The sequence below is a fragment of the Notolepis coatsorum genome (genome assembly GCF_963971535.1).
Source record: "Notolepis coatsorum genome assembly, chromosome: 8".
Taxonomy (NCBI): Eukaryota; Metazoa; Chordata; class Actinopteri; order Aulopiformes; family Paralepididae; genus Notolepis; species Notolepis coatsorum.
In genome coordinates, this window is record NC_140172.1 from 154303429 (window position 1) to 154375517 (window position 72089).

The window sequence follows — 72089 nt, forward strand, 5'->3', positions numbered from 1 at the left end:
CTAATACAACAGGCCTGGTGCATCACGTGCTTGCTGATTAGCACAGAGCCAGGAGGCAGGAGGCGGAGGAGGAGGATAACAGGCACGTGCACACATAGAGCCCAAGGGGTGCTTGAGCACCTGCCTTTTTGAGCCTCATAAAAAAGTGCCCCTTTTGAAAAAAAAAATATATATATATATTTTTTTTTCTTTTCGTTACGCATATAGACTGCCCTTCCAACTGAAAAGTGTCAGGATAGAATCAAAATATTAGGTAAAGAGAGAGAGAAAGAGATGCCCCATATTCCATTGCAGTTTGCACGGCCTCCTCAGCGTGCCTCTCCGCGGACCTATATATTTGATGCATAGCGTGGGTGGTGATGATGATGATGATAGAAACCACTGTGGCGCATACAGTTGAATGCTGGTATTACACTCACTGAGGGACACGAAGAAGTCAAGTCCGATGGGATTTGGGAATCTCAAATACAAATCGGGATTGGAATAAAAAATGCATTTATATTAAACAATACAGAATATACAGCACTTCTTGGGGCTGTAGGGTAATCACTTATTCCCTCCCCCCTGAACATTTATGGAGATGTATGGGCCTTTTAAGTCAGTGATAAAAGTGTCTTTCAAGGATAAGTGAGCTCCTGCACTGATTATTATAGTTCAATATTCAATATTGATTGAATTTCAGTTAGTTAGATAGTTAATTATATTGACCAATTTGTTTACACTGCTTGTGTTGTTTTTACTACCTGTACCCCCTCTTCCCCCATGCTCAGTATATTTTTACTCTATTTATTTACTGTATATTTTATTCCATTTTTATTCTATTTTACTCTACTCTTATCCTAGGCAACTTGATTTGATTTGTGTTATTATTCTAATTCGTGACCTGTCCTGTCTAAATGTTTAAATGTTGAGCGATTTGCAGTGTCAAATTTCCCACGGGATAATAAAAGTATTTCTATTCTATTCTATTCTATTCTATTCTATTCTATTCTATTCTATAATATTTGATCACCAAAAACCCCCAAAAAGCATAAAAAGGGGGCCCCCCCGCCCGAAAAGGGCCCTTAAAAATCGTGCTTGTGCGCTACACGCGCTCGGTTAAAACACACACAGGTGTAGTGCCCTTTTCAGCCTTTGAGCACCTGCCCCTCTAAAGTCCTGTGCACGTCCCTGAGTGGGTGTGTATCTGTTAGTGGCTTGATGTGATGGAAATGAGTCAGAAGGATTACGACAAACATCTGTATCTCCAGTATGCACCCTCCCAAGTGATGATGTTTGGAGGGCGTGGAGGAGATGTATTGTAGGACACGAGTGTCAGCTTCCTCATGGTTGCATTGATCCATTGGTGGACTGTTTCCAACATGGTGGACTTGATCACCTGCAGTGATGTAGACATCCTTGTCATCTGGGAACTGTCCATCTGTTAACAACTTATTTGACAGGAATGAGAAAATGTCTTGTTACACCTGGCGCAACTAACTCCTCGTCAACAGAAATATCTCTACTTGACGTGTATTGTGTCTAGCACAATAAAAGCTTTCCCATAGAGCTCTGCATTATGTTTGAAGTGCTGCATTCTCAGCTTATTTGCTGTCTTCTTCTGTTTTCTTCTCATGGAACAACAGTAAGTTATTTCGCTTGATCGGTGCTGTCAGAAGTCTGTCATTTGATTCAAGCACTCTTCCTGAAATTGTTGTACTGCTCTTGTCCCGTAGACTCGGGTTGATGGACAGATAGGGCAGAAGCCGCAGACTCACACACCTTATTGTCTTCTAATGTAACCAGGTCTTTACTGCCTTCTCAAAGGGATTCCCATTGCTCAGCAACACCTCCATCAGGTATTTGGCATGGCGTTGACATTGGTGCTGAGATGCAGATCTTTTCTTGTGATGAGGACGTTCTTCACAATCATTGTTTGTTCTTCACAATCAACTGTTGTTTACAGTTCTCATATCTAACTCTAGTTCTCCACATATTTATTGTCTCATTTGTGTGAAATATCATATAATATATGCTCCAATCATGTTTATTTTATTTTTATTCAATTACTCATTCATGAAAACCTAGGTACAGGCACCAACATCACCATTCTAGGTGCAATAGAATAAAAGTTATGAAGCGTAATTCTAAATAAATACAAAAATTGCAGCCATCTTTGATTTTTTCCATACCAGAATATTCAAAACATCAATATTTGAACTCCATTTGATTCCTCACACAGTATTAAGTTAAAATAGCAATACAAAATTATATCAATTGTGTGAACATTAAGAAGTTTTAAAGAATTCATGATTTCGATTGTGGCCATTTTGGATACATTTTTATTAAATTCAACTGGTTTCTTGACACTCAAGCCAAAATTGTTCTATAGATCCTTATCTTCAAATTAGAAGTGAAAACGAAACTTTCACATATACATTTCAAATAGTGTTGAACTTGAGTGTTACACCCTGAGTGCATAGTATAATAGACATATTAGCATGGTAGGTAGTAGTATACGGATAGTAAATTGACATAGTACATAGTAGTAAGGTACTAGTAAAAGACAGTTATTTATATATATATTATATTGTAGAAATCGTCAGAATAGATTTCAGTAGACAACACAAAGCTGTGTGTCATTTATTTCGCAGTAGCACAAGTGACAGCTGTCAGAACTATGCCGGGCTAGCTTTTGACAGCTTGTAGTAATCAAACATTATCAATGAAACCCCACACAGGGCGTCTCCTCTCAGCCCAACCCCAAAACCAACCTCCTTAAAGTGACAGTGCCCCATCAACACATCAAAACAATACCATGGGGAATTATGTCTCTATAGAACCCACTACAATATAAATATTATATTTATTAAGAAGGTTATTTATTTATTTGCATCTCAGATATTGATTGAAGAGGTGTGTTTCTATATGGGTGACATGTCCCCATACACAGGGCATACGAGGGCATTCGCATGCAGTCACCAGCTCTCCTCCCAATCCAATGCCTATATGGGAGATTTCCGACGACCTGTTAAGACGGCACTCTCTTACGCTAAGACAGCACTCTCTTACGCCACCATCGCCAAAACACCAAAAGAGCATCAAATCACTGACCTCTAGGACCATCATTCAGGTCATAGTACCAGTTAGATTAGATTACATTGAAATGTATTGTCATCATACAGCATAAGTACATTACAATGAAAATAAGAGTGGCGGCAGGGCGGTCAGGTGGCGTAACGGAGATTGCGTTCGTCACCAAACCCCGGAGCGGCTAGATTCGCCTGTTCGAATCCAGCTCACAGCTCCGGGGTTGTCACCAGCTTGGCTGGCCGTTCACACTAATACAATTGGCAGTATTAGAGGGTGGGAGAAGCTGGCGGGGTGGGTCTGGGTTGTTGTAAACAGCGACTCCTACAGTTCGGTCGGGGCGCCTGCTAAGCGCGGATAGGACTTGAGTGGGATAGTGTAATCCTTCCACACGCTACGCCCTCTCAATGAGAATCCGCGCTGCCAGGTGAAAAGAAGCGGTTGATTGGCTGGACGTGTGTCGGAGGAAGCACGTGATAGCCTCCACTCTCCCAGACCGACTGTGGGGGGTAAGTGCGCAGCGACCAGGAAGGGAATTGGGAATTGGCATAACGACTAACATTGGGATGGGAGAAAATCGGAGGAAAATGGAGGGGGAAATAGACCAATAAAAAAAAAAAAAAAAAAATAAGAGTGGCATCCAACCCCAGTGCAAATGTAACAGTAAAGTGCAATAGTAATATTAATATAGTGATTAAGCTGGGTATAAGATATATACATTTGTTCTACTGAGTATAATGCTAATCACATGTATGTACAGAGTTGTAATATATTTAAATTAGGGATGCTCGATATTGGCTTTTTTACCGATACCGATATACCGATATTGTCCAACTCTTAATTTCCGATACCAATATCAACCGATACATATATGCAGGGTTTCCCCCCCCCCCCAAAAACAGAATAATTTCAGGTAATTAACCCATTCTCTGCCGGGCTTATATCCATCCTAAACCATCCTCTGCCAGCGCTATTTGTCTATGGAGATGTTCACCTTCTTTGCAGGGCTATAACTTTTTAAATTGTATTGCTAAATTGACATTACTATGGCCCATTCAACATCAATTATCTATCGTTCAGGATGTAGGAACGTTTTACTTTTTCATTCACACATTCATTCATACTAAAATAGAGTATAAATATGTTTTTATGGTTTTCTGCTGTATTTCATAGAACGTGAGATATAGTCATAAATGCATATATTAGATGATCAAATGCAGTTTGATACCGATCAACGTTATATTAAACATTTCAACTGTACATGGTCCTAAACGTCATGACTGGTCATCTGCGGGTGAACGGAGGGGGGGGGGGGTTTATAATTCAATGACCGACGTTAAATGATTCATGTAGTATGGGTGATATATTGATCAGAGCAGTTTGTATCGAAAATGGTAAAGAAAAACGCTGAAACTCACCCCAGTCTCCTCGTAGCATTGGGTGATGAGAGTGGAGCAAAAAGATCGCTATTATGGGATGTTGATCGATGCGATCCATTTCCGGGTTGTATATTACTAATAATAATAATAATAATAATAATAACTTTATTTGTATAGCACTTTTCATACAGAGGTTGCAGTTCAAAGTGCTTCACAACAGTAAAAAATACAGGCATAAGCGGGCATAAAAAAGATAGACAGGTAGCAAGGTATGGCAAATCACAGTGTTTCACATTAGGATCTAGCATCCCAATAGGCTCTCCGCTTACAGTTTTCAGTAATACAAATAATAAAAATAGTTTAAAATGATTCAGTTTGAAAATAGTCTAAAAATTATAAAATAGAACGGACATAAAAAATACAGGCATGAGCGAGCATAGCAAGGTATGGTAAATCACAGTGTTTCACATTAGGATCTAGCATCCTAATAGGCTCTCTATTCAGTAATACAAATAATCACAGTGTTTCACATTTGGATCTAGCAAATAATAAAAATAGTTTAAAATGATTCAGTTTAAAAATAGTCATCAGTAAGAAGTAAAACCGCGGTAACCGACACATGAATTTGATAGGCAGTGTACAGTGGTGCGTTATTAAAATCATCGGGGGTTGCACGCACCACGTGCACGCGCGCTCCCGGCGCGTGCGCGCGCTCCCGCGAATGCGCATTTAATGTCCCCTCGCATGAGCGCAGACTGGAGACAGTGCCTGATTGCCTCTACGAATGGAATGTAACACATGTCTTCACAACAGGTTGGGTGTGAATGTATCTGAGAGCGTATTTAACACACCTGACGACCGGCGCTATTGATATGCAAATAGCGAGTACTTATCATGGGGTGGCACGGAGTGCAACCCCGTCCCATGAAGAACGCATGCCTGGCAGTGTATAAGAGTAGGCAGGGTAAGAATAGTGCAGGTAAGTACAAGTTGTGTCAGGATATCCTTGATGTTTCCTCTTGCCACTAGGTGGTAGCAGATATCTATCAGTGAAATGCCTGAGCAAAGAGATAGGTTTTAAGCTGTCTTTTAAAGATGTCTAGCGAGTTGGCTTCTCTCATGTTTTGGGGTAGTTTGTTCCATAGTTTTGGGGCATAGTTGATAAAGGCTGCATTACCGATCCTCTTTTGACTGCTTCTGGGAGCCTCTAGTAGTCCAGCAGCTGATGATCGCAGTGTTCTTGCTGGTGTGTAATTTATTAGAGTGTTGGCGATGTAGCTAGGTCCCTGTCCATTTAGAGCTTTGTATGTAAGGAGAAGGACCTTAAAGTCAATTCTAAATGTTACAGGAAGCCAGTGTAAAGCAGCTAAGACTGGACTAATGTGCTCTCTCCTTTTGGTTCTAGTTTGCAGTCGGGCTGCAGAGTTTTGGATTAGCTGAAGCCTCTCTGTGGTTTTCTTAGGGAGACCTGTGAAAAGTGCATTACAGTAGTCTAACCGGCTAGATATGAATGCATGAATTAGCTTCTCAGCATCGTTCTGATTAATAAATGGTCGTACTTTTGCTATATTTCTGAGATGGAAGAACGATGTTTTCGTCACTTTGCTAATATGAGAATTGAAGTTCAGTTCTGAATCTATGATAACCCCGAGACTAGTGACCTCAGATTTGATCCAAGGGGTTAGTCCCCCCAGGTTCTTTATTAATGTTTCTTTTTTAGTTTTGGAGCCGATAATTAGAATTTCAGTTTTGTTCTCGTTTAGTTTCAGGAAGTACTTACTCATCCATTTATTTATTGCCAGTAAGCAGTCTGTAATGGAGCTAATCGCTGTATCATTTGGTTCAGCAGATATGTACAGTTGTGTATCATCCGCATAGCTATGGAAATCTACATTATGTTCTCTGATGATATCACCCAGCGGTAACATGTAAAGGGAGAAGAGTAAAGGACCTAAGCAACTCCCTTGTGCAACTCCATAGTTGTTGTCGTATATATCATATGTGATCTCCTAGTTTAACATAGAATTTCCTCCCTCTGATGTATGTTTTAAACCAGCCTAGCACATGTTCTGAGAAACCGACATGGTTTTCAAGACGATCGATTAGAATATCGTGATCGATTGTATCAAATGCTGCACTGAGATCTAGCAGGATAAGGATGGAGATCTTATTCTCGTCAGAGTTTAGTCTGAGGTCACTGATTATTTTGGTGAGGGCAGTTTCAGTGCTATGATATTTTCTGAATCCCGACTGAAATTCTTCTAAGATGTTGTTTTCTTTAAGAAAGGAATTTATTTGAACTGAAACTATCTTTTCAAGTACTTTACTAATGAATGGTAGGTTGGATATTGGACGATAATTTGCCATTTCATTACTATCCAAGTTAGGTTTTTTTAGTAATGGCTTTACAACTGCTGTTTTAAAGGCATCTGGGAAAATACCAGTCCTAAGGGAAGTGTTTATGATATCTAGCACAGGGCTTGAAACACTATTAAACACCCTTTTGAAGAAAGCTGTAGGTATAGGGTCAATGTCTGAGGTGGAGGAGTTACATTCTGAGACAGTTTTGCAGAGTACATCTAATGTGATGCATGTGAAACTTCTCATGGTTACATTGCACGGTTTGCCGCAATCAGCTTTATTTCCATCATGAGTAATGCTGGCCCTGATCAAGGTTATTTTGTTGTTAAAGAATAGTGCAAGTTCTTCACACTTAACAGTTGATGACTGAGGAGGTGTAGGGGCAGTGTTGAGTAGTACATTAATAGTGGAAAAAAGGATTCTGGAGTTTCCAGCATTTTCTGTGATGATTTTAGAGAAGTAATCTTTCCTTGCTAAGCGGATGGTTTTATTATAAGCAGTTGAAGCATCTTTGTATATATCACAGCATATGGTGGTTTTTGTTTTTCTCCATTTTCGCTCCGCTGCACGACATTTCCTTTTTTCTTTGTTGACCGTATTATAGTTCAACCAGTTTTCTTCTTTTTCGTTTTTAATGGGGCGACAGAATTTAATATAGATGACATTGCATCATTGAGATTTTCTACCATTTCATTTAGAGAGCTGTCATGATTGTGTGGTTCATGTAGTCTGATAAGATCAATGAACTTTGATTCAGCCTTGTCGTTTAGGAGCCTCTTTTGAACTATGATTTCTTTTTTTGTTTTAGTAAGGGTTATTTGAGTATCAAAAAATATACAGTGATGGTCGGAGAGAGGTAATTCAGTTATTGAGATATTTGTTATGCTTAGCCCAGTTGTTGTTATAACTAAGTCTAGTGTATTCCAAAGCCTGTGAGTTGCATTTTTTATATGCTGTATTAGGTCAAAGCTATCCAGTAGATTTTTTTGTTCTATAGTTTTGGAGTCTGTTTTCTTATTAAAATGGATGTTCAAGTATCCATTTAGGATCACCTTATTATATCCGGTAACACATAGTGAGATCAGTTCAGAGAGCTCCTGTATAAATATTGGTGAGTGTCTAGGCGGGCGGTATATATATATATATTTTTTTATTGATCTTTTTCCCCCTCCATTTTCCTCTGATTTTCTCCCATCCCAATGTTAGTCGTATGCCAATTCCCAATCCCCTTCCTGGTCGTTGCCCTTGGTGGGCCGGTTATGATAGAGACATTGGACATTCCCTACCTCCTGAAAGTGGTCTCCTGCCTGGTCTCCTACCTCCCTCTGGTGGCCAGATGAGCCAGATGGTGCAGGTGGCCATTTTGGTCTGGTTAAAAATAATAGAGTTGGTTTCCACTTATTTGTTGTCTTGGGCCATCCCTGCCTTTGTTTGATGTCGTCTCCCTGTCTGGTTGTGTGTGATATTGCTTTTTGTGTCTAGTTTGGTGTTTATGTGATTCTGTGTTTTGGCCTGGCCTTGCCAGGTGTTGCTCATTATAATTAGTCTTTGTATTTAAGTGTGGGTCTGTCCTCACTTCCTTGTGGCGTATTTTCCTCCAGTACCTCCGTGTTCCTGTACCTGTCGTGTCACTGCTTTCATCGTCCTTGCCCTTTTGTTTGTTTTGAGTCAAAGTAAGTGTTGTTAGTATTCCGTTTTGTGCACTTTGTTTTCCGTGTAACCAGTTCGTGTTTTCTCAGTGCCAGCTCGGCTGCGCCTTTCGCTTTTGTTCTTGTATAGTATCCTTGCTCTTGTGGTTCTTAAATAAATGACCACAGTGATTGAGAAGAGCAAACGTCCGTCTCCGCCTCCTCCTTCCATTCCTGTCCGCATATTGGGTTTTCCTCTCCTTCCCTCATCACTCCAATCCTAACAGTTATGCACCCCAGTAAGGGGACGCAACACGAGGCCACATACAGGGTAGGTGAGGGTGCAGTGACACAAAACCATTGAAACAATTTGGAAAATAATAGTATTTATTTATAAAACACAGCAACACAGAGATCAAGGAGGACTACCAGTGGCACCAAATGAAATATAAAAGGAAATTAAATCCCACCCTCGCCTTTACAGGCGCGGATGCCCAAAAGTACAGGTGGCGGTGCTCACTCTAAGGCTGGTGTCTTTAACATCAGGTCACCTACGTGATGCAAAGATGTAGACCCCAGGGTATCTTCCTGTCCTCAATGTCCCTGTGTGCAAAACAAAAGATTAATACAAGAGAAAAAAGGAATCACCATAGGCTGGGTGACAAGGGAATAACAAAATACACGGGTTAGGGTTTAAACAGAAATGTACTACAGGCAAGAGACAAATACAATAAACAGGCACAAAGAAACAGAGCTTTAACCAGCTCTGATACCACAAATAACTTGAGCAGAGCTTTGAGCAAGCATGTCTAATAATGACAACTCGCTGGGAGGCGGAGATCGGCATTGGTTTCAGCGATCACGCAACGTTGAACCACACGATAATGTTGCCGTCTCTCTCTGCTTTCTCAGTTCTTCGCTTGATATAATTAATACAAATGTCCAATATAACGGAATTCGTTAGCTCATACAAATGTGATTATAACAGACTGCTGTTTAGTGTCGGGCCGACTGCCCACAGACACGGTTTATTTTATTTCAAGTCAGCAGCAGCACGGAGTATCGAGGGACTTATTTTATTTGGAATATATTAATGACTGTATACGCAAAAGTAGCCTAGTTTTAAGTTAAAATATTATAAATCTCATTGTTATAAATGTCATTCTTTATATAGCACTCAAAGTGCACCAGATTGAAGCATTTCCATCGCAAAAAATATATAAATCTGCGGTCGGTGGGGGGGGGGGGGGGAGATTATGAAGGACCGGTTAACAGTGATGCCAGTAACGCGTTACTAAGTAACGCGTTATTGTAATCTGATTACTTTTCCCCGAAAATAGTAATCTAACGCGTTAATCTTTAAAAGCCAGTAATCTGATTGCAGTTACTTGTCCAAGTGGCTGTGCGTTACTATTTCGTTAATATCTCATCATAAATTCATAATGCAGGCGGAATGCAGTATTTTATTTCGTTTTCGACAGTCAAAAATACATTTTGAGCTGTTTTTCTTATTTGGGAGTGACGTCGTGTGGCAGTGAAAGGGTTAAATACAAGAATGTGTCCCGCGGCGTGACTGGACCCTCTGTCTGTGAGTGACTCTGCTTTGGTCCAATCACATTCCCCATCCACAGTCTGCGAATCAGAGGCAGAGTAGGGCGGGTCTTCACAGCACGTCATGTGACATATGCGCCAATCGTGTGACAGCAGGGCTCCGTCGTTACAGCCTCGTCTGCATGGAGAATTCCACCCCAAAACGCTTGGCAAAATTAAAAGTGAAACCGCAAGACGACTTTTGCGGTTTCTGTTCAGACTTCCATCCCAAAACGCTCGTCTAAACGTAGCCTCAGTCACTACTTCACGTTTGTGTCAGCTAAGCCGGGTGAAAAAAACATTCATATGCGGAGGAAACAAAATACTGTAAACAGCACATCCAATTGCATTGAAAGCATCTGGAATGACAACACTAGCCGACGCTTCGACTAGGTACAGGAGGGTTGATGGTGGCAGAGCAAAAGCTCTTATTTGCCAGATTTACAGTTAATTTACATGTTAAAGAGAGACTGATTGTATGTTTATAGAGAGACATTTATAAAAACAATTTAATAGTTACAGTTGATATAATTGAATAGTTCAGCCTGCATTTGTTAGATGTGATACACTGGTTTTGTAAAACCACTGGCTGGCTGCTCTAATGCTGTGAGCATCATAGACTGTTGCTTTACCATACTTGATGGTACAGAAGCTGAAGCACTAGTTTAACAATTTACGTTATGTGCAGAGAAACAAGTTAAAAACAATTTATGCACTTTCAATAAAGCGGTAAAAAAAAACTGTTGGGGGAACGACGATGACTTCGTAACCTAGTTACTTTCAAAGTAACTAAGTTACTCTGATAATCAAGTAATCAGTAACGTAACTTAGATTACTTTTTAAAGGAGTAATCAGTAATCAGTAATCAGATTACTTTTACAAGTAATCTGTGGCATCACTGCCGGTTAACTCCGGTACGCTTCGCCAATGATATATATATAATACAATATAATATACAAGGATAAATACAAGTAAAAGAATCACAATAGGACAGAGTCCGTAAAAAATAGGATAACAGGAAGCACAGCAAAGTCCAAGTTTTTGTATGTATGTATGGTATATCGCGTTGGTGGGAAAGTGAAAGACCGAAGCTCCTCCTCCTCCTCCTGCTCCTCCTAATCCTCCTCCTCCACCTCCTCCTCCTCCTCCTCCTCCTCCTCCTCCTCCTCCTCCTCCTCCTCCTCCTCCTGCTCCTGCTCCTCCTCCTCCTCCTCCTCCTCCTCCTCCTCCTCCTCCTCCTCCTCCTCCTCCTCCTCCTCCTCCTCCACGGGGAGCGGCGTACTGGCTCATATTAAATGGCAGGCCATGCATTATGCAGCAGCTTAGGCCACAGCGCTGGATCTCCATGTCCTCTGCTACAGTCCACATGTCGCTGCTCTGGTCGTAGCGCTCCACGTTGGAGGGGGAGGTGAAGCCATTAAAGCCTCCGACCACGAAGAGGAGGTCGTCCAGCACCGCAATGCCAAAGCGGCTGCGGGGGGTGAGCATGGTGGGCAGGGCGCGCCAGGAGTCAGTCAAGGGGCTGTAGGCCTCCGCGCTATGCAGGTGGTGTTCACCGTCTTCCCCTCCCACCTGAGGACAGGACACATGAGAGGAATGTTTTAGTATGTGGTTAAGGCAGGCACTGTATTAATCCACTTAGGGAAATGAGGGCAGAAGCATTGAAAGTCAAATGATACATATCTATAAAAATATCTAGTATAAAGCATTTGTCTCTGTGTGCACCTACCGCATAGACTTGTCCTCCGTACGCAGCGACTCCCACTCCGCTACGCCTGCTGCTCATGGGGGCGATCAAAGTCCACTGGTCGGTGTCTGGGCTGTAGCACTCAGCTGTGAGCAGACGCTCTGCCCCGTTGAAGCCACCACAGATGTAAACCTGTAATAAGAAAGAATATTCCATTTGATTTCATTCTACTTTAATTGTCTGTTAATGTTGATGCACCAAAGGACCCAGACAAATCTTTTGTATGTGCAAGCTTACTTGGCAATAAAGACATTTATGATTTCTGATCTAACGTTCCTTGTGTTCATCTACTACCATGTGTCCCTCAGTTCCACCCACCTTGCCCTGGAGGGCTGCTGCCCCTGTGTCGCTCCTGTGCTCCAGCATGGGTGAGATCACTGTCCACTGGTTGGTTTCAGGCTCATAGCGCTCGGCTGTGTTCAGATGCATGCGTCCGTCGTGCCCTCCCATGACGTAGATACAGCCGCCCAACGCGACCACGCTGAGGTGAATGCGGAGTGAGTGCATGGGAGCCGCCTGCAGCCAGCTGCGAGTGACGGGGTTGAACCTGCGCACACTGTTGAGAAACTCTACACCGTCGTAGCCGCCGACACAGTAGACCAGACCGTGGAGATAAGCGGTGTCATGGCAGGCCCGGGGACTCTCCCCCTCAACGATCACGTCCATCCATCCACCGGCTCGGATATCGTAAGCCTCCATGGTCGTGCTGCCGTGACTCCAGCCTCCGATGGCCAATAGGACCTCCTGGGGCAGGCATGGACGCGTCAGGGGGTTTGGGAGCCTGATGATGACGCTGAGGATGAGGGGCCTGTCCCACACCACAGGGTTGTTCTGGACGTCGTTCAGCAAGTAGTCAAGCCTCATCAAGCCCATGCGAACCTGGGAAGAGACAAGCAGACAGCGGGTACAACTTAGACATCGGTTGTAGACGGTTTCTGTTGCTAGGGAACAGTTTGGACCCAAATGTTTGAGAACCACTGTACTAGGGAACCTAGTGTTGTTTTAATGTAATGCACAGTAATACAATTAGTTACATTGGGCAGCAGCAAAGGGAGGTGTGTTTTACGCTCCTCACGGGAGTGGTTGATCCAACGAAGGACGGCCTCGAAGACCGTCTCCTCGCTCTTCACGTTCAGATCATCCCTCTCGATAATGTCCACCAGTTGCTGCAGGGACAACTCCACAAACTCCTGTGAGACGTGCAACATCTCTTCAAAGTGGCACACGATGAAGAGATGGGCCTTGCGCCTCAGGTCAGGGCAGCAGTAGATGTCCGCGAACCTCCAGATGCCGACACAGTTTTCCAGAGACAGCTGGCCTTCTAGGAAGTCAGAGCACACTCCTACTATGCCAGTGACGAGAAGCTGGTTTGCAGCCACCAGAAGCTCTTCCACGTTTTCTGCTGTCACCAGCACAAAGCGCGTGTAGGAGTACTCTATGATGAGCTGCATCATATCTGGGGACACCCCAGGGATAGTGTAGACTGCTTTCTCTGAGTCGCTCCAGCGAGTGAAGAGGGCTCTGTGGGATGCAGAGTATAGAGATATCTGATGAGTAAACAGTAAGCAACATTCTGTCCTGTGTACCAATATATTTTCACTGTAGAAGTATAGGGTCTTAGCACAGTAGAAGTATAGTATCTGTTTACAGTAGAAGTACAGTATAATATGTATCTGTTTACAGTAGAAGTACAGTATATTATCTTTTTACAGTGGAAGTACAGTATAGTATCTGTTTACAGTAGAAGTATAGTATAGTATCTGTTTACAGTAGAAGTACAGTATAGTATATGTTTACAGTAGAAGTACAGTATATTATCTTTTTACAGTATAAGTACAGTATAGTATCTGTTTACCGTAGAAGTATAGTATATTTTTACAGTAGAAGTACAGTGTAGTATCTGTTTACAGTAGAAGTACAGTATAGTATCTGTTTACAGTAGAAGTATAGTATCTTTTTACAGTAGAAGTGCAGTATAGTATTTGTTTACAGTATAGTATCTTTTTACAGTATAAGTACAGTATAGTATCTTTTTACAGTAGAAGTACAGTATATATTTTTTGAACAAATGTTTTTTATTTTCCCTTTATTAACATAAAACTAGACAAACAATACAGTAACAGTAAAACATCTATGATAAATCACGGGACAATAATAATAATAACCATAATGTCCAGTAATTAAATCAAAATAAATGTAGATTAAAAGACATACAAATAATAAATACAATACAATACTATGTGTTCTTGCTCGCTCTTCCTCACACTTTTCTTCCCCTTCCCTCCCCCTCCACCCCCCCCCCTCAGGACCCCCTCTTGGACTATACATCAACTATTCCATTTAACATCAGAAATGACAAGTTTCCCTTTATCTTCTCCACCACAGCTAACCATATTGCTATACTGGCTTCATTAACACCTAAAATTCGTGCAGTAGATATCTCTAGATAAATCACATCGAGAAAGGTAAGAACCCATACCTTCCGGCACATTTTATCCGGTTGAATCCATCGTGACGCTATCAACTTTTTGGCTGCCGTAAGACCGGACAACATTTTTCTTTTTACATGTACAGAGATTGATAACTGAGAAACATCATTCAACAACAATACAGAAGGCAGTATAGGTATGGTCACTGATGAAAATTCTGATAATTGAGTGGTTACTTTTTCCCAGAATATCTTAACAGGAGGGCATTCCCATACATATGCATAAATGTACCAAGAACACCGTTTAAACATAAGGAGCATCGAGGGTCTTGTCTGAGCCCCATTAGGTGCAAACGTCTAGGAGTCAGGTAAATCCTATGAACAAAATTAAGGTTAATCTGTTGGTGATCTGGGTTACGTGATGATAGCTGTAAGTTTGCTCAGACTTCATCCCAATCAAAATCTACAGATGCAGCACTCCAGATTCAGTTCCCTTCTACTGCTCCTGTACCACCCCTCTACCACTGTAGAACTACACTCAGGTGTTATATTTCGGGGGTGACTGAACTGACCCCCAAGAGAACAAAGGGAGGGTACTTGACTCAAGTGCTCTCCCAGAGAGGGGGTCGGGGGCTACTGCCCTCAGATCACCAAGATCATTTTTAATAAGTGGGTTCGGGGCAGTCTGACTTGGGGTACTGCCCATATATTAGTGTTGCAATGCTTGATAAGTAAACAGTGAAAAAAAGCGAAGGAATCGGATAGAGCTGGGGCGTTTGGGACGAATACAAATTTAAGATGAAAATCTCCCCAGCCTGTGGGAGGCAGTGGAGGTGTGAAATCTGGCCCGGTCCAGAACAATAGGAGTCACAAAATCCAGTGGCGGCGGCGGCGGTTGATTGATGGCGATGCCGAGGACGAGCGCACTCTCTCACCGGCCGTCTACCCCACGGACGCGCACTCGTCCTCGGCATCGCCATCGGTCAACCGCCGCCGCCGCCACCGGAGCACCGCGCCCCAGCCCAGCCCCACCGTTCGCTGTAAACAATGATGCATGTAGTGACTAGTTACTGTGTGTGATTTTTTATTGGATTGTCATGACAAACCAATTCTCTAATCCAACATATATGTAAAGAAACATACTCCAGTTAATGGTATATTTTTTTAATGATTCGTTGCGGCGTAATCAATACTTAATTGCGTTCGGGACCTCCATATTTTGGGGGTATTAATCAGAAAACTCGGATCCGCGATTCGGCTCCATCAGTGGGGCAAGAACTGTGGATTTTCAGCCTGGCTCTCTAGAGCTTAAACAGAGTTTCGATTCCTGCCTAGAGTTGCGCGTCGCGGCTCATGCGCATGCGCGCGCTCGGCCAATCAGAGCGCAAAACGCCAATGCGGAAGGACTCTTGGGCTGCCTTTAATATAGACGCGGCCCAGGCCTGTAGTGCAGTAGAGGCCTGTTTCTGGTCATAGGATGTGGTGAGACTAGATTTATCAATCGAGGGATCCCAGATGGCATTGAAATCTGCACCAATTATAAATGAATACGCAGGGAGATCTAACATCGCTCTAGTGAGTGAAGCGTAGAAGTTAGCGTCGTAAAGATTAGGGCCGTAAGCCGCTACCAAAGCGATTTTCCTGTTACAGTAATCTATCTTAGCAATAGTTACTCAGCCATCTGCATCAGACCATACGTCCAACAATTTAATATTCAACTTCCATTTCACTACTATAGCTACACCACGGGATTTAGTGCCAAAAGATGAGTAGCTTATGTTTTGATATATTTTATCTACCATCTTTACATTGTCAGCCAGTAAAAGGTGCGTTTCACTTAAAAGAGCCACATCAACCTGTTCCATGTAAGCACGCTTTTGCGTTTATGTGGTATATTGAGACCCCCTGTATTCCAAATCAAGATATTTAAATTAGACATAGTCTAGACAGGTTGCAGTATTCCTGTGTGTAATTCGTCTGGAGTAGCAATTCATAAAAGATATATATCCAACTGTTAAGGTCCTGTTGTGAGCCGAGCTTGAGCATAATAACAAACATATAAAATACACATACATATAATCCCCTATTCCCATCCCCCTTCCCCCCTTTAAAGTACACAACCAGTATACCCATATCGAGCAATTCAACCTTAACTCCCCTATGCAAATTGCCATAGGGTCTAAAACTGTAAATTCTACCATTAGTAGATTATCATCAGTGGCTTGGCCACTCTCCCGTTAAATAAAAAGGAGATATAAAAATTTAAATATGCCTCAAAGATTAGAGTACATTCACTTAAACCTTATACGAACTTGGCTAAGTTTAAACACACCGTAGAAATAAAAAGGAAAGGCATTGGAACTAAATAAAAGAAGCCTCAAAGAGTAGAGTACATTTACTTAAACCTTAAAAGAACTTGGCTAAGTTTAAACACCTAGAAGAAATAGAAAGGAAAGGCAATGGAGCTATTGCAAAAGAAAAGAAGGAGGTTTAAATACGTATATGCAGTACGTCCACCAGGCCAGGGGTGGGCGATGTTCCGCTGTGAAGACTGTTGTTTCCTCCGGAGGTGACCTATGCTGTGTGTGTAGTCACAAAACGCATTTTAAGTTCTAGAATGTTCGATTCCATTTTAATAAAAGTGCCATTAGTCCATCGTATCAGGAGAGGGCGCTGTGCAGCAGCTCGTCTTATATTCTAGTATCTTCTGTAATGTTCCATCAAATGTACACACACGGGGAAAACATCAAAATAATAATAAAAAAATAATCTCCGGAGGTCCCAGTCATGGCCCAACACAATGACTTGCATAAAAATCATAGATCATTAAACAGAGCTAACTTTAATCTACCCAGCCCAGATGTAGCGAACCATTAAAATAAAGTATCTATATCCAGCGTCACATAGTTAACCTATTTATGAATCAAGGTTATCAAAATTTATATGACGCTGTTTGGTGTTTAAGCCATAACGAAGTGTTCAGAAAAAAACAGTATACTATAGCCTATCCTCCCTGCTTAGATGAGGTGTCCTTCTGGTTCTTCAAGAAGGTTTCAGCTTCATCAGGCGAGGAAAGAAAAATCCTCACACCGTCTTTTTTGACGATGGACAGCTTCGCAGGATACCATAGTGTAGGTCTGAGACCTTGCCCGTAGAGTAGGGACATTACGGTCTTGTAACGGGATCGTTGTACCACAACTTCGGGGCAGTAATCTTCATAGAAATAGATTGGTTGCCCTCTGTATTTCAGATTACCATTCTTCTTCTGTGCCTCTCGAATAATTCTTTCTTTTATTCCAATTTGACGTAGGCTAGCAATAACTACTCTAGGTCTGTTGTTGTTTCGGGCACCAATTCTGTAACATTGATCCAATTCAGGTGTCGTAGAGAGGATCTCCGATCCCAGAATTTCAACTAACACTCCTGCAAACGAGACATTGGGTTGTTCGCAGCTCACTGATTCATCCAGTCCTGCGAATATTAGGTCTGCGGAGTCGGTATTCGAAGTCGATTATCTTAGACTTTAGCTTCTCGTTGGTTCCTTCTATCTCTTCGAATCTATCAGTGCACTTATTCAAGCAGGCTTCCACTACTTCTATATGTTCGGTCTGTTCACCAACCATTTCCCATAGCTTCCCGATTTTGGATTCGATAGATTCTCTGATAGCGTCAACCTTGTCGGTTAGGGAGCATAAACCTTCCGTTAAGGTCTTCTCCATTATATTCATGGTGCCTTCGAACTTGAGCTGGGACCCTTCTATTAGCTTAGCAAGGTACTCCGTGTCGGTTGAACGTCATCTCTCTTTGGTTCGTTTAATTTTTTCTGTGGCATTGTGGTTCTTTCAGTCAATATAGTTAGTTGGAAACCTCAGGTGATATATACGTACAGGTTTAAACGAATCAGGGGTATAAAAAGAGGCTTTTAAAGGCAAAATATAAATAATGGGAGCGGAGCTGTTACACACAGCGACTACTCCATACTCGAACCGGAACCGGAAGCCTTAGTAGAAGTACAGTATAGTATATTTTTACAGTAGACGTACACTATAGTATATGTTTACAGTATGTTACGACCCCGGCTCAAGGCCCGCAACCTATGTGCAAAACCGACACCAAAACCTGTGTATTAACTCAAAGTGCTACTATATCAAGGAATTACTAGTGTAAGCTAAAGGATAAGGACTGGAAGAACGTGACTATCTATTTGGTAACCCACACTCTTCTAAACACAGACCCTGCATGTGTGTTACTAGGTCTGCCTTTAAAGCTCCCCAGCAGGTAACCAATCAGCTCTAATTGGCTAATTGGCAGGCCTCACCTGCATGCCCGGTGACACAGGAGTGATCAGGCCTCTAGTACATAACACCTCCCCCACCAAACTGGTTGCCCAAGAGGCAACCACTACACAACAACCCATAAACAAAACAAAAAAACAACTGTGACCCCTTAGTTGTCAGGGCCACTACCACAACAGCGATAACGGGTACCACAAACACCGGTACTATGATCGTGAGAGGGCGTCTGCTAGCACGTTGTCCCTCCCACGATGTGGCGAATATCCAAGTTATACGCCTGGAGGAACAAACTCCATCGCATCAAACGATGGTTCGAGTTCACCATGCTGCGAAGAAAAACCAAAGGGTTATGGTCTGTATACACAACAAGGGGTAAACTGGAGGATCCAACGTAAACATCAAAATGGTTCAAGGCAAGAACCGGGTCGGCCCCTGTCGAACACGACCACCGATACCGATCTGTCAAAATTATACTGCAAACCAAAATCAACCTGAGAACTGCGCTTAACAGAACAGAACACAGCACAACAAAACCATAGATCACTGATACCACCACCGCACCCATATCCATCCCACCTGGCACTGGCAGTTCAGGATACTGCACACTGTGAACATCCAGAGTAGGCTGTACCGCCTCAGGTACAGCCCCAGTGTACCGGGAACATGGCAGTACGACAGTCACAATAACGTCTGGAACACCATCTAAAATGGCGTCACCCAAAATAACATTGTCCTGATCAAAATCAAAATGGCTGCCACTCAACAGACCAGGTCGCGAAGGCGGCTCCTGCTCCACAGGACACAGGTAACTAGGTTGACCATCACACCTAGTGCATGGCAGAGAATCAGTGTGGACATGTGGATCAATGTCAGAATCATCAACTGATATACTGGGACCATCCCTGCCCACAAGTGGAACATTAGGGACAATAGAGCTACTGTGGGAAGGCTGGCAGCCTAAGTCAAGCTTAGTAGCCTCTCCAACTAGAACGGTGTCACATGAAACAACAGCACCTCTCATAGCATCCTTCCCACACTCATCCTCCAATTCGTTCGTGGCCTCAGCCACCGTACAGGCTGGGAAGACCTTGAGACACTGCGCTGCCATATCATCTCCTGTCACATGCTTCTCCGGCACGCATGTCAACTCTGGTTTCACCACCGGGCCTAACACAAAACCACAATCAAGAGAATCATTATGCAGAGGTACATCCACAGTGTGCTTTCCAAAATCCTCAACAGGTACACATTTTAATTCAACAAAGAATGTGTCACTAAGTGTAATGTCCCAAGTCGAAGTATCAACAACATCACTTTTGTCCTTTGACATTTCTCGTGCCACAGCACACACAGGAAACACTCCTGGATGTTTCTGTGCCAGCTCATTAGAGACCTCAGAAACCACAGGAATGGGAGTTACAACCGGAGTAGCCAACACTTTGTCACCAGCCAAATCATTCCCTAGAATGAAGGACACCCCCTTTATGGGAATGTGAGAACATACCCCCACAACAACATTGCCTGATACTAAGGGAGAATTGAGCATGACCTCATGCAAAGGTGCATCCGCAAATCCACCCCCAAAGCCCCGAACAACAACACCGGAATGCAAAGAAGAGTTTTCTGAAAACGGCAAAACCCCCTCCAGAATGAGGGACTGAAAAGCACCGGTATCTCTCCAAATTGTTATAGCCTGTTTGGACTCTAGTGCATTAGTCAGGGAAACAAATCCATTCATCATAAACCTTGAGGAACCCTTGAGCTCTTTGTCCACACGTTTGATACTTTCCCCATCCCCATCTAACGTTGGCATAGGCGTCCTGCATATGGTTTCTACCAGAGCCACGGTTCTGACATTTTTCTGCTCAAGCACCGGGCACCCAGCAACGATATGACCAGGTTCTTTACAGTAGAAACAGATAATCCCTTCTGGGAATGCACCAGCAGAACCACCCCGCCTAGGAGGTGAAGTTAACTGACCAGCAGACACAGGTTTTGGGAAACGGCCCCCCTGAACAGGACGCCTATCCCCGGACTCAACACGGTAGTCCTCCAAAAACACGGACTTGTGTGTCAACACAAACTCATCAGCGAAGACAGCGGCGTCGCCTATCTTCGATACCCCACGCTCATTTAGATGTGTGGAAACGGTATCAGGAACACATCTTTTAAATTCCTCTAGGAGAATCAACTGCCTAAGCTGCTCTCTTGACTCTGCCTTCTGAGAAGTGCACCACCTGTCAAACAGGTTCTCCTTCTCCCTTCCAAACTCAACATAAGACTGCCCCTCCGACCTGCGATAACCTCTAAAACGCTGACGATAGGCCTCAGGGACCAACTCATAAGCCCTCAAAATGGAAGCTTTAACCAGCTCATAATCAGCGCTTTGTTCAAGGGACAGAGCAGTGTAGGCTTCTTGTGCCCTACCAACCAAAACACATTGCAGCAGCAGTGTCCAGGCGGTATCAGGCCACTTCAATGTGGTTGCCACCCGTTCAAAAAGGGGAAAATATCTTTCCACGTCTTTCTCAAAAAATGGTGGCACCATCCTAATATTCCTGCCTACATCAAACCCGGAACGTGACTCTGGATGCAGAGCACCCGCCTGCAAGACAGCGTGCTTATAATCAAGCTCCTTCTGCGCACGCTCGTGCTCCAACAACATTTGTTTCTCCTTAAACTCACGCTCCTCTCTCCGCTCCTCTCTCCTCTCCTCACGCTCGTGCTGTAGCTGCCTTTCCTTAAACTCCAACTCCCTTATCCTCCAGTCACCCTCTACACCAGGTAATAGCGGAGATGCGCCAGACGAAGGAGGCTCCTCCACCCTCTCCTCAAGCACCTGTTCCCTAATGAGCAAAACCCTCAAAGCACCCAAGGCAGATGGTTTCAAACGTTTCTCACTGGGAGTAAGCTCGACCTTGTAGTGCACAGCAAGCTCGAGAAGCTGTTCTTTTGAAAACCTCTCCAACATGTCATGTGAAGGGTGATCCACAAAATCCCTAACGGAAGCCATCTTTTCTGCACCAGCGCCACAACCCGTTCACCTTAGAGTCACCAAAAAGCTACCAAAAGCACCCTAGTATACACACAATCCACCTAAAGAGCCACCAAAGAAACACTAAAGAACCACTGAAGAACGACTAAAGAACCACGACGAACCACTGAAGAACCATACAGAATGCCAAAGCCACTAATAATAACCATAAAGGGACGCGGTGGCAATGTGTGCTACGGAGCGCACATTTCTAGGACACAAAAAAAAACATAAAAAAAAACACACCCACCCCAAATAGACGTGTCATACACGCAGGGTGTTAGGTGCTACCAGGTATGCTCACCAAACACTCAAACAAACAAAATAAATCCAACAAACAATTCCAAACAGGTGCGCCTTCTAACCTGATATGACTACATATGCTTCTACGTCTAAACTGCAGAAAAAACCGGCCCACCACATGTCTACCCTAAGAAACACAAAATCAAGCCCTACCACCCTACCTGTGTTTTCTGGCCGCCCTAATCTACCTACCCTTAAACTAATGCCCTGTAGACCTAACTTTCTTCAACCACACCTGCTACCAGTCAAAGATCATATACCAATCATTTCATTGACCGCCCCAGGAGTACGTGGTGCACAGGACGCTAACCAACAACCAGAAAATAATGTCCCTATCTACATGTGGTGCCCACTAAACTATATATTTTAACAGCATAAGTAGTCACATCAAATTACAAACAAATACGGCATACTCACCTGTTTGATGAAATGGCTCAGCCCCCACGTTACACCATATGTAACGAACACCACCCAAACCATAATACGATGACACCCCGTGCAAAAAAAAAAAAAAAAAAAAAAAAAACACCAAACAAAGTTCTAGGGGTAAAAGATCCCGGACGAGCACCCTACTGTTACGACCCCGGCTCAAGGCCCGCAACCTATGTGCAAAACCGACACCAAAACCTGTGTATTAACTCAAAGTGCTACTATATCAAGGAATTACTAGTGTAAGCTAAAGGATAAGGACTGGAAGAACGTGACTATCTATTTGGTAACCCACACTCTAACACAGACCCTGCATGTGTGTTACTAGGTCTGCCTTTAAAGCTCCCCAGCAGGTAACCAATCAGCACTAATTGGCTAATTGGCAGGCCTCACCTGCATGCCCGGTGACACAGGAGTGATCAGGCCTCTAGTACATAACACAGTAGAAGTACAGTATAGTATCTGTTTACAGTAAAAGTACAGTATGGTATCTGTTTACTAACCAAGCTAACCTGAACCAAGCTAACCTGAACCAAGCTAAACTTACCTGAAATAGTCGCTGCAGTCACACAGGAGGGCCTTGTGGGCATTAAACTCAGTGCTGTTGACTTTAATAACCACATCACAGAACCTTCCCTCCAGACGCAGCTCATTAAGGATTGTACAGGACATTGTTTCCTTTTCCATGTGGGGATTTTAAATTGTATCTACAGAATATATCCAAGCTTACAGACAAGTAGCCGGAAACATTGAGATCTGAGATTTTCTTCTTCTTCTTCTTCCTCTTCTTTTGAATTTCCGGCAGTGGCGTACATACATGGCGTATTACTGCCCTCCTCAGTTCTTATACTACGCTAGTAGTATGGTTTCCATAGTATGGTCTCTGGTAAATCCACTTTTGATTGTTTACACTCTTCTTCTTCTTATCTTCATAACACATTACTATCGTCTCTATCTACTTCTTCTCTGCTCCTCTTGTCTGTCTCCTTCTTCTCTGATCCTCCAAAAAATCACCCCCTCAGACTCCGAATCAGACACAAACATGGAACAAAAACACAGTCCACAAGTGAGGCCCCCACCCACAGCCGACCGACCAAAACAGCACCCAACCAGAGCAATGCAAACACACTTGAATTGTTGAATATATACTGTACATATGACATCATACTGTGACATCACAAATGTTCTAGAATGTTTGATAATGACCCCATACTGTGACATCACATATTTTTTTGATTATGACATCATACTGTGACATCACAAATGTTCTAGAATGTTTGATTATGACATCATACTGTGACATCACAAATGTTCTAGAATGTTTGATTATGACATCATACCGTGACATCACAACGGAACATGTTTGAGTTGCATTTGTATAATATAAAAAATATGTTGACATTAAAAAAAACTACATAAAACAACGATACAAATTATAATAAAATATTTAAGTCAAATTTATAGAAATAAAGAAAAATAAGACAATGAAATAAAGATAATAATTCATTTAAAAGCTATTTTAAAAAGGTATGTTTTGAGCAATGCCAACCGAGTCTGCTGTCCTAACAGACTTGGGGTCTGTAGGGTAAGCACTTATTCCCTCTGCCCTGAACATTTATGGAGATGTATGAGCCTTTTAAGTCAGTGATAAAAGTGTCTTTCAAGGATAAGTGAGCTCCTGCACTGATTATTATAGTTCAATATTCAATATTTGATCACCAAAAAGCATAAAAAGGCCCATCCCCGCCCAAAAACGGCCCCCAAAAATAGCACAGGCCCAGTGCCCTTTTCAGCATTTGAGCACCTGCCCCTCTAAAGTCCTGTGCACGTCCCTGGAGGATAATAATAATAATAATAATAATAATAATAATAATAATAATAATAATAATAATAATAATAATAATAATAATAATAATAATAATAATAATAATAACTTTATTTGTATAGCACTTTTCATACAGAAGTTGCAGTTCAAAGTGCTTCACAACCGTAAAAAATACAGGCATAAGCGAGCATAAAAAAGATAGAGGTAGCAAGGTAAGGTAAATCACAGTGTTTCACATTAGGATCTAGCATCCCAATAGGCCTTTCTGTTTACAGTTTCATTCAGTAATACAAATAATAAAAATAGTTAAAAATGATTCAGTTTAAAAATAGGCAAAATAATTATAAAATAGAACGGACATACAACAGGGTATTAATTTAACCTGTTCCACCCCAGGTGAAAATCTGCATAAAATGTATACCTAGGTAAATGGAATATTGCTCCACTTCTACAAGGGCTATTTGCATATTCTTGGTATCTAGGAACATCTATGGACCTCAATGAATGTATTCTCAGTGTCAGAAATATTGTGTCTATTACTAGGCTTGCTTAAATTGTGATGAAACAAAGGAAAATATGAATTATGATTTTTCTTTTCATCTTTGACAGTGAATAAAACCATGATAATAATGACCAAACTTAAAAAACTGCCACTGAGCTCATTCAGTACCCTCTTGAGATCATGTGTAAAAAAGATCTAAGGAATTTAATAAAGGGAAGATGATCAAACTGAAGGTTCTGTATATACAGTACTGAATTCTCCCATCCGGACCAATGCAATTTGAAATATTATTATAGAATATAGAATATATGCTTATACATTACCTTATTATAGCCAATTCGCACATTTATATATATATATACATATAGTATCTTTCAAATGGCCGAGTTCAATTTGGATATAGTATCACCAGGCGTGCATAATAACAGATACTGATATTTACTGTAATCGACTGTACTATTTTATTTCCCCCACAGTGTAACCATTTTGAAACTAATTTCAGATATAATTCTTCCTACATGGTAACAATAGTGTGGGGAAACTGACTGCGTTTCAATATTTGTCAAAAACGTTACCTTTTGTAGCTTATTATCGCGAATCATAACAATTATTGACATAATTCATTCAGAACACTGAACTTTGAACCCCCATAGAACTTGCCAGGAAGTGTAGATCGGAGAAATTCCAAAGCTGGCAGATAGCTAGCGATCTCCTCTACAAAATGGCCGCAAAAAAGCTTAAATTCCCATGGTTCAACATTTCCATTTCCGGTTCCGGGTCAAATTGGCGATCGCAAATAGAAAACTTAAAATGATATAAGTACACTTTTAACCTATTGCTAAACTATTGCCAACCTAACGTTTTACATTCTACATGTATTTGTGACATAGTAGTGATAATAATACTTGAAAACGGTTGATTTTAAAATCACAAATTATTTTGCATCATCATAAAAATATGCTTATAATTTAATAAGGTCAAAAGGGGTCGGTACCGACCCCGTCGAGTGGAACAGGTTCATAGAACAGAGCAGTGCATCAGTAAGAAGTAAAAAGTGTGATCAAATAGTAATTTTTTTTATTACAACAGAGCAGTGCTCTTAAAATTACAGTGCATAGGAGGTAGTGAGATCAAATGAGCATAGAACCGACACATGAATTTGATAGGAAGTGTATACAAGTAGGTAGGGTAAAAATAGTGCAGGTAAAGTACAATTTGTGTCAGGATATCCCTGATGTTTCATTTAAATGCCTGAGCAAAGAGATAGGTTTTAAGCTGTCCTTTGAAGATGTCTAGTGAGTTGGCTTCCCTGATGTTTTGGGGTAGTTTGTTCCATAGTTTTGGGGCATAGTTGATAAAGGCTGCATTACCGATCCTCTTTTGACTGTTTCTGGGAGCCTCTAGTAGTCCAGCAGCTGATGATCGGATGAGGAGGAGGAGGAGGAGGAGGAGGAGGAGGAGGAGGAGGAGGAGGAGGAGGAGAGGAGGAGGGGGGGAATGGACGGCTGTACTGGCAGAACCACAGAGTGATGTCACTGGACCTGCCAAGTGCCAGTCGATCGTGAGAAACTAATTCAATATCCATTTAGGCTCCACTTTTTATTTGTTTCTATTCTCTTTCCACCATGAGGCAGCCCTACCAGGCCACGGCATAGGAGTGACGCCTCTGTCACGGTAAATTGCGCTTCTAGTAACATGATTCGAATAGATTCAAATGTATTGTCATCATACAGCACAATTACAGTACAACTGTGAGAATGGGTTTTAAGCAGAGCCCAATCGCTGAACACAGGAGAAGAGAGAATGGAGCGTTTTCAGGATGTTTAATAGTATTCCCAAGTAGGCAAGAGTTACATCCAGAAATGTACAACAGATATGAATTGGGAATGTTCTTGGGGTAATGGGGGCAGGTGCACTCCAGTGCTACTGCGGATGGAGACACGGGTCCGTGTCGAGAGAGTGAGCAGGAACTCCTTGGTAAGCTCCAGGGGGGTTCAGACAGGGCCACGCTGGCACGGAGGTCCTAGGTAATGATACTAACACCACGACGACTTCTGGTCAGCGTCGTCCGGTAGAAGTAGCGTCTTCATCATCAGGGGATGGGATACAGCTGTGAGGAGTGAGGTGCCTGGCAGCGTGCGAATCAGGGGATGAGGTGCAGTTGAGTTGAGTGACAGGGGGTGAAGGGGTGCTGACCATATATGGGCGTGAGGCTTCCGTGGTGGATGGAAGGGAGGATGAAGAGGAGTGAGGAGGGTGTGTGGTGAATGTGAGGGGGGAATGAGGAGGAGTGAAGAACGCTCTTGCTGTGATTATGACAGGTCCCCCGCCCTCTACGGGCGCCTCCTGGCGGCCCAGGCTTGTCAGGGTTGGCCCGATGGAAATCCCGGACGAGGACCGGGTCCAGGATCATCCGGCGGGAGATCCAGCTGTGCTCCTCTGGGCCGTAGCCCTCCCAGTCGACCAGGCACTGATAGCTGCGGCGCCGCACGTCCAGCAACTCCCGGACAATGTAGGCCGGGTGGTCGTTGATTACCAGCGGAGGGGGAGGCTCCGGAGCAGGGGGAGACAGGGGACTGGAGACCACCGGCTTCAGCTGGGAGACATGGAAGGAGGGGTGAATCCGCATATGGGAGGGGAGCTGGAGTCTGACGACAGAGGGATTGATGAGGGACAGAATTTTGTAGGGATCAGCAAAACGGGGGGTTCGTTTACGGGAAACAGATTTGAGCGGCAGGTCCCGAGACGAGAGCCATACCATCTGACCTGGTTGATAGTCGGGAGCCGGGGTCCGGTGGCGGTCGGCGAAGCGACGGTTCTGCTCCGTGGAGCGGAGAAGCGCTGCCCTCGTGTCCTCCCAAATCCTCCTGCAGCGGCGAAGGTGGTCCTGTACCGATGGAACAGCGATCTCCTCCTCCTGGGCAGGGAACAGCGGGGGTTGGTAGCCCAGAGAGGACTCAAAGGGGGACTGACCTGTGGCCGCCCCCCCCGAGGAGGAGGAAGAGGATCTCCGTGCCTGGAGTGGGACACCGCCTTCGTTCTCTAATTCTCTACGGGAGGTTGCCAGTGTTCCCACTCCAGACGTCAAGCCGGCGTGTCATCGCTCCCTATTTCCACGGGAGGATGGCGCCTCTTCCCCCCGGCCTCCGCTGTCGGGCCCCTGTCTCCGTACCAGGCCTCCGCCGTCGGGCCCCTGTCCGGCCCCCGCTGTCGGGCCCCTGTCTCCGTACCAGGCCTCCGCCGTCGGGCCCCTGTCCCCGTGACAGGCCTCCGCCGTCGGGCCCCTGCCTCCGTGCCCGGCCTCCGCTGTCGGGCCCCTGTCTCCGTGCCCGGCCCCCGCCGTCGGGCCCCTGTCCCCTTGCCAGGCCTCTGCCGTCGGAACCCTGTCCTCATCCCTGTAAGCAGCCCTGGCCCGTAGCCCTGGCCCTTAGCCTTTGTCCCTGACACTTAGCCCTGTCCCTTTGTTATGGTTTGTAACCGACCCCAATCGCACAACACAAGACAGGTATGAGAGTAAGCCAAGAACTGGCATTTATTGAACAAACAGAAAACGGCACTGTCCCTTTAAGGGAGAACACAAATACTGGATAACAAGAAGGGAAGGTACAGTGCCTTTAAGAGGCGAGCTGGCTAAGGGGAAGGCTAAGGGAAGGCTAACGGAAGGCTAACGGAACAGGGCCGGGGCAAGGGACAAGGAAGGAAACAGGGAGGACTAGGAGGACCGGAAGGGAAGGACTAGGAGGACTAGAGAGGGGAGACAGGGACAGAGGCCCGCGGAGGCGGGCTGGGGACAGGGAGGACTAGGAGGACTTGAGTGGGGAAACAGGGACAGAGGCCCGCGGAGGCGGGCTGGGGAGAGGGAGGACTGGAAGGACTAGACAGGGAGGACCAGGAGGACTAGAGAAAAACAGGGTAAGGCCTTGGAACAGGGCGAGGGCTGGAGCTGCATACTGGGACGGAGAAAACAGGGAAAGGCCTTGGAAACAAGCATTAATGAATGTTGCTGCTCTGCAGCTTCTCCCGGGATGGTTAGTCTGGGGAAGCAGGTGGGTACATCAGAGCCGCTCTGCAGACTTATCTCGGCAGATCTCCGAGGTGGGTAAACGGGACCGAGAGGGAGAGAGGGAGTGGGTTAGCTCAGAGTACAATGGGGAACAGAGCAGGTGACAGGAGAGGTGACTTGTCCCAAAAACAGAGTAATCCAAGTGACAGAATCTTCGGTGTATATACACACTGTGAGTAACGTCCCAAACACAATCCACGTGATAGAATCTTCGGTGCAAATAAACACTGTGAGCCAAGTCCCAAATACAAATCCAAGTGATAATATCTTCGGTGTGTATACACACAGTGAGCGATGTTAAGGCCAAATAGTATCCCAATGAACAGTCCAAAAAGCTGACGCTGGGTGAGTGACAGTCTGACAAAAAGCTGGATCTCTTCAGTGTCTTTAAACACACGAAAAACGAATAGGAAAAAGACATAAAAACTCACCCAGGCCGCTGTGCGTAAAGAGAGTTGGATCAAAACGGGGCGAGCGCGTCGCCACGGGGAACGGGTGTCCAAGCGGAGGTCTGAGTGGTGCGCGACTGCTTGGAGTAAGCGCCGGTACGGAGGGCGCATCTGGCGCGGAGGTCTGAGTGGTGCGCGACTGCTTGGAGTACGCGCCGGTACGGAGGGCGCATCTGGCGCGGAGGCCTGAGTGGTGCGCGACTGCTTAGTGTACGCGCCGGTACGGAGGGCGCATCTGGCGCGGAGGTCTGAGGGGTGCGCGTCTGCTTGGAGTACGCGCCGGTACGGAGGACGCATCTGGAGTGCGTCTGAATGCGCGTCAGGAGTGAAGAGCGCGTCTGCGCGGAAGAGCGCGCCGGCTCGGAGAGACGCATCCTCCCGTAGAGTATTAGGAAGCGATGCGCGTCAGGAGTGAAGAGCGCGTCTGCGCGGAAGAGCGCGCCGGCTCGGAGAGACGCATCCTCCCGTAGAGTATTAGGAAGCGATGCGCGTCTGGAGTGAGGAGCGCGTCTGCTGCGCGGAGGTCTGGATGCGCGTCTGGGCGTCTGCTGCGCGGAGGTCTGGATGCGCGTCAGGACGTCTGCTGCGCGGAGGTCTGAAGTGGAACACTGGGAAACCTCCCGTGGAAGTTTAGAGAGCGCAGTCCAGTGTCTCCCTCAGGCAACGGCGACAGGAGGCGAAGGGCTGGAGCGCATCTCACGCCGGAGATGAAAACAGCATAAACAGACAGAGGACCTCCCGAAGGAGTCTTGGTGATAGAGAATATGATACGGAATGTTACGGCACGACCCGACAGGAACTTCAATTCAATTGATTAACAGAAAACTAAAGGAAACAGAGCGAGTAGGCTTAAAGGAACAGAGCGAGTAGGCTTAAAGGAACAGAGCGAGTAGGTGAGCAATGGACAAAACCTCACAGTACCCCCCCCTCCACGGGAGCCACCCGGCGACCCTAAAATACAGACAGAGTGGCAGGGGAACAAAAACAAGGCAACAAACAAAAAGTACTGGGCCAAGCCAGCAGGGGAAGCCACAACAAAAATGGGGCCAGCGACTGGGGCAGAGTAGCCGAGGGGTAACTAGGGAAGCCGAGGGGTAACAAGAGGAGCTGAGGGGTAACCAGGGTAGCCGAGGGGTAACTAGAGGAGCTGAGGGGTAACCAGAGGAGCTGAGGGGTAACCATGGTAGCTGAGGGGTAAGTAGGGTAGCTGAGGGGTAACTAGAGGAGCTGAGGGGTAACCACCAGGGCACTGGTAGCTACAGGGCCTATGCTAGCTGTAATGCAACCTTAACAAAGAGGCTGCGCTAGCTGCCGGAGCTAGGCTAGCTGACAGGGCTGGAACAGGGGCACTGGAGAGGGGAACAGGGAAGGGGCTAGCAGAGGGAAAGGGTAGCTGCCAGGGCACTGATAGCTACAGGGCCTATGCTAGCTGTACTGCTACATTAACATAGAGGCTGCGCTAGCTGCCGGAGCTAGGCTGACAGACAGGGCTGGACCAGCATGAGAGAACAAGCTAGCAGGAGGGACAGTCCTAGCTGTGGGGAACAGACCTTGCAAGCTGAAGGGGCAGTCCTAGCAGTGAGAGAAAACTGACCCTGCTAGCTGAAGGGGCAGTCCTAGCAGTGGGAGCAAACTGACCTTGCTAGCTGAAAGGGCAGTCCTAGCAGTGGGAGAAAACTGACCTTGCTAGCTGAAGGGGCAGTCCTAGCAGTGGGAGAAAACTGACCTTGCTAGCTGAAAGGGCAGTCCTAGCAGTGGGAAAACTGACCTTGCTAGCTGAAAGGGCAGTCCTAGCAGTGGGAAAAAACTGACCTTGCTAGCTGAAAAGGCAGTCCTAGCAGTGGGAAAAAACTGACCTTGCTAGCAGAAAGGGCAGTCCTAGCAGTGGGAAAAAACTGACCTTGCTAGCTGAAAGGGCAGTCCTAGCAGTGGGAAAGCTACACAAAAAGTGGAGGCCATGCAGAGGGACCGGGTTAGCTGCCTGGGCATGGCTAGCTACAGGGCCTATGCCAGCTGCAAGGGCTGCATTAACATAGAGGCTGTGCTAACAGCCGGGGCTAAGCTAGCAGACTAGGGCCATGCAGAGGGACTGGGTTAGCTGCCTGGGCATGGCTAGCTACAGGGCCTATGCCAGCAGCAAGGGCTGCATCAACATAGAGGCTGTGCTAACAGCCGGGGCTAAGCTAGCAGACTGGGGCCATGCAGAGGGACTGGGTTAGCTGCCAGGGCATGGCTAGCTACAGGGCCCATGCCAGCAGCAAGGGCTGCATTAACATAGAGGCTGTGCTAGCCGCCGGGGCTAAGCTAGCAGACTGGGGCCCTGCTGAGGGACTGGGTTAGCTGCCTGGGCATGGCTAGCTACAGGGCCTATGCCAGCAGCAAGGGCTGCATTAACATAGAGGCTGTGCTAGCAGCCGGGGCTAAGCTAGCAGACAGGGGCCCTGCTGAGGGACTGGGTTAGCTGCCTGGGCATGGCTAGCTACAGGGCCTATGCCAGCAGCAAGGGCTGCATTAACATAGAGGCTGTGCTAGCAGCCGGGGCAAAGCTAGGGGACAGGGGCCATGCTGGTAGTAGAGGCCTAACAAGCTGCAGGGAAGCCAACAGGGCTAACAGGGAAGCTAACAGGGCTAACAGGGGAGCTAACAGGGCTAACAGGGAAGCTAACAGGGGAGTCACAGGCTAACAGGGGAGCTAAACAGGGGAGCCAACAGGGAAGACTAACAAGCTAACCAGGGGAGCTAACAGGGGAACTAACCGGGGAACTAGAGGGAACAAAAAAAAAGGCAAACTCAACCACACCGTCTGTGCTGGCTGGGGTCGTCGATTGGGTCGGGTCGTACTGTTATGGTTTGTAACCGACCCCAATCGCACAACACAAGACAGGTATGAGAGTAAGCCAAGAACTGGCATTTATTGAACAAACAGAAAACGGCACTGTCCCTTTAAGGGAGAACACAAATACTGGATAACAAGAAGGGAAGGTACAGTGCCTTTAAGAGGCGAGCTGGCTAAGGGGAAGGCTAAGGGAAGGCTAACGGAAGGCTAACGGAACAGGGCCGGGGCAAGGGACAAGGAAGGAAACAGGGAGGACTAGGAGGACCGGAAGGGAAGGACTAGGAGGACTAGAGAGGGGAGACAGGGACAGAGGCCCGCGGAGGCGGGCTGGGGACAGGGAGGACTAGGAGGACTTGAGTGGGGAAACAGGGACAGAGGCCCGCGGAGGCGGGCTGGGGAGAGGGAGGACTGGAAGGACTAGACAGGGAGGACCAGGAGGACTAGAGAAAAACAGGGTAAGGCCTTGGAACAGGGCGAGGGCTGGAGCTGCATACTGGGACGGAGAAAACAGGGAAAGGCCTTGGAAACAAGCATTAATGAATGTTGCTGCTCTGCAGCTTCTCCCGGGATGGTTAGTCTGGGGAAGCAGGTGGGTACATCAGAGCCGCTCTGCAGACTTATCTCGGCAGATCTCCGAGGTGGGTAAACGGGACCGAGAGGGAGAGAGGGAGTGGGTTAGCTCAGAGTACAATGGGGAACAGAGCAGGTGACAGGAGAGGTGACTTGTCCCAAAAACAGAGTAATCCAAGTGACAGAATCTTCGGTGTATATACACACTGTGAGTAACGTCCCAAACACAATCCACGTGATAGAATCTTCGGTGCAAATAAACACTGTGAGCCAAGTCCCAAATACAAATCCAAGTGATAATATCTTCGGTGTGTATACACACAGTGAGCGATGTTAAGGCCAAATAGTATCCCAATGAACAGTCCAAAAAGCTGACGCTGGGTGAGTGACAGTCTGACAAAAAGCTGGATCTCTTCAGTGTCTTTAAACACACGAAAAACGAATAGGAAAAAGACAGTCATAAAAACTCACCCAGGCCGCTGTGCGTAAAGAGAGTTGGATCAAAACGGGGCGAGCGCGTCGCCACGGGGAACGGGTGTCCAAGCGGAGGTCTGAGTGGTGCGCGACTGCTTGGAGTAAGCGCCGGTACGGAGGGCGCATCTGGCGCGGAGGTCTGAGTGGTGCGCGACTGCTTGGAGTACGCGCCGGTACGGAGGGCGCATCTGGCGCGGAGGTCTGAGTGGTGCGCGACTGCTTAGTGTACGCGCCGGTACGGAGGGCGCATCTGGCGCGGAGGTCTGAGGGGTGCGCGTCTGCTTGGAGTACGCGCCGGTACCGAGGACGCATCTGGAGTGCGTCTGAATGCGCGTCAGGAGTGAAGAGCGCGTCTGCGCGGAACAGCGCGCCGGCTCGGAGAGACGCATCCTCCCGTAGAGTATTAGGAAGCGATGCGCGTCAGGAGTGAAGAGCGCGTCTGCGCGGAAGAGCGCGCCGGCTCGGAGAGACGCATCCTCCCGTAGAGTATTAGGAAGCGATGCGCGTCTGGAGTGAGGAGCGCGTCTGCTGCGCGGAGGTCTGGATGCGCGTCTGGGCGTCTGCTGCGTGGAGGTCTGGATGCGCGTCAGGACGTCTGCTGCGCGGAGGTCTGAAGTGGAACACTGGGAAACCTCCCGTGGAAGTTTAGAGAGCGCAGTCCAGTGTCTCCCTCAGGCAACGGCGACAGGAGGCGAAGGGCTGGAGCGCATCTCACGCCGGAGATGAAAACAGCATAAACAGACAGAGGACCTCCCGAAGGAGTCTTGGTGATAGAGAATATGATACGGAATGTTACGGCACGACCCGACAGGAACTGAGGGGAGAGCGAGGTACTTAAAGCCCACAGGGGCACTAATTAGAATCCACATCAGGTGCGTGATGGTAATTGATACTCGAACTAAAAGTGTGTGTTCAAGTTTCAAGTTTCTTTAATAGTTGTCATACAGAAGTACAGAATACTTTTGTACAAAATGCTTCTTACTGTTGCGCTCCAGAGACTGTGCATGACAAGATAAGTATGAAATAAAAACGTAGTAAAAATTAGAAGAAAAAAAAGAGGTCACAGTGTTCAGTTTAGACATATGTACAATGTTCGTAGACGTAGTTACCATACAATATACAATACTGTGCAGTGTACTAATATACAATACTATATAGTGCAAGGCATAAATGGACGAGGTGCAGTTTAGGTACAATTCACAGTAGGTGTACGAGTTGTAGTGCAAATCCTTTATCAATAAATATAAAGTGTAAGTGTGTTTGTGTGATCTAAAGTGTGGAGAGTGGGTGCTGCAGTGTGTTGTTTGTTTGAGTGAGTGTGTGTGTGCGTGTGGGTGTGTGTGCTGTGTGCATTTGATGGTTGTTGCATAGTGATTATTGTTCGTTTAGCGATTATTGTTCGTTTAGCAGCCTGATGGCCTGGGGATAGAAGCTCCTTCTGAGTCTTTCTGTGCTCGCCATAAGACTCCGGTATCGCTTGCCTGACGGCAGCAGTTCAAAGAGGCAGTTGTTCGGGTGGCTCGAGTCCTTAATAATTCTCTTAGCCTTCCCCTTGCACCGCTTGTTGTAAATGTTCTGGAGGGTGGGAAGCCCCCCTCTAATTGTGCGTTCGGCTGAACGTGTCACTCTTTGTAGTCTGCTACGGTCTTGTGCAGTGCTATTCCCAAACCAGGAGGTGATGTTGCCGGTCAGGATGCTCTCTATTGTACATGAGTAGAAGTTCCTAAGGATCTTCTGACTGACTTGGAACTTCCTTAGGCGCCTGAGGAAGTAGAGGCGTTGCCGTGCCTTCTTCACAACACTGTCAATGTGTGTGGTCCATGTCAAGTCCTCGGATATGTGGGCTCCGAGGTACTTGAAACTGTTCACTCTCTCAACTGGTGCCCCGTCGATGCTGAGGGGGCTGTAGTCCTTGACCCCCGACCTCCTGAAGTCCACAATCATCTCTTTTGTTTTGCTGACGTTCAGGGAGAGGCAGTTCTCCTGACACCACTGTGACAGGTTCTCTACCTCTTCCAGGTAGGCCCTTTCGTCGTTGGCAGAGATCAGGCCCACCACTACTGTGTCATCAGCAAATTTGATGATGGTGTTGTTGTTCCGCTGTGCTACGCAGTCATGTGTGTACAGGGAGTAGAGGAGGGGGCTCAGAACACAGCCCTGGGGGGCCCCTATGTTGAGCGTGATGGATGAGGAGGTGCAGTTGCCGGCTCTTACCACCTGGGGTCTGCCCGTCAGGAAGTCCAGGACCCACTGGCACAGGTCATAGTTCAAGCCCAGGTCCCTGAGCTTGGCTATGAGTTTGGAGGGGACTATGGTATTGAATGCTGAGCTGTAGTCGATGAACAGCATTCTCACATAGTTCCCCTTCCTCTTGTCCAGATGTGATGCTGCTGTGTGCAGCACATGGGCTATGGCGTCCTCCGTGGACCTGTTGGGGCGATATGCAAATTGCAGAGGGTCCAGGTTGATGGGGAGGGAGGAACAGATGTAGCCCTTCACTAGCTTCTCAAAGCACTTCATGGCTATGGAGGTGAGGGCTACAGGGCGGTAGTCGTTGAGGCAAGCGGGCGTAGATTTTTTGGGTACAGGGATGATGGTGGACTTCTTCAGACAGGTGGGGATGACGGCCTGTTCCAAGGACAGGTTGAAGATGTCAGTGAATACCGGGGCCAGTTGGTCGGCACAGACTTTTAGGACGCGGCCGGGGATGCCGTCCGGTCCTGCTGCCTTCCTGATATCCACTTTTTTAAAGATCCGTCTCACCTCATGCTCTGTTACCCTGAACACTGAGTCTCCATCAGCAGACCCCCCCCCCCCCATTGCCGTGGTTTGTAGGCTGGTGTTGTTATTCACAGCCTCAAACCTCGCATAGAAGGAGTTGAGATCATTTGCTAAGGAGATGTCACTGTTCAGTTTGAGGGGGTCAGTGTTCGGCACCAGACCAATCAAACACATAATGACAGGTAGTCCAAGGGTGTGGCTGCTGAGAGCAAACGAACGCGAGGGTGGGGGCTAGTGAGGTGAGGAGAAGGGGATTCAATTGATTAACAGAAAACTAAAGGAAACAGAGCGAGTAGGCTTAAAGGAACAGAGCGAGTAGGCTTAAAGGAACAGAGCGAGTAGGTGAGCAATGGACAAAACCTCACACCCTTAGCCTGTTCGCCTCTTAAAGGCACAGTGCCGCATTTTCCTTATTTCCTTGACTCTAGTGTTTTGTGTTCTCCCCTGTTCCCCTCTCCAGTGCCCCTGGTCCTAGTCCTTGACATTTAGCCCTGGCCCTGTCCTTTAGCCCTAGTCCCTTAGCCTGTTCGCCTCTTAAAGGCACAGTGCCGCATTTTCCAGTTTTCCTTGACTCTAGTGTTTTGTGTTCTCCCCTGTTCCCCTCTCCAGTGCCCCTGGTCCTGGTCCTTGACATTTAGCCCTGGCCCTGTCCCTTAGCCCTAGTCCCTTAGCCTGTTCGCCTCTTAAAGGCACAGTGCCGCATTTTCCTTATTTCCTTGACTCTAGTGTTTTTGTGTTCTCCCCTGTTCCCCTCTCCAGTGCCCCTGGTCCTGGTCCTTGACATTTAGCCCTGGCCCTGTCCTTTAGCCCTAGTCCCTTAGCCTGTTCGCCTCTTAAAGGCACAGTGCCGCATTTTCCAGTTTTCCTTGACTCTAGTGTTTTTTGTGTTCTCCCATAAAGGGACTGTTCCGCCTTTTGTTCTATAATAAAGATTTGCCCTGTTTTGGCTTACTCTCATACCTGTCTTGTGTTGTGCGATTGGGGTCGGTTACAAACCATAACATTATTACACCTATCCTGAACCAAAACCTGAAAAATAAGAAGAAAAAAAAACAGCATAACTTTTGAAGTTGACAACATATGTAGACAAATTAAAACATTTTCCCAAACAAGTTTGACCCAAGGAATTCAGTACAATTGTTATTTTTAAGATTCAAACACATCTTGATTAAATTTCAGGACAGAAAAAGCAAAAAACACTGAAAGAAATTTATATCACATCTCTATTTCCCCTTTTTACTGAAATGTAGTGCATTGGACGAGGTCGATTTAGGTTAATATTGGAAATAATATTGTAATAAAGATTGTCTCCATATAAATATTATAGTTTTGCATAAACAATTATATAGAGACAAATTAACACATATTCCCATGCGATTTTGATCAGTGATTTATTTATTGTTAAGGTTCAAACTATATGTTTTCATATGCACTGAATATCATGGACTGGATATCTTCTTTGTTGACACAACATTCAAGTCTTTTTTCTATTTGTATTTTGTACCCTAAACTACTAATCATCATCATCACTAAAACTATTGTCAAAGTCTATCTCTTCGATCTCCATCTCTTCCTCCGCCTCATCACACTCGTACTCTCCATCCTCCTCATCCATGTTATTTTTTGCGTAATCTGCCTCCTTATCAAGAGCTTCTTGCTCTTCTGACTCCACTTTCTGGGCCAGTACCTCAACAAGAGAAGGACAGAGGATGGGTCCAACCGTCCAGACAGGTTCTAACACCTCCTCATCCATTGTTTTTCCCAGTCCATACTTTGATCATAGGCTTTGGGCCTCTTGAATATTGGCTGTTCTGCTCTTTTGTAGCAGGCGACTATGAAGTTGGCTCGCTGTACATGTGGGATGAGACAGACCTTGGGGGGAGGCAGGCGTTCAATGTCTACTTTGGAGTTTGCATCCAAGACTTTATCAATTCAGCACCCATCATTTTCTGCAGCATCTTGGCTCACACAGCATCAACTGACTTCATCCAACCATGGCCATCCATAATGCATGTGAAGGACTCCATCTCCTGTTGGAGTTCATCTGTTACCGCGCGAGCAGAATTTTTTTGTGCAATTTTTTTATTGATGAAAACGCATAATATGGTTTTTACCTATACATTCGGATCAGCAGTTCAGCACCTGCACTGTTGGTGGGTGAGCCTAGTAAAGGATGTCGCATTGCGTTCATCTTCAATGAATGGACCAATGCAATAGTCTACCAAAGCCCCCCCTCTCTCTCTATATATCTCACACACACACACACACACACACACACACACACACACACACACACACACACACACACACACACACACACACACACACACACACACACACACACACACACACACACACACACACACACACACACACACACTTCAGAAACAAACATAGTATCAATGAGAGCATCAATAATACACCTGAGTGATGTCTAGTAAAAATCTTTTTTTTTTTTTTTTTTTTTGGCCCCCCCCCCCCAGTGCTGGGCCCTTGGAATCATCCTAAGCTACCCCCCCCCCCCCAGCTACGCCCCTGGGTGCACTTCCAGTGCAGCTGTCGGCAGAGAGCACAGGTCTTGCGCTTGGGAGAGTGAGCAGGGGTCCTCCTTGCTTGGCTCGAGACGTCCAGGCGGAAGGGGCGCTGGAGCGGGGTCCTAGATAGGCAGTTTAACACTGCGACACCGGATGGCGGGATCTGCCAGTTGATGTAGGGACCGCTTGATGAGGTGATCCCTTGCAGCCGCGCTGATTGACCATCATCTGGCAGGCTCGAGCCCCGATCGTGACAAAGAACTGATGTAAAAGCTAGATGTGTTTACATTTTGGGAGTTACATTGTGGAATAGTCTTAGTGACGGGTTGAAGTTGTGTACTTCTCAGGGGAGATTTAAAAAGGCCCTAAAGGATAAAATAATTCAGGAGTACAGTTTTGAGTAAAACATCAAACATTTGTTTTTGTCTTAAAAAAAAAGATTATATCTTGCAGCATATTTTAAGTTTTTCTTTCTTATATTAAAGTATATTTCGTTTTTAAGGATTGTAAAGGATAGGCAAAAATAAGCATGTGCTTCAGCCTATTCCTTTTTTCGGTCATTGAGTTTGGATTTTGTGTGTGAGCTTACTTTGAATTATGTACATTTGTGATTTTTTTCCCCTTTTGAAAGTTTTTGATTGATCTGTAAACAAAGACCGAAAATAAACTATTCATCATTATACTTCAGAATGTATGATATTTAGACTTGGTCCTCAAAAATGAATGGAAGTGAATGAGGAGCCGGACACCTGGGAGGAACCAGGGTGCTGACAGAGGACAGCAATGGTCACTAGCTCACTAGAGAGAGACTGCTAAATACGTAACTAATGTAATTGATACGTGATGGCCCCTTGCATTTTACTCATAATATTCTCAAAATTATCATAATTAAATTATTTTTGAAATTACATTTCTGGAACATAAATGGACTTAAACATTTTATTTTTTAATGTTTTTGGTAGATTTGTATTTGTTTCTACTACCGGGCAGTCTGGTAGAGAGAGGGAGAGAGAGAGAGAGAGAGAGAGAGAGAGAGAGAGGAAGAATGGAAGACAGAGCGGGGGGAAGACATTCGGCAAATGACGCCGGGTCCGGGAATCGAACCCGGGTTGGCCGGGTCGCCTATAGCTTATTAACAGCGGAAGAGTGCTGCCGAGTGCTTCCGCGTTTTCCCTGATTGGCTGCGACACGCCCCGCGGCAGCGGCAGAGCGGAGCGGAGCGGCAGAGCTTGCGGCATTATGTAGCCGTAATCCCCAATGTTTTTCATTCGATGCTTAACTCAACTGGCAGCGCTGCCGTGCTGTGGATCCTGCGGTCCGTTGGTGACAAGTTCAATTCCCTTCATTTTTTTTTTTTTTTTTTTTTTAACGTGCATTCTTTCGCCGGTTAAGTTTAGGCATGTTAACTTTAAGCATTGTTTCGGAGTTGGTTATGGTTAAGGTTAGGCATTGTTTCGGAGTTGGTTAAGGTTAGAAGGGTTAAGTTTAGACACTGTTAAGGAGCTGGTTCTGTTTCGTTAAGGGGCTCAGCTTGGCATCACCTTACTGCACTATCTCGCGTACGTGCACGCGTACTGAATAAATTCCACAAATGTACCTCTAATACCAGTATTAGTCTGACCACACCCCTCATCAGCTTACCTTCATAAGCAGGTGTGTGGTCACCTGCTCTCCTCCTTCTCGCTTTCACCACAAGGAAAGTGCCTCGGTAGTACCCCACTTGACGTGTTTGTTAGTTGAAAAGAGTTGTGACTGGTTTACATTGTGCTTAACCTTTTCTTCTCTCACTTGTTGTATAAGAAAAGGTTTGGGTCATAATGTATTCCGCGGAGAGTAGACCCGCTAGACCTACTCTTCACCACCGGTTCTCCATTCCCGCCTCCGTCGTGCGCCTCGGTGCTGGGCTGTTGCCACTCTCGTGGTTGCCGACCCAGCCCGGGAGACTGCCGGTGGATAGTTTTCCTCACCGACGAGCCGAGGGTTCGGTGCCGTTGCTCCGGCGATGGCCTGATCTCGACTCTGGTTCCTCTGGTTCTGGGGAATCGCCCGTTGATGAACGGGGGATTGTTTTGGAGCCGTAGGATTTGCGACGAAAACTTTTTGCGTCTGCTCGCTCGCGTCGCAAGATGGTGGCGTGCAGACGCGAACGGCCTGGGTTTGGGGAATTGCTGGAGACCAGCGAGGACGCGTCCGACTCTGGATTTCTGATGGAAAATGAAGACTTCATGGAGGAGGCGGACGGGTTCTTGTATGATGGTCCCGTGGAGGAGAGTATCCCTCCTCCGGAGACCCCGGAGGGGGGAGAAATGGCTCCATGGGGCGCCTTGTTCGAGGATGTCGAGGAACCACCTTGGCCTCATCAGCAGGATGCCCTACTGTCGGCCGCATCGGATTGTGGCTCCTTGACCAGTCGCAGCCTGCTGTATGCGAGGGATGCGGGGTCGGTGGAGGAGGGTTCGCAGGGGGAACTGCGGGCCTTGTTTCCTGAGCTCATGGCGGTAGCCGCCACCGCAAACGGTGTGCCGCTGCCGCTGCCATTGCCTGCACCTGTCCCTGATGACCTCATAGGCCATCCCTGGCAGCGTCCCCCAGTGAGAGGGGTGGACGTTGTCTACCCATTTTTCCCATCGATGGGGGCCTATGTTCGTCGGGGTCAGGCGGTGTCCAACATCATGGGACTAACTCCTGCCTACGTACCAGTTACGCGGGTGTCGGGGTTGGTCAAAGGTATGGGGGAGGGCGTACCTCGGCTTGACAATCCGATGGCCGCGCTCCTCTGTCCGGATATGGTGTGGGAACCCCTATGCAAGCCGGTCCTCCAGGGGAAGTCGGCTAGGCGATTGGCTTATTGGGGTGACCAGTCATTCATCGCTGGTACACAGTCGCTGGCTGCGGCGTCTAACATCGCCCACCTGGCTAGATTTGTATCGGGGATAATGACGGGCGGCACGGATCTGAACGAGGTAAAATGCGATCAGATCACCCAGGCTGCGGGAGCTGTTCTGCACCTTTCCCAGGTGCTGGCCATAGCCATGGGGAAAGTGCGCGCCCTGGCCACCCTGGGCCAGCGTCACCTTTGGCTGGAGCAGGCCCGTGTGCCAGAGAAGAAGAGAGCCCCTCTTCTGACGGCCGCCCTCTCCGACGCTGGCCTGTTCGGGAAGGCCCTGCAATTGATGACCTCAACATGCAGAGAAATGGCAGAGGAGAGATCCGTCCTTCAACCCCATTTTCCGCCTCCTGTCCTTGCCGGTGGGGGCAGAAGGCTTCCGCGACGTCGAGCTGTCTCCGTCGCCGCTACCACTGCCTCCGCCGCCGCTGCTGGCCCTGCCAAGAGGGCCAGGGGACGAAACGGCGCTTCGGCCACCGCCGGCCCATCCCAGACCGGAGGAGACGGTAGGGAACGTCGTGTCCAGCAGACTGTAACCTACCGTCCCTCCGGGGCTCCCCGGGGTGGCAAGACTCGAGCGGCGCGAGGTGGCAGACGCCGTTAGGAGTGACTTTTTCCCCTTTGTGTCCCCTCCCCTACACCCTTCCCGGCCCCTCTGTGATATTGTGCCTTACACTTTTTAATTAATAAAAAAAGTTCCCCGACATAAGGGGGACTGTGTTTGGCCGAACAAACTGTGTGCTTCTTCATACAAATCATATGGTGGGGTTGTGTATATATGAATCTACCCTGTTACGTTGGGGGGTGAGTTGTGTTGTGTTACGAGTTTTAAGCAAGGTCTGCAACTTACACTCGGTTCTATTTAGCTTGATGCTCCACATGCAATTAGAACTGGTGTTATTCCATTGCTTTAACTAAGTATATGTGTTTCACAACGCTGTGTTGTTAGTTGCAGTAATGCTCGTACGCACATTTTTCATGGCCTAGCCATTACTCTCGTTCAGCGTTCTTCCTATGTATGACATAGGCAACGGGTATGGGATTCACGCACAGGCGACTTGTGTTTTGTTGTAAACCCTTTTACACTTTTGTGGGTAGCAGGCATTGTATTAGCTTATGCTATGCTTTGTTCTACCGGAGGTTTTCAAGATGGCTACGGTTGTTTTCTGTGTGTAGGGATAAAGGGTGTGTTTTCGGGAGGGGGTGTCGAATAAACCCCTCCTTTTTCCCACTTGATTGGTTTAGAGGATTTGTTGATCTTTTCTGCTGAGCCAGTCAGGGCCAAGCCAGTGCTTGACAGGGGGGGGGGGGGGGGGGGGGGGGGGGGGGGTATTCTACCGGCTCCTGTTATGACAGGATCCGGTGGGTTTCCCCGCCTGTCACGATGGGGTTAGGTTGAATGCAATAATACAGAAAGGGAAGGAATGGAGGAGGCAGAGGCGAGGAGTGAAGCTTGGAGAAGGGTGTTTACTGTAGAATCCAGTGCAATACAAGGAGAATACAGAAACTAAATAACAAACTTCACAATACAAAAACAACAAACACTAAGACTTACTAGAGGGAGAACGGTGCGACACGACGTGGAGGAACAGGGGGTAACTGGAGGAATGTCGCCACAACGAAGGGGAGACAGACAGACACCTAAATACCCCGACTAATTAACAATTAAGAACACCTGGCCAACACAGAATCACAACAACACCTAGACAATAAGCAAAGAACAACTAAACACAACTAAACACAAAAGCAACTCCTAACAACCCAAAACAGTGCATGACATCACACCAGGGAAGGGAAAGACAATGACAGTACACACCATGACACCACATTAATCAAACTATTAATTATAGTTAACACAGTAGTCAGGATGTCCAGTGTACTGGAGCGCACCGATTGTTTGTCACCACTAGAGGGTGGTAGGGCGCCAATGTCAGGCCGAGGGCCAATGTCAGATAGAGGGCATTGCCCAAAGTTAGGTGGAGGATACTGCCCAGTGTTACCATCCTGCCCAGTCCAGCCAGGACCGGGCCTAGGATCCTGACAGTACCCCCCCCTCAACGGGTGGCTTCCAGACACCCGAAAACAACGTCCATAAGCAGGTGAGGGAGGAAGCCGGAACCCCGGAGAGGACCCAGGGAGAGGACCCGAAGACGAGGGACCAGGATGCTGAACAAAAAACCCAGGAGGGGCATAGCAGCCAGGGGGGTAGAAAACGGGCGCAGATGCCCGGAGAGGGGGGGTGGGGATGGGAACAGAGGCCCGGGGAGGAGGACTGGACCTGGAAACAGAGGTCCGACGAGGGGGGGTGGGGATGGGCACCGAGACCCGGGGAGGGGGGCAGAACCTGAGAACCGAGGCCCGACGAGGAGGGCTGGACCTGGGAAGCGAGGCCCGACGAGGGGGGGTGGGTACAGGTGTAGAAGCCCGGGAAGGGGAGCTGGACCCTGGAGCCGGATCCCGGACGAGAGGCCCTCCAGCCGCCGGACTAGGGACCGGTTCCGGAGAGCCGGAATGGAGGTGCGGCGGCGACGACCCCCGGAGCAGGATCCCACGCAGGCCCCGGCGAAGACCACAGCGAAGACCCCGGCGGAGACCACGGCGAGGACCAGGACGCCGATCACGGCGCAGAGCTGGACCAGACGGGGAGCCAGGATCCGTCGAAGAGCCGGGAGCCGGCACGGCAGCCGGACCAGGTGGAGAGGCCGGGCAGGGCGTGGAGACCGGATCGGTCCCGGCGGCGAGGCGTGGTGTAGGATCCGGGGATGAGGAGCCAGGACCCAGAGCTGAGGCTGGACTGGGCGTGGAAGCTGGACCAGCTGTGGAGGCCTTACTAGCCATTCTAGCCTCGGGGGCTAGGCTAACTGTGGGCCCTGGACTCACTGTGGGAACTGTGCTAGCTGAAAATGCCTGGCTAGCTTGGGACATCTGGTCCGTCTCAGGTACTAGGCTCACCCTGAACCTGGAGCCTAGTCTGGCAGTGGAGACTGTGCTAGCTGGAGACATCTGGTCTGTCTCCGCTACCAGGCTCACCCTGAACCTGGAGCCTAGGTTGGCAGTGGGCGTCTGGTTAGCTACTGTAGCGGGGCTAACAGGCGGGGCTGTGCTAACTGGGGACGGCCGGTTAGCTATTGGGAGGGGGCTAACGGGCGGAGCTATGTTAGCTGGGGATGCCTGGCTAGCTTGGGACATCTGGTCCGTCTCCGGTACTAGGCTCACCCTGAACCTGGAGCCTAGTCTGGCAGTGGAGACTGTGCTAGCTGGAGACATCTGGTCTCTCTCAGATACTAGGCTCACCCTGAACCTGGAGCCTAGTCTGGCAGTGGAGACTGTGCTAGCTTGAAACGGCCGGTTAGCTATTGAAACGGAGCTAACGGGCGGAGCTAGGTTAGCTGGGAGTGGCTGGTTAGCTCTTGACACTAAGCTAACCGGCGGAGCTATGTTAGCTGTGGACGTCTGGTTAGCTGTATGAGCGGAGCTAACGGGTAGAGCTGTACCAACTGGGGACGTCTGGCCATCTATAGTGGCGGAGCTAACAGGAGGAGCTGTGCTAACGGGGAACAGCCGGTCAGCAATTGGCACGAAGCTAACGGGCGGAGCTAGGTTAGCTGGGAGTGGCTGGTTAGCTAATGGCATGAAGCTAACGGGCGGAGCTAGGTTAGCTGGGAGTGACTGGTTAGCTCTTGACACTAAGCTAACCGGCGGAGCTATGTTAGCTGTGGACGTCTGGTTAGCTGTATGAGCGGAGCTAACGGGTAGAGCTGTACCAACTGGGGACGTCTGGCCATCTATAGTGGCGGAGCTAACAGGAGGAGCTGTGCTAACGGGGAACAGCCGGTCAGCAATTGGCACGAAGCTAACGGGCGGAGCTAGGTTAGCTGAGAGTGGCTGGTTAGCTATTGGCATGAAGCTAACGGGCGGAGCTAGGTTAGCTGGGAGAGGCTGGTTAGCTCTTGACACTAAGCTAACCGGCGGAGCTAGGTTAGCTGTGGACGTCCGACCGGCGATGGACATCCGAGCAACCTCAGCGGCTGTGGGAGGATCTAGGCTGACCGTAAGCCTGAGAACAGTCGGCAGGCTAGCTACACTAGCCTTCGGCTTATGCTTCTCCATGAGGACCGCAATATGTTCAGCCATCTCCCACATCGCCGTCTGCAGTGTCGGGTTCTCAGTGGCGACCTGGTCGATCTTCCGGAGTAGGAACCCCCATTTGGCCAGTGAGTAACTCTTCATGTCACCGGCCATCAGGGCCAGGACAACGGTGATGGTATCGCTTGCCTTTCCTGCTGCATTCGTTAATGTTGGTGGCGACATTCTGTCATGATGGGGTTAGGTTGAATGCAATAATACAGAAAGGGAAGGAATGGAGGAGGCAGAGGCGAGGAGTGAAGCTTGGAGAAGGGTGTTTACTGTAGAATCCAGTGCAATACAAGGAGAATACAGAAACTAAATAACAAACTTCACAATACAAAAACAACAAACACTAAGACTTACTAGAGGGAGAACGGTGCGACACGACGTGGAGGAACAGGGGGTAACTGGAGGAATGTCGCCACAACGAAGGGGAGACAGACAGACACCTAAATACCCCGACTAATTAACAATTAAGAACACCTGGCCAACACAGAATCACAACAACACCTAGACAATAAGCAAAGAACAACTAAACACAACTAAACACAAAAGCAACTCCTAACAACCCAAAACAGTGCATGACATCACACCAGGGAAGGGAAAGACAATGACAGTACACACCATGACACCACATTAATCAAACTATTAATTATAGTTAACACAGTAGTCAGGATGTCCAGTGTACTGGAGCGCACCGATTGTTTGTCACCACTAGAGGGTGGTAGGGCGCCAATGTCAGGCCGAGGGCCAATGTCAGATAGAGGGCATTGCCCAAAGTTAGGTGGAGGATACTGCCCAGTGTTACCATCCTGCCCAGTCCAGCCAGGACCGGGCCTAGGATCCTGACACCCGCCCGTTGTAGCGTTGTTGCTATGGCGACGCCTTCCATGAGCTGGTGTCTTAAAGATGTCGAGGTTGGGCGCAGGACTTACAGGCCTGCTGCGCCCGTTTTATGTGTCAAACTTGAGTCTGTTGGTCACGTGTCTCACAGTTTACATATCTTTTTCTTGACCGTAGTCTCATGTGGGAAGGTGTTTTCTGGGGGAGTCTGGTCTTACACTCTGATTAAAAGGAGTGACTGGATTAAAATCATGTGAAAAACAGGGTTTTTACTCCCAGCTGTGCAGTTGGGTCATACGGGTGATGCCTTTTCTTTATTTTATAAAGAGTTGAATGTGTCTTGATGGATATGAAATGAGGGTCCCTGATGGAAACAAGACTAACGTCTTTCTCAGGTCTGCCTCCCCTTATCTTTTTGTATGTATTCCTGTACTGCAGTCTGTTGGGTAAATATTTTCATTCATTCATTCATGGAGTTGATTGCATCTCGTCCCTCTTGTCGTTCCCTGGGCGTCTTGGGGATTCAATATGGTGGTCTAAACGGCCTATTGTTGATGTCAGAACGCACACATAGTGCTGGCTCAGGATGTGCTTTGGGCCGTTTGCTGACCGGCGCGCCTCGTTTGCTTGGGTAAAACAGCGTTTTTATGGAGCAATTGGGATGGGGGTTTTTCCTCTTCCGACATCCTGTGTGTTGTCGATGGGTTCCCGTTCATGTCAGGGGATGATGACGGAATGGGTCTGGACATATGGGGAAGGGTCTCACGCCCTAGGGGTGGGCCACCGGACGCGGTTCATACCGACACGTCTGGGTGGCGCCTTCTTTTTTATGTTGGGATCAAACGCGCATATCTGCCCCTTCTCCTGGGGTTGGCAGGTCGGCGTGATTAGGGCACGGGACTGGTTCTGGTCGCGCTGGTCCAGATCAGTGCACCCGTTGTCCGCTGGGGATGCAGATCTGCTGTTCTGGTACCCTGAGGGACTTGGGGTTTTTTCAGGGGGAAAAATGCTAGGTCGATCCGGGTGTCACAGGGTTGAGCGTTATGGGACCCTTGTTGTGTGCTGCGTTGTATTCTGCACTGTCGTAATGGCTTACGGCCGTGCCGACCTGTACGCGTCCGATCTCGTCGGATCTCGGCCGCTGTATGGGTTGGTCTTGGTTGGTACTTGGTTGGGTGACCTCCTGGGAATACCGAGTGCGGGGTGCTGGGGCTGGTCTTCCATATTACGCTCTTCTCTTGCGTTTTGGCGCTGAGGAGCCTGTTGGGTGGGGTTAACCTCCTCTGGGATCCTGTGCTCCCCGTATCACCGGGCCCGGTCCGGGGTGATGCTCGTTGACCCGTAGGCCCGGGATAGCCCTGTTGGGAACCGGAACGCGGGCTGCGGCGGTGCCGCAGGTGTGTTTCGGGGTTCTTTCCTGAGGGGTTATGGGACCAACCATTGCATGGGGTGATGCCTGGGTGGTTGGTTCTCTGGTGTGTTGCTGCAGTGTCAACTCCCGGTTCTCCGGTTGAGGGTGCCCCTGCACGTTCATGACGTCTGCCGATCGTATGGGCTTTTCTGTGGGCAGCTGTCAGGGGTCGAGTGGTCTACGGATCCCACTTCTGACGTGCTGTTTGAAAGCTTGGTTATGCGACAACGCCAGCATACGCCCCTTCCGCCGGGGCGGCTGTTCAGCTGTCCTTTCTGGCGCCTGCCTCGTCCGCAGTTTTTCCAGGCTTGGGTTGACAGCCTGTTGCCTGGTCTTTCCCCGGTGCACTGCCTGCTTCCGTTGGTTACCTCTTGTGTGTTTAACCATGCTGTCTGCCTGTTGCAGGGCTTGTGTTCCAGGCGGTGTGCTGTTGGGGAGGACAGGGCCCGCTCGGCTGAGGGGCCCTTTTGTCCGGATACGCTGGCGATGTGGGGGGCGGGGTCACTAGGTGCCCCCCTGGTGGGGTCTTGATGCTGGCATCGTGGACTTCTCCGGGCCCCCATTCCAGGGAGCCCAGTCCTTTGGTGGATCTGGGTCTTCCTTTGCGCTCCGCTGCTACGGCCTTGCCACGGGGTTGGGTTTGCCCTTGACCCCGTGATTCTGGGGGCAGTAACGAGGTTGTTCCTCCGTTCGTTCCCGGGTGGCATGCGGGTTGTGCGTGTGTGTAGTCGTGGGGTCAAGCCACGGTCTGCTCACCCTGTGCGTTGAGTTGCTTGAGTGCCTCTTCGCACGGTCGGGTCCGTCGCCTTCCCGTGAAGCCCCTAATAGGGGGGCTACCCTCCATTAGGGGGGGTCGGGGGGGCTCGGCCCTCCCTGTTCTGATGGTTGTGGGGGGCTGTCAGCGGGGTGTATTTGTCAGCCAGCGGCTCCGCTTGGCCTCCCTTGTGCAGTAAGGTGATGCCAAGCTGAGCCCCTTAACGAAACAGAACGTTAGGTTATGGCTATAACCAAGTTCTGTTAGTTAGGGGCGACGCTTGGCATCAGACGGCCGCTGCAGCCCTTGACCTCACCTTGTGGTGAAAGCTTGGGAAGGAGGAGAGCAGGTGACCACACACCTGCTTATGAAGGTAAGCTGATGAGGGGTGTGGTCAGACTAATACTGGTATTAGAGGTACATTTGTGGAATTTATTCAGTACGCGTGCACGTACGCGAGATAGTGCAGTGTGATGCCAAGCGTCGCCCCTAACTAACAGAACTTGGTTATAGCCATAACCTAACGTTAAGGTTAGAGTTTGTCTTAAAGAATGGCAATATTCTTTCGGAGTTGGTTATGGTTAAGGTTAGGCATGGTTAAGGTTAAGGTTAGGCATTGTTTCGGAGTTGGTTAAGGTTAGAAGGGTTAAGTTTAGGTGCTGTTAAGGAGCTGGTTAAGGTTAGAGTTTGTCTTAGAGAATGGCAATATTCTTTCGGAGTTGGTTATGGTTAAGGTTAGGCATGGTTAAGGTTAAGGTTAGGCATTGTTTCGGAGTTGGTTAAGGTTAGAAGGGTTAAGTTTAGGTGCTGTTAAGGAGCTGGTTAAGGTTAGAGTTTGTCTTAGAGAATGGCAATAGACAGCCTATTTCCGCGCTGCAGCGCGAGGCAATAGACAGCCTATTTCCGCGCTGCAGCTCTCTCGCGCTGCCGCGGTCACATGGGCGTCATGGCCAATCAGAGAAAACGCGGAAGCACGTGACGCACTCTTCCGTTAATAAGCTACACGCGGCCGGGTTGGCCGCTTCGCGACGCAGCGGGTTACATGGGTCGCCACTTGTTAAGTGCCCAAATGCACTTAATTTGATAACTGTTGAAGTACTATTGCCAACAGAACATCCTGTAAATGTTGAAATGGCACATGAGTCCACCGCGTCTCCTCCTGGACAGGCAGGCAGGGCAGCTGCAGACACCCCGTCTTGCTCTCGGACGTTGAGTCTTGAAAGGTCACAGTGTCTGCCATGACATGCCATGACAGCCCTGGCAGGTGCCAGGCCGCTAGGGGTTCACTCACCACGCTGCCAAGGTGCCATGACAGCCCTGGCACCACGCTCTGGAACTGTCGGCGGCTGACATTGTGGAGCCACACAATCTGTTTGTATAACTAATCGAAGCCTTGTGACTCGGGTGACAACTATATCATATATCACAACGTTTCTTTTCACGGTATAACAGTATTTTATATAGTTTTCCAGTACAAACTACAATGTGATTTTGACGTCTTTCTTTTTTTAATCTTGTAATACAATTGTCATGGCCCTATATATTTATTGTAACGTATAATATAACCGATAGGGCCTACAGACCCTCTGCACCTTTGTTTACACTGTTTATTTTTCTCATATTTTTATATTCAGAGTTGATTATATTGTTTACACTGTTCATATTTTCTCATATTTGTATTGTGACGAGCCTGGTGGGGTTCAGACTCGCCGCGGTTCAAATACAAACAAATTCGAATGTCCACACAAGTGCAATATCAATCAATACAAGTATTTATTGAATTAAAGGCATAATCCAGTTGGAAAAGGCAAAAGAATGGTCGTGATTCAGTCTGAGGGTCAAAAACACAAAACAGGCTCGCCGACAGAAAAAGGGATTGTTCAATACTCAGGGTAGTCGTCCGGTCCAGGGTCAGTACACACAGGGCCGCCTGGGAGAAATGCGAGGCCCTGTGCGAGATTTAAACGAGAGCCCCCCCCCCCCCAAAAAGATAAAAAAAAATAAAATCAGTCAACATATTCTTAAATAATAGCGCTGCCCGAGGCTAGGCATGATACAGTCAACATATAGCAAGAGAGAGAGCGAGAGAGAGCTCCCGTTCTACAGTCAATATACAGTGTTATCGTTGCACAGACCCGGCAATGCCCCTGACCCTCCACCAGAGCAAGGCCAGAGAGAGAGAGAGACATTGGAAAGAAACAACCCAAAACCAGAGCAAATTGAAATGATATTTGGCCCTAAACAGAGAGTACACAGTGGCAGAATACCTGAGCACTGTGACTGACCCAATACTAAGAAGATCCTTGACTAGGTACAGACTCAGCGAGCACAGCCTAGCCATCGAGAAAGGCCGCCATAGGCAGACCTGGCTCACAAGCGAAGACAGACCCACTGCACACAAGATGAGGTGGAAACCGAGCTCCACTTCTTAACAACCTGCCCACTATACCAAGACATACTTCCCACAAATTGCAAACACCCAAAGAGACTTTGAAAACATCGACAATAACTCAAAACTCCCATACCTACTGGGAGAAATACAAGAATGTGAAATAAAGCCCATTTGAATTGAAGAGAGAGAGATAGATAGAGCATGTCTGTGTGTGTTAGAAAGAGAGAGATAGAGAGAGAGCATGTCTGTTTGTGTGTGTGTGTTAGAGAGAGAGCATGTATATGTGTGTTAGAAAGAGAGAGAAATATAGAGAGAGAGCATGTCATTTTGTGTGTTAGAGAGAGATATAGAGCATGTCTGTGTGTGTTAGAAAGAGAGAGAGAGAGAGCATGTGTGTTAGAGAGAGAGAGCATGTCTGTGTGTGTGTGTGTTAGAGAGAGAGCATGTATGAGAGAGATAAGCAAAGATGAGCCCCTAAAGGATATTCAACTTTTAATGGAAGAACAAAACAGAAGGAAAAGATAACTTCACAAAGGCAACATGAATATACATAGATCCAAAAGGACAAAGATCAACACTTAAATCCAAAGAGAAGAGGGTCTATACCAGAGAAAACAAAGTAGCAAGGAGCCAATGGCCGACATCAGCTAAATAGGCTAACTGCAAATAGAGTAGCCAGGTACTGACACCAGGCCACACACCGTTAGCTACTACAACAGCTAGCCGGCCCGTTTGGCTCAATATAACGTTAGCTAGCCGGCCCGCTTTGGCTCAATATAACATTAGCTACAACAGCTAGCCGGCCGTTTGGCTCCCGAGAGAGAGAGAGAGAGAGAGAGAGAGAGAGAGAGAGATATATCCATGGCGGGAATAGAATAGAGTGCATTAAAAACTCACCAAACGTCCAAGAGGATGGAGACAACCGCGTGGAGTTGACGAAGTTCATCTGCCGAATGACCGTCCTCTTCATCTTGGCATAACAATGCTGCATGCGCTCTCTCTAGGTTAGCTAATGCTAGTTAGCCTTTAGCTAAGCTAGCTACTAGCCGACATCATTGATTGATTGATTGATTGAAAACTTTATTAACAGATTGCAGAATGGGTACAATACAGTACAGCTCAATACACACAATTGTTAAGGGGATGCAGACCAGAGAAAGACTTTCGTCTTGTTTACATCAGGGTCCCCCATTTTCAATTCATCAGGACATATATGACATACATGACATACAGATAGTCAGTACTGCTACATCTATACATTTATGACATACCAGATTTGCAAATACAGTACTGTTTGTGATACAGAAGGAGTCAGGAAAAGGGAGTATATACATTTGACGTAGAAACTGTACATTGGAGGAGGTTGGGTGGGGGGGGGGTTGGGTACACTGGGATATTGACAACCATACTGGGTAATCTACATTGGAGGTGGTTGGGGGGGGGGCACACTGTATATACAAGCAAAACTGTACATTGAGGGGGGGGGGGACACTGTACAAACAAACAAAATTGTACATTGGACTATTGACAAAACCATACTAGGTAAATGACTGTACATTGGAGGGGGTTGGGTTAGGATATTTACAGGGGCCAGTGTTGAATTGCAGTCTCCCGTAAGTGTCCCTTGAGAGAGGTTTTGAAAGTGGGTAGTGATCCACATTCCTTTACAGCTTTGGGTAGGGCGTTCCACATTGATGTGGCATAATTGCGAAACGTGTTTAGTCCCTTATTTGAGCCGAATCTGGGTTTAACATGATTTGTGGAGCTCCCTCTGGTGTTGTGATCGTGGTATTCACTGACCTTTGGGAAGTATTTTGACATGTACATGGGTACCTTGGTCGTGTAGTGTATCTTGTAGACCAGGCCCATTGCAAGTTGCTGTACTCTGTCGTCTACTCTAAGCCATCCTAGGTTGTCAAAGTGGGCAGGGGTGAGGTGGGTTCTAGGAGTAAGGTCAAGCAGTAGTCTGACCAGTTTGTTTTGAGATGTTTGTAATTTTGTTTTTAGCGCCTTTGAGGTGCTTTGGTACCATGAGGTGCAAGCATAGTCGTAGTACCCCTGAATGAGTGCTCCTGCCAGTCTTCAGGGTATTCTTGTTTACCAGAGAGGAGATCCGGTACAAGAATCGAGTTCGTTGGTTGACTTTTTTTATTACATTGGATGCCATTTTGTCACAGGAGAGATTAGCCTCTAGGATGGAACCCAGGTAGGTAATTTCATCTTTCCTTGTGACAATATTGTCACCCACTGTAACTGAGAAGCCGTCGGTCTTGCTGAGTTTGTTATTTGAACCGAAGAGAATGGACTCTGTTTTGCCCATGTGTAATGATAGTTTGTTATCTAATCATGGCTATCCCGACTGAACCACACATTAGCACTCGATATTATAACGTAGCTAAAGCTAACTAGCTGTCCCTGCCTTTAGCTAAGCCGACATGGCTAGCCTGACTGAACTGTCTAACATGCAACAACTTTCATCTTCAGTCCATCTGCCGAATGACCGTCCTCTTCCTCTTGGCTGGCATAACTAAGCATAACCTCCAAAGCTGCACGCGCGAAGTAGTCAAACGCAGCTGACGCACGCCGGCGTACACATGATGTAACCCCTCCCTTCGTTGAAACCAATAGTATGTCTGCTGCAGAGCCCCAGAGCTCCAATAGTGAGTATGTCTGCTGCAGAGCCGCAGAGCCAGGAACAAGTCACACACATTCTACAAACGTGTCTAATGTGAAATATATAAGCATATAAGCAAAACTAGATTTTAGGTATGTGATGAAAAAGGGCCTCGCGGGAAGGGGGGCCTCGCAAAGAAAATAAATAAAAGAAAATTATAAAAAAAATTATAAATAATTCTTTTTGTTTTTTTTTTTCGGGGCCCCCCTTCCCGCGAGGCCCTGTGCGACCGCACTGCTCGCACACCCCCTGAGGCGGCCCTGAGTACACAAGGGGGTTTCTCAGCCAGTCCAGGGTCCAGTACACAATGAACACCTACTCGCCTCACTACCTCTCACCTTCACAACTGCGAATAACAACAACAACTCCAACCTCACCTCCGCTCCACTTACTCCTGACTAACCTAGTGGCTATGTAGTGTGTGGGTCTGGGCATGTGCACGTGAGATGTGGGTGGACTAATGATGTGCAGGTGTGTTCTATCAGTACTAGTGTTGTGTATCCTGTAGTGTATTGTATCATGTAACTGTTTCTTTCATGTTTGTATATGTGTATTTGCTCTGGTGGCAAACTATGTTTCCCCTCGGGGATTAAGAAATAAACCATACCATACCATACCATACCATACCATACTAATCAGCTACCTAATTGTCTCTACTCCTTCCGTGGCAATAGTATCTCCCATCCTTCACATATCCATGAGAGGGGGGGGGGGGGGGGGGGGGGGGTGAGATCTGCCACAGTATATTCAGATAAAATTGTATTGCCTATATTTTGGTCTTTCTACTATTACCCTGCCCATACCTGTACCTCCCCCCTGTACCTCCCTCCCCCATGCTGCTACACAACAACCATCGCTACAACAACCAGAACCTGCAGTTTCCTCCTGAGCAACATCAGAAGGATACGCCCCTTCCTGAGAAAAGAAGACACCCAACGTCCAATCAACAGTCATGTCCCGCCTCGACTAGTGCAATGCACTGCTCGCTGGTCTGCCGACCACCACCACCAAGCCACGTCAACTCATCCAGAACGCAGCGGCCAGCCTGATCTCCAACCTACCAAAGTCAGTCCATGTTACCCCACTTCTTAGGGACTTGCACTGGCTCCCCATCGCCGCACGAATCCGCTTCAAGGTCCTCGACCTGACATATCGCACAGCGAAGGGAACGGCTCCCGCCTACCTCCGGTCAATGGTCTCTAGCTACACACCCTCAAGACCCCTCCCCTATGCATCTCCTGGCCGCCTCAGACCCACTCCTATCTGAGCTCCGGGAGGGTCATCAAAGACAAGCCGCCTATTCTCTGTCCTCGCTCCACAGTTTGGACAGCCGAAACCCGCCGTAGACAAAAAAAACGTCTTCAATCAATATCTGAATAATTTCTTTTTTAAATAAAATAAAACACTCACATTCTTACTGTCTTCAACTATCCTGCACTCTTCCTACTATACGTATATGTCTCTACTACTATGCACTCAACACTGCAGCACCCAAATTTCAACACTGTTTGATGAACACTGTTACTCAGCTGAAAGAGTTGTACCCTTCCTGCTGACTTGTCGTACAGAACTTGGATAAAAGCGTCAGCTACAGTATATGACAAAATGTAAATGTATATATATATATATAGAGAGATAGATATAGATAGATAGATAGATAGATAGATAGATAGATAGATAGATAGATAGATAGATAGATAGATAGATAGATAGATAGATAGATAGATAGATAGATAGATAGATAGATAGATAGATAGATAGATAGATAGATAGATAGATAGATACATATACATATATATATCTTTTAAATTAAAATAAAATATAAATTTTTTATTAAATATGTATACTGATATGATAGTATACTGTGGACGACAGTATAGTACAACTCCATATCTTCATATTCTGTATACCTTAACGGTAGCTACAGTATACAAACTCCCCCTGGAGCCGCTGTGTTCAACTGAACGGCTTGTCCGCCCACCAACCATTATTCTGTCATCAACCAGTGCAAGTCTTATCGAAACGCACTAGGAACAAAGGAAACTCAACCCCTGGGGTGTTTAATATTTGATATGATGGAGGCTATGGAGCTTACTTAGAAAGCAATGGGAATAGAAGCATATATGTAGTAACTAGGGCTGTCAGTTTATCGCGTTAATTCGATTAATTAATTACACAGCAAATTATCGCGTTATGAAAATGTACTCAAAATTAATTAAAAGAAAATAATTTAATAATAATAATTTCTTTTTTTATCTCATTCATTCCATAAGAACGTAAAATACACATTTACAGACTTTTTTTTTAATATGGGCTATTTGCATGTTCTTGGTATCTGATTCTAGGGACATCTATGGATCTCAGGGAATGTATTCCCAGTGTCAGAAATACTGTGTCTGTTACTAGGCTTGAGTAAATTGTAAAGATTATAAACTCATAAATAATTTGTTTCTTTGGGGGGGGGAAAGCAATACTTTTATCCTACACCTTTCTAAAATCTCTGTGGATGTATTATTATTATTTTAGTCTACATACAAATGTTATCTATAGCACCTTTTAAGTCTCAGACCTGATGTCTCAGGGAAATCCTTTGCTTCCCAACGACACATCCGGTAACAAATGATCCATTTTATTGTGAAATCCCCATTTTCCACATGCATAATTCTAATTCTAATAACCCAGTTAGATTAATTTAGTTAGTTAAATAATATGTTCCTACACAGTAGTTTCTCATGAGTCTCTATGTACTTAAATCATTATTGGTGCCCTGGGTCTCCTCAAGCATTTAATGTTATTAATAAATAATTTGCCACACAGCATCATTGCATCATTAGACTCAGATCCCTCACATCAGCTGCTCGGAGCCCACAGAGCTCACACATCCAGGCTCCACAGAAGTCAATATTTGGACATGCTAATAGTAGGGGATGTTTGCTCTCATTTATTTATGCAAATAGAATAAGTCAGAATGATTGGACGGATGTTTTGCAAACATTGTAACACGTATCAGACAGGGGCGGGGCTAGGGGGTGGCTACTTGGGCTCAAGCCCCGAATGTTTTCTGAAAAGCCCCGAATATATTTAAAAAAAAATTAAAACAAATTTTTTTTTTTTTTTTTTTTGACAATTCATCATTGTTACATGAAAATATGTTTGCACCAGATTTAGCAGAAGCTAATTTCCATCTGTGGTCTATCCAGCTGCTAACTGTATTTGAGTGAGTTAAGTCTTGGTGTCATGGTAGACTCAGACCTAAGCTTTAAATCACAATCAACAAGTTGACAAAAACTTAATTCTTCCACCTTAAGGCGCTCCCATAGTCCAGCAGACTGTACACAGAGCAGACCCCGCGGAGGTCCGCGCGGACTCTTTGAGCCTTCATAGTCGAGCGGACCTCCGCGGACCAATTTCCTACATGTCACGCGGCAGTTTACACAATTGTCCCCACGCTGTTCAACTTCTGTCATGTCGTCGTCATCCGATGTCAAAATAAAGAGTATGTTATCTCCGTTTCCAATATTTCGATAATAAAACGGGCAGTTTTACGCACTTGAATAACAGGTATATAGGCAGCGAGATGCAATGTACCGTATAGGCTTGAGGTGGACAGCGCGTGGTGCTGAAAAGACACGCATTGCATGAAATAAGAGCACCAGTTTTATTTCAAAATATTGGAAACGGAGATAACATTCTATGTTATCTCCGTTTCCAATATTTCGAAATAAAACGATAGGTTATGACTATAACCAAGTTCTGTCAGTTAGTGGTGACGCTTGGCATCACACTGCACTATCTCGCGTACGTGCACGCGCACTGAATAAACCACAAATGTACCTTTAATACCAGTATTAGTCTGACCACACCCCTCATCAGCTTACCTTCATAAGCAGGTGTGTGGTCACCTGCTCTCCTCCTTCCCAAGCTTTCACCACAAGGTGAGGTCAAGGGCTGCAGCGGCCGTCTGATGCCAAGCGTCACCACTAACTGACAGAACTTGGTTATAGTCATAACCTATCGTTCTGTTCCGTTAGTGGCTCTGCTTGGCATCACACTGCACAATGGGAGGCCAAGCGGAGCCGCTGGCTGACAAATACACCCCGCTGACAGCCCCCCAAAACCATCAGAACAGGGAGGGCCGAGCCCCCCCGACCCCCCCTAATGGAGGGCATCCCCCCTATTAGGGGCTTCACGGGAAGGCGACGGACCCGACCGTGCGAAGAGGCACTCAAGCAACTTAACGCACAGGGTGAGCAGACCGTGGCTTGACCCCACGACTACACACACGCACAACCCGCATGCCACCCGGGAACGAACGGAGGAACAACCTCGTTACTGCCCCCAGAATCACGGGGTCAAGGGCAAACCCAACCCCGTGGCAAGGCCGTAGCAGCGGAGCGCGAAGGAAGACCCAGACCCACCAAAAGGACTGGACTCCCTGGAATGGGGGCCCGGAGAAGTCCATGATGCCAGCATCAAGACCCCACCAGGTGGGCACGTAGTGCCCCGCCCCCCACATCGCCAGCGTATTCGGACAAAGGCCCCCCAGTTACTGCACCTGGTAATCCCAGGCGGTATCCCAACCAAGTACTAACCAGGCCAGAACCTGCTTAGCTTCCGAGATCGGACGAGATCGGGCGTGTTCAGGTCGGTATGGCCGTAAGCCGAGCGGGCCCCGTCCCCCCAACAGTACACCGCCTGGCACACTGACCCTGCAGAACAGACAGTCAGCATGGCCGTAAGCACACAAAAAAGGTTAACCAACGGAAGCAGGCAGCGCACCGGGGAAAAACTAGGCAACAGGCTGTTAACCCTAGCCTGGAGACTGCGGACGAGACAGGCGCCAGAGGGGACAGCTGAACACAGCTGCCCCGGCGGAAGGGGCGTATGCTGGCGTTGTTGCATGACCAAGCCTCCATTTAAAAACCCCCACCCAGAGGGGTCGAGGCAGAGAAGGCTGACACGATTGGCAGACGTCATGAACGTGCAGGGGCACCCTCAAACGGTGAACCCGGGAGTTGACACTGCACCAACACACCAGGGAATCAACCACCTCGGTGTTACCCAATGCGGTGGTTGTTCCTATAACCCCTCAAGAAAAAACTCCAAAACACACCTGCGGGTATACACCGGCTATACCGCAGTGCAAGTGTTTCAGTTTCCAAAAAGGGTTAACCCAGGCCTACGGGTCGCAAACATCACTTCGGACCGGGCCTGGCGGTACGGGAAGCACAGGGTCACCAGAGGAGGTCAAAAAACCACCCCCACAGGCCCCTCTTCGCCATGCGTGAGAGAGGAGCGAAAAATAATGGAGAACCAGCCCCTAAGCACACCGTACTTGGTATTCCCAGGCGGTCTCCCAACCAAGTACTAACCAGGACCAACCTGTGTAGCGGCCGAGATCCGACGAGATCGAGCGCGTACAGAATGGCATGGCTGTAAGCCATGACGACAGTGCTGAGTAAAAACATACCCAACCAGGGTCTCCATAGCGCTTAACCCTGTGACACCCAGACCGACCTGGCATTTTTCCCCCTGAAAAAAGCCCAAGTCCCTCAGGGTACCAGAACAGCAGATCTGCATCCCCGGCGGACAACGGGTTCAACTGATCTGGACCAGCGTGACCAGAACCAGTCCCGTGCCCTAACCACGCCGACATGCCTACTCCAGGAGAAGGGCAGATATGCGTGTTGATCTTAACATGAAAAGAAGGCGCCACCCAGACGTTCGGACGAACCACGCCTGGTGGCCCACCCCAAGGGCGTGAGACCCCACCACATATGTTCAGATCCATCCCGTCATCATCCCCCAGACATGAACGAGAATCCGTCGACAACCCACCCAGGTCATGGGATGTGGTCGTCGGAAGAGGAAAAACCCCCATCTCAGTTGCTTTATAAAAACGCTGTTTCAACCACAAGCAACCAAGGCGTGCCAGTCAATCGCCTGTTTACAGCGAGCTAGCACTATACGTGCGTCGGGACACACCCCCATCAATGAACAGGCTATTTAGACCTGTCATTGAATCCCCAAGGCGCCCAGGGGAACGACAAGAGGGGTGTGACACTCCCTAACTCCAACACTTCTGGAATAGAAAGAAGGAAGCATCAACAGTATGTATCCCAGTCTACACAGCCGGGGTAAAATTTTTTCACATTTTTACATCCCACCACCCTCCCATAGGAAAGAGACGGGGATCCCCAGAGAGACTTCCCACGCGAGCTGTACAGATTGAAAAGAATATATTGCACCTTGAGCCATGTAAAAAACTGGTTTTAGGGCCTCCGGGGAAGAGGCACTGAACCCATACACACTCAATAAACGAATTGAATCGAATATACATACAATAGAAAAGGACCCTTCTAGAGGGTCCACTCACTTTGACAATCTGAGGAGGAAGGCTCTGTACTCTGATGGAGGCTTCCTCACATGGAAGAAGGAGTCCGAACTCACAGAAGGCCTGAATAGGCGCTTGGTGAGGAGGAGCCCTGACCACCCCCCCTGAAAACAGATCCATCACATGGACCTGAACAGCACACGGAAGTCCTACCAACAGAGACGCGCACGGTGACGTACTCTATGGCGGGGGAATTCCTGCGGTGCACACGCCCAATATACCAGGCCGTGGGACCAGGAACTCCCTCCCCCCCCCCCCCCCCCCGTAACGTGCCGAACCGCCACGTGACGGGAACCTTGAAGGACAGGGGGTGTACCCCTGACCGACAGAACAATGGGGAGAGGAAAGGTTACCAGTTCACCCCTTTACGACCCCACACCCATGATACGATGTAACGACAAAAAGAGAATATGACACAGTCATAGTCAGCTCTATGAAGCGTTTCACAGCTCCACATAGCGCATGAGCTAACCTGCTATCTGATTTTTACTAAGGAAAAACACAGAATAGAGAGGGCTCTAAGAACCCCGGTCCAACATACACATGTGCTTCTGTGGCCAGTACAACCCAGTTGTAGGTCACATGACACACACAACCCATCATCACCTACAAAAAATGGCAAAAACACTCAACAGAGGAATGCCGTTTTTTTCACAATGAGAGAATACATCATTCTTGATTAGTATCGACCACAGGCCTTGCTAAGCACACATGACAGCAACCAAACCAATTTCCCTTTAGGAAATAAGTTTCTCCAGCAGATTTAGCACAACCTCAGCAATCAAGCTAAGAGTTACATCGTATCCCTACCACACAAAAGACACAATTAATGCACAACATGTCTGATAGGAAGATGAAAAAGTCCCCAGGGAACCGGGGGGGAAACACAATCCTCCTATTTTACCCTCAATACGGCCAGTTAAAACAGGAAAACCTGTTAATGTGTGAACACACTGTTCATTGTCATTACAGTCTGAGAAAGAACATTCTTTTACTCACTTGTCACCAAGCATAGCTTCATAGGTTAGTTACCTTAGTTGTGAGTACACGGTACATATAAACACCATGATGTTTCTCACACAACAACCAGATCATTACATCCCGATTTGCACGGAGAAGCTAACTGCCAGTGACAAAAACAGCTCACACATAACCCGCAACGTATCCTAAATGCATTGCAACAACACACGTTTTGGGAAAAAACACCGTTATTCACAATACATTTAGCAAAGTAAAACCAGAAGACGTGTTATGAGGTCTGGTCAACCCCGTTCCTACCCGGAACGCAGATCAGCGAAGTGCAGTCACAGACACCGTAGGAACACAGCCGCTCCTGTGTTGTCCGAACTGGGTAGCGTCACCGCCCCAACCCGTACTACAGTCCCCCGTTGATGCAACCTTGCCGTCCAGGCTCAGGGCAGGGTCGACGAAAACATCCCCTGTCAAGGATGACGTCGCGGTCAAGAGTGTAAAACATGTTAAAATCAAAGCACGTTCAACAGAATAGCATCAAGCTAACGGCCGCTCCAACCGTTCGGGTGCTACTGCTTCTGCTTGCGAGACGCCGAGCTAACGACGCACGCGATCAGAAGCGAGCTCACGGCGGCGCACGAGAAGCTAAGCTACCCCGCGCCAGCCATGGCCTATAGCAGCAAGCCAACGTTACCTAGCGACCACGACATGCTAGCCCCGCAGCTACAGCTGACTGGCTAATAGTAGGCCCTAAGCAGGCCATGCAGCGATCCAGCAGGCTAACGCAGCAGTTAACAGCTGACTGGCTAACCGTAAGCTATGAACATGTAAACAATGACATAACACTCACCCAGACAGGCCGCCGTTCTGAACCTCTCCTCACTTTTTAAGAGAAGAGAGAAAACAAGATGTCAACACCGCTTCACAACGGTGACTTTACCACACCCGACGGAATCAGCACAGTACCAACTGGCCTGTGTAGCTGACTTTGAACATGAATCTGCCGCTATCGCACATTACATGCACATATCCCCTCGTGAAGGAATACTCTCATTTGGATATGAAAGATGGGGCCTTAACACGGTGACAGAGAGAATCCACTCGTCCAGAACACACAGGGATCACCAGTGTCAATGGTCGCGGCCCACTAGTTAAAACTATAATGGTCTTCAGACCAAGGCCTTCTGTCGCCTAGGTGGCTGAACAAAGGACCCTAGCCTGGGGCCGGTTTCCATAAACTTTGTCAAGTAGCCCCCATAGCACTAACAGACAAGTGGAGCCCGCCAGCAAACACTACTCACCCAACCTGGAACGCACCGCTTCTCACAACAGCGGCATGTCCGACAGTTCAGCTGTGGCCTGACAGGTTTCACCCCAACAAACACAGCAAGGAACTGCAGTTGAGAAGCATGCAGCGGCGTGCTCCCAATACGAAAACCGGTGGAGGGTTTTTTAGAATGATCATCATCTTCTAGACACTCCAGTACGAAGACAATATCGCCGTATTTTCTCGAAAAATAGTGAGAGAGAAAATAAAGATATGATGTCAACGTATCACTCCTTGTAAACTAACTACCTTTCCCCTAACAACAACACGTCAAGTGGGGTACTACCGAGGCACTTCCTTGTGGTGAAAGCGAGAAGGAGGAGAGCAGGTGACCACACACCTGCTTATGAAGGTAAGCTGATGAGGGGTGTGGTCAGACTAATACTGGTATTAAAGGTACATTTGTGGTTTATTCAGTGCGCGTGCACGTACGCGAGATAGTGCAGTGTGATGCCAAGCAGAGCCACTAACGGAACAGAACTGGCAATTTTACACACTTCATTTAGAAAAGCCATTCAAACATCTCTCTTGGCACAGAGCGAGTGTTCAGAGTAAAATGCAGATCGGCGTCACATTAAATGCAGTTCGATGTCAACCAAAACGCAGAGCAGCGTTTTGTCTGACACCAAGTCAGCGGCGCTGATGTCCGCGCGTCAGAAAATAGGAGCTTCCCACCTGTGGGTCTGCTGTCCGCTGAGATCAAAGCTCAAGAGTCCGCGCGGACCTCCGCGGAGTCTGCTCTGTGTACAGTCTGCTGGACTGCCGTGGAGGGGGTCGTGCCTGACCCCCTCCAAAACACCCCCTATGCTGCAAAAAAAAATATAAAAAAAAAATTGAAAGAATAAAAAAAATAATAATAAAAAAAAAAAAAGGGGGGCACCTATCTGGGCTAAGCCCCGGATCTCCTATAATCCTAAATCCGCCCCTGGTTTCAGAGGCCTTGTGCAATCTAAGTTACACACAGTACATTGTGATCTAAGTTACACACAGTACGTGCTCTAAGTTTCTGCATTGTACTGTATATTGTATTGTAAATCAGTTACACATTTTGTCTACTCTGTATTGTATATTGTATATATGTATATTGAACACTTTTGTTTACACTTGTTTGTTTACGTACTTTGCCATTTTGACTTGACTTTGACTTTCTATTTTATACTTTATCTATTTTTATCTAGCACACTCAGGAGCAAAACAGAAAAAAGCATTTCATATAAAAGTATTCGGGGTTCAGTTCTAGTCAACATCATAATGTTTAAATATAGTCTGGGTTCAGTTCTAGTCAACATCATAATGTTTAAATAGAGTCTGGGTTCAGTTCTAGTCAACATCATAATGTTTAAATAGAGTCTGGGTTCAGTTCTAGTCAACATCATAATGTTTAAATAGAGTCTGGGTTCAGTACTAGTCAACATCATGTTTAAATAGAGTCTGGGTTCAGTTCTAGTCAACATCATAATGTTTAAATAGAGTCTGGGTTCAGTACTAGTCAACATCATGTTTAAATAGAGTCTGGGTTCAGTTCTAGTCAACATCATAATGTTTAAATAGAGCCTGGGTTCAGTTCTAGTCAACATCATAATGTTTAAATAGAGTCTCGGTTCAGTACTAGTCAACATCATGTTTAAATAGAGTCTGGGTTCAGTTCTATTCAACATCATAATGTTTAAATAGAGTCTGGGTTCAGTTTTAGTCAACATCATAATGTTTAAATAGAGTCTGGGTTCAGTTCTAGTCAACATCATAATGTTTAAATAGAGTCTGGGTTCAGTTCTATTCAACATCATAATGTTTAAATAGAGCCTGGGTTCAGTTCTAGTCAACATCATGTTTAAATAGAGCCTGGGTTCAGTTCTAGTCAACATCATGTTTAAATAGAGTCTGGGTTCAGTTCTAGTCAACATCATGTTTAAATATAGTCTGGGTTCAGTACTAGTCAACATCATAATGTTTAAATAGAGTCTGGGTTCAGTTCTAGTCAACATCATAATGTTTAAATAGAGCCTGGGTTCAGTTCTAGTCAACATCATAATGTTTAAATAGAGTCTGGGTTCAGTTCTAGTCAACATCATGTTTAAATAGAGCCTGGGTTTAGTTCTAGTCAACATCACAATGTTTAAATAGAGCCTGGGTTCAGTTCTAGTCAACATCATGTTTAAATAGAGTCTGGGTTCAGTTCTAGTCAACATCACAATGTTTAAATAGAGCCTGGGTTCAGTTCTAGTCAACATCATGTTTAAATAGAGTCTGGGTTCAGTTCTAGTCAACATCATAATGTTTAAATAGAGTCTGGGTTCAGTACTAGTCAACATCATAATGTTTAAATAGAGTCTGGGTTCAGTACTAGTCAACATCATGTTTAAATAGAGCCTGGGTTCAGTACTAGTCAACATCACAGTGTTTAAATAGAGTCTGGGTTCAGTTCTAGTCAACATCATGTTTAAATAGAGTCTGGGTTCAGTTCTAGTCAACATCATAATGTTTAAATAGAGTCTGGGTTCAGTTCTAGTCAACATCATATTTAAATAGAGCCTGGGTTCAGTTCTATTCAACATCATAATGTTTAAATAGAGTCTGGGTTCAGTTCTAGTCAACATCATAATGTTTAAATAGAGCCTGGGTTCAGTTCTAGTCAACATCATAATGTTTAAATATAGTCTGGGTTCAGTTCTAGTCAACATCATGTTTAAATAGAGTCTGGGTTCAGTTCTAGTCAACATCACAATGTTTAAATAGAGCCTGGGTTCAGTTCTAGTCAACATCATGTTTAATAGAGTCTGGGTTCAGTTCTAGTCAACATCACAATGTTTAAATAGAGCCTGGGTTCAGTTCTAGTCAACATCATGTTTAAATAGAGTCTGGGTTCAGTTCTAGTCAACATCATAATGTTTAAATAGAGTCTGGGTTCAGTACTAGTCAACATCATAATGTTTAAATAGAGTCTGGGTTCAGTACTAGTCAACATCATGTTTAAATAGAGCCTGGGTTCAGTACTAGTCAACATCACAGTGTGTAAATAGAGTCTGGGTTCAGTTCTAGTCAACATCATGTTTAAATAGAGTCTGGGTTCAGTTCTAGTCAACATCATGTTTAAATAGAGTCTGGGTTCAGTACTAGTCAACATCATAATGTTTAAATAGAGTCTGGGTTCAGTACTAGTCAACATCATAATGTTTAAATAGAGTCTGGGTTCAGTTCTAGTCAACATCATAATGTTTAAATAGAGTCTGGGTTCAGTACTAGTCAACATCATAATGTTTAAATAGAGTCTGGGTTCAGTTCTAGTCAACATCATGTTTAAATAGAGTCTGGGTTCAGTTCTAGTCAACAACATAATGTTTAAATAGAGTCTGGGTTCAGTTCTAGTCAACATCATAATGTTTAAATAGAGCCTGGGTTCAGTTCTAGTCAACATCATAATGTTTAAATAGAGTCTGGGTTCAGTACTAGTCAACATCATAATGTTTAAATAGAGCCTGGGTTCAGTTCTAGTCAACATCATAATGTTTAAATAGAGTCTGGGTTCAGTACTAGTCAACATCATAATGTTTAAATAGAGTCTGGGTTCAGTTCTAGTCAACATCATAATGTTTAAATAGAGTCTGGGTTCAGTTCTAGTCAACATCATAATGTTTAAATAGAGCCTGGGTTCAGTTCTAGTCAACATCATGTTTAAATAGAGTCTGGGTTCAGTTCTAGTCAACATCACATGTTTAAATAGAGTCTGGGTTCAGTTCTAGTCAACATCATAATGTTTAAATAGAGTCTGGGTTCAGTACTAGTCAACATCATAATGTTTAAATAGAGTCTGGGTTCAGTACTAGTCAACATCATAATGTTTAAATAGAGTCTGGGTTCAGTTCTAGTCAACATCATGTTTAAATAGAGCCTGGGTTCAGTACTAGTCAACATCACAGTGTTTAAATAGAGTCTGGGTTCAGTTCTAGTCAACATCACAATGTTTAAATAGAGCCTGGGTTCAGTTCTAGTCAACATCATGTTTAAATAGAGTCTGGGTTCAGTTCTAGTCAACATCATAATGTTTAAATAGAGTCTGGGTTCAGTACTAGTCAACATCATAATGTTTAAATAGAGTCTGGGTTCAGTACTAGTCAACATCATGTTTAAATAGAGCCTGGGTTCAGTACTAGTCAACATCACAGTGTTTAAATAGAGTCTGGGTTCAGTTCTAGTCAACATCATGTTTAAATAGAGTCTGGGTTCAGTTCTAGTCAACATCATAATGTTTAAATAGAGTCTGGGTTCAGTTCTAGTCAACATCATATTTAAATAGAGCCTGGGTTCAGTTCTATTCAACATCATAATGTTTAAATAGAGTCTGGGTTCAGTTCTAGTCAACATCATAATGTTTAAATAGAGCCTGGGTTCAGTTCTAGTCAACATCATAATGTTTAAATATAGTCTGGGTTCAGTTCTAGTCAACATCATGTTTAAATAGAGTCTGGGTTCAGTTCTAGTCAACATCACAATGTTTAAATAGAGCCTGGGTTCAGTTCTAGTCAACATCATGTTTAAATAGAGTCTGGGTTCAGTTCTAGTCAACATCATGTTTAAATAGAGTCTGGGTTCAGTTCTAGTCAACATCATAATGTTTAAATAGAGTCTGGGTTCAGTACTAGTCAACACCATAATGTTTAAATAGAGTCTGGGTTCAGTACTAGTCAACATCATAATGTTTAAATAGAGTCTGGGTTCAGTTCTATTCAACATCATAATGTTTAAATAGAGTCTGGGTTCAGTTCTAGTCAACATCATAATGTTTAAATAGAGCCTGGGTTCAGTTCTAGTCAACATCATAATGTTTAAATATAGTCTGGGTTCAGTTCTAGTCAACATCATGTTTAAATAGAGTCTGGGTTCAGTTCTAGTCAACATCACAATGTTTAAATAGAGCCTGGGTTCAGTTCTAGTCAACATCATGTTTAAATAGAGTCTGGGTTCAGTTCTAGTCAACATCACAATGTTTAAATAGAGCCTGGGTTCAGTTCTAGTCAACATCATGTTTAAATAGAGTCTGGGTTCAGTTCTAGTCAACATCATAATGTTTAAATAGAGTCTGGGTTCAGTACTAGTCAACATCATAATGTTTAAATAGAGTCTGGGTTCAGTACTAGTCAACATCACAGTGTGTAAATAGAGTCTGGGTTCAGTTCTAGTCAACATCATGTTTAAATAGAGTCTGGGTTCAGTTCTAGTCAACATCATGTTTAAATAGAGTCTGGGTTCAGTACTAGTCAACATCATAATGTTTAAATAGAGTCTGGGTTCAGTACTAGTCAACATCATAATGTTTAAATAGAGTCTGGGTTCAGTTCTAGTCAACATCATAATGTTTAAATAGAGTCTGGGTTCAGTACTAGTCAACATCATAATGTTTAAATAGAGTCTGGGTTCAGTTCTAGTCAACATCATGTTTAAATAGAGTCTGGGTTCAGTTCTAGTCAACAACATAATGTTTAAATAGAGTCTGGGTTCAGTTCTAGTCAACATCATAATGTTTAAATAGAGCCTGGGTTCAGTTCTAGTCAACATCATAATGTTTAAATATAGTCTGGGTTCAGTACTAGTCAACATCATAATGTTTAAATAGAGCCTGGGTTCAGTTCTAGTCAACATCATAATGTTTAAATAGAGTCTGGGTTCAGTACTAGTCAACATCATAATGTTTAAATAGAGTCTGGGTTCAGTTCTAGTCAACATCATAATGTTTAAATAGAGTCTGGGTTCAGTTCTAGTCAACATCATAATGTTTAAATAGAGCCTGGGTTCAGTTCTAGTCAACATCATGTTTAAATAGAGTCTGGGTTCAGTTCTAGTCAACATCACATGTTTAAATAGAGTCTGGGTTCAGTTCTAGTCAACATCATAATGTTTAAATAGAGTCTGGGTTCAGTACTAGTCAACATCATAATGTTTAAATAGAGTCTGGGTTCAGTACTAGTCAACATCATAATGTTTAAATAGAGTCTGGGTTCAGTTCTAGTCAACATCATGTTTAAATAGAGCCTGGGTTCAGTACTAGTCAACATCACAGTGTTTAAATAGAGTCTGGGTTCAGTTCTAGTCAACATCATGTTTAAATAGAGTCTGGGTTCAGTTCTAGTCAACATCATGTTTAAATAGAGTCTGGGTTCAGTACTAGTCAACATCATAATGTTTAAATAGAGTCTGGGTTCAGTACTAGTCAACATCATAATGTTTAAATAGAGTCTGGGTTCAGTACTAGTCAACATCATAATGTTTAAATAGAGTCTGGGTTCAGTACTAGTCAACATCATAATGTTTAAATAGAGTCTGGGTTCAGTTCTAGTCAACATCATGTTTAAATAGAGTCTGGGTTCAGTTCTAGTCAACAACATAATGTTTAAATAGAGTCTGGGTTCAGTTCTAGTCAACATCATAATGTTTAAATAGAGCCTGGGTTCAGTTCTAGTCAACATCATAATGTTTAAATAGAGTCTGGGTTCAGTACTAGTCAACATCATGTTTAAATATAGTCTGGGTTCAGTTCTAGTCAACATCATAATGTTTAAATAGAGTCTGGGTTCAGTTCTAGTCAACATCATAATGTTTAAATAGAGCCTGGGTTCAGTTCTAGTCAACATCATAATGTTTAAATAGAGTCTGGGTTCAGTTCTAGTCAACATCATAATGTTTAAATAGAGTCTGGGTTCAGTTCTAGTCAACATCATAATGTTTAAATAGAGCCTGGGTTCAGTTCTAGTCAACATCATGTTTAAATAGAGTCTGGGTTCAGTTCTAGTCTACATCATGTTTAAATAGAGTCTGGGTTCAGTTCTAGTCAACATCACATGTTTAAATAGAGTCTGGGTTCAGTTCTAGTCAACATCATAATGTTTAAATAGAGTCTGGGTTCAGTACTAGTCAACATCATAATGTTTAAATAGAGTCTGGGTTCAGTACTAGTCAACATCATAATGTTTAAATAGAGTCTGGGTTCAGTTCTAGTCAACATCATGTTTAAATAGAGCCTGGGTTCAGTACTAGTCAACATCACAGTGTTTAAATAGAGTCTGGGTTCAGTTCTAGTCAACATCATGTTTAAATAGAGTCTGGGTTCAGTTCTAGTCAACATCATGTTTAAATAGAGTCTGGGTTCAGTACTAGTCAACATCATAATGTTTAAATAGAGTCTGGGTTCAGTACTAGTCAACATCATAATGTTTAAATAGAGTCTGGGTTCAGTACTAGTCAACATCATAATGTTTAAATAGAGTCTGGGTTCAGTACTAGTCAACATCATAATGTTTAAATAGAGTCTGGGTTCAGTTCTAGTCAACATCATGTTTAAATAGAGTCTGGGTTCAGTTCTAGTCAACAACATAATGTTTAAATAGAGTCTGGGTTCAGTTCTAGTCAACATCATAATGTTTAAATAGAGCCTGGGTTCAGTTCTAGTCAACATCATAATGTTTAAATAGAGTCTGGGTTCAGTACTAGTCAACATCATGTTTAAATATAGTCTGGGTTCAGTTCTAGTCAACATCATAATGTTTAAATAGAGTCTGGGTTCAGTTCTAGTCAACATCATAATGTTTAAATAGAGCCTGGGTTCAGTTCTAGTCAACATCATAATGTTTAAATAGAGTCTGGGTTCAGTTCTAGTCAACATCATAATGTTTAAATAGAGTCTGGGTTCAGTTCTAGTCAACATCATAATGTTTAAATAGAGCCTGGGTTCAGTTCTAGTCAACATCATGTTTAAATAGAGTCTGGGTTCAGTTCTAGTCTACATCATGTTTAAATAGAGTCTGGGTTCAGTACTAGTCAACATCATAATGTTTAAATAGAGTCTGGGTTCAGTTCTAGTCAACATCATAATGTTTAAATAGAGTCTGGGTTCAGTACTAGTCAACATCATGTTTAAATAGAGCCTGGGTTCAGTTCTAGTCAACATCATCATGTTTAAATAGAGTCTGGGTTCAGTTCTAGTCAACATCATAATGTTTAAATAGAGTCTGGGTTCAGTTCTAGTCAACATCATCATGTTTAAATAGAGCCTGGGTTCAGTTCTAGTCAACATCATAATGTTTAAATAGAGTCTGGGTTGAGTTCTAGTCAACATCATAATGTTTAAATAGAGTCTGGGTTCAGTTCTAGTCAACATCATAATGTTTAAATAGAGTCTGGGTTCAGTTCTAGTCAACATCATAATGTTTAAATAGAGTCTGGGTTCAGTACTAGTCAACATCATAATGTTTAAATAGAGTCTGGGTTCAGTACTAGTCAACATCACAGTGTGTAAATAGAGTCTGGGTTCAGTTCTAGTCAACATCATGTTTAAATAGAGTCTGGGTTCAGTTCTAGTCAACATCATGTTTAAATAGAGTCTGGGTTCAGTACTAGTCAACATCATAATGTTTAAATAGAGTCTGGGTTCAGTACTAGTCAACATCATAATGTTTAAATAGAGTATGGGTTCAGTACTAGTCAACATCATAATGTTTAAATAGAGTCTGGGTTCAGTACTAGTCAACATCATGTTTAAATAGAGCCTGGGTTCAGTACTAGTCAACATCACAGTGTTTAAATAGAGTCTGGGTTCAGTTCTAGTCAACATCATGTTTAAATAGAGTCTGGGTTCAGTTCTAGTCAACATCATAATGTTTAAATAGAGTCTGGGTTCAGTTCTAGTCAACATCATATTTAAATAGAGCCTGGGTTCAGTTCTATTCAACATCATAATGTTTAAATAGAGTCTGGGTTCAGTTCTAGTCAACATCATAATGTTTAAATAGAGCCTGGGTTCAGTTCTAGTCAACATCATAATGTTTAAATATAGTCTGGGTTCAGTTCTAGTCAACATCATGTTTAAATAGAGTCTGGGTTCAGTTCTAGTCAACATCACAATGTTTAAATAGAGCCTGGGTTCAGTTCTAGTCAACATCATGTTTAATAGAGTCTGGGTTCAGTTCTAGTCAACATCACAATGTTTAAATAGAGCCTGGGTTCAGTTCTAGTCAACATCATGTTTAAATAGAGTCTGGGTTCAGTTCTAGTCAACATCATAATGTTTAAATAGAGTCTGGGTTCAGTACTAGTCAACATCATAATGTTTAAATAGAGTCTGGGTTCAGTACTAGTCAACATCATGTTTAAATAGAGCCTGGGTTCAGTACTAGTCAACATCACAGTGTGTAAATAGAGTCTGGGTTCAGTTCTAGTCAACATCATGTTTAAATAGAGTCTGGGTTCAGTTCTAGTCAACATCATGTTTAAATAGAGTCTGGGTTCAGTACTAGTCAACATCATAATGTTTAAATAGAGTCTGGGTTCAGTACTAGTCAACATCATAATGTTTAAATAGAGTCTGGGTTCAGTTCTAGTCAACATCATAATGTTTAAATAGAGTCTGGGTTCAGTACTAGTCAACATCATAATGTTTAAATAGAGTCTGGGTTCAGTTCTAGTCAACATCATGTTTAAATAGAGTCTGGGTTCAGTTCTAGTCAACAACATAATGTTTAAATAGAGTCTGGGTTCAGTTCTAGTCAACATCATAATGTTTAAATAGAGCCTGGGTTCAGTTCTAGTCAACATCATAATGTTTAAATAGAGTCTGGGTTCAGTACTAGTCAACATCATAATGTTTAAATAGAGCCTGGGTTCAGTTCTAGTCAACATCATAATGTTTAAATAGAGTCTGGGTTCAGTACTAGTCAACATCATAATGTTTAAATAGAGTCTGGGTTCAGTTCTAGTCAACATCATAATGTTTAAATAGAGTCTGGGTTCAGTTCTAGTCAACATCATAATGTTTAAATAGAGCCTGGGTTCAGTTCTAGTCAACATCATGTTTAAATAGAGTCTGGGTTCAGTTCTAGTCAACATCACATGTTTAAATAGAGTCTGGGTTCAGTTCTAGTCAACATCATAATGTTTAAATAGAGTCTGGGTTCAGTACTAGTCAACATCATAATGTTTAAATAGAGTCTGGGTTCAGTACTAGTCAACATCATAATGTTTAA